Consider the following 72,089-nt stretch of genomic DNA (forward strand, 5'->3'; position numbering starts at 1 on the left):
GTGCTACATGGCTTCCAGGAACGACATGCTGCCCCCCAGAAGCCATTAATAATTGTTCGCGATCCACGAAACGCACAACCGATGCGCACTTAACACGGGCGCAGGTTGACAAATCAACCGGCGAAAGCCCCAGCACCCTACCAAAACGTTTCCAGCGGCGCGCGGCAGAGGGCAGCACAGGAAAATGAAAAAGGCGGATTGCGTTTGAGTGCCGTCTGCGCAACATGAACGACGGTAGGTGGGCGCGCAGGGTGTTTCGATACATCTACCTTAAATGCATCCAGACACAATGGAGGGCGCGTGTCCAGTTCCTGAGGCGAAAATATGGCCTCTTGAACTATTCGGAAACCGAAGGAGCCAGGTGTGAGACAGCTAAAGGAGTTCAGGACCATGTGCGTGAGACAGAGCGAGAACTGTGGAAATCGGCTATGGCCTCGAAGACGACGCTCCGCCTGTACTGCGACAACAAGGGGGCCATCACACCGGAGCCGATCTACGACAACAGTAGTGGCAGCACCCTCCTATTCGAGGCGCGTGCTGGCGCACTCCGAACTCTTGACTACCGTAGCCGGTTTGACTGCGCCCCAGAGGTGCAGGCCGCTGTGTGCAGAGTATGCGGTAGCGAGCGGGAGACGGCGGAGCACCTGGTCCTTAACTGTGCAAAGTTTTCTCCCACCCCAAGAGAGGGCACCACCATGCCGCAGGCCCTCGCATTTCTCGACGCTGAAGGTGGCCGCTGCTTCGAGAGCATAGCCACAACTAAAGCTCGCCTAGAGCAGTGGTGGAGAGCCGTAAAACAATCGCGAACGGTGCCGGGTGTGGTATAGCTCTTGACTATGTGGTTATAGATTGTTTTTCCTTTTTTCTTTTGGCTAGGACACTAATGTATTGAGTCCACCCGTTACAAAGGGTTCATTAGCCACAAATAATCATCATCATCGTAGGCTTTCTCCGCTGCGGAAGCCGCGCCAAGGCGGCGGGCGTCTGCTACGAGCCTGATATTTTGGTTGCTATTAGCCAGCATCGCGATAATTTGGGATATATTAAATACCACGTCACCGCAAGGTAATACCGCAGTCTCACCACACAGAGAACGCGTTTTGCAGGTGTGAATATGGATATTTTGTCGATATCCTTCTAGCTCGCTTAATTGGTCCACGCTTACGCGGCTGTTTGAGTAACGCATTCCGCGCGCTTACTTCATTTAGTTATGCGTGGAATGAGCAACGATAACGTGCTGCAGAAGAAAATAAGCTGGAGATTGCGATGCTAACCAGGAGAACGTGGCAGATATGGCTAGCTCATGCTAACGCCTTTACACCCTATCGTTTCTTTAATATCATGCATTCGATTTGTTTTACAAGACTGCCCCCGTGCTCTGCTGTTTCTATATTAAGGCGAAATCCTTAACTGGCTCTTGGGAAACGGATTGTGTCCGTCGGCGGGCCGCGGTACTAAAAATATATACAAACCGCGTAACTCTCGCGTCTCGTTCACTTTGCGTGGAAAGGCAAAAATGTGTGACTGAGATGACTGATGGGTCATGGCATTAGTAACTTGACATAGTTGCATTCACGTCGCAATTACAGGCAACAATATGACGTGTGGTGCAAACCCGTAAATTTTGGCCAGAAATCCCTCTGATGGTGTGGGTGTTACGATAAGAATTAACGTGTTGAATGCCAATCTCGATCTCAACGTGTCGAACTTACCCCTATATCATGAAGAACTGAGAGCACAGGTAAATGGTAATAGTAGTAATGATAATTTCTAGGGTTTTACATCCAAAAATCACAATATATGGCTATGAGAAACGCCGTATTGGAAGGCTCCGGTAATTTCGACCGCCTGGGGTTCTTTAACGTGCACCTATATCTATGTACAGGGGAGTTTTATGCATTTCGCATCCATCTAAATGTGAAAGCCGCCGTGGCCGGGAATCGAACCCGTGTCCTCGAGCTTAGCTGTCCAACCTACCAAAGCCTCTAAGCTACCACGGCGTCTAGGTGAAGGGTAGGCGAGAAATATACGCAGCACAAAACAAGGACAAACCAAAATAAATGAAGCGCTAAGAGTGCAACATTGTCTACGTATGCCTCATTTCATAATGACGAGCGAACGTGATGCATTACGGATGTGCAACTCGTCTTCCGCCTTCTTCTGTTGCAAGAGCGCAAACACTAAGCGAATTTTAACATGAACGTAACTTTAGTAATATTTACTGCGTGTGTACGCTGGCTAGTACACAGCAATTATACTTAGCGATCAATAATTACGTACTTCTAGTTACGTATTGAAAGAGGCAACTAATCACCTGAACATAAACTTTTCATATTTTACTGATTGAAGGTAACTATTTTAGGGATATGTAGAATCAATAGCGATATTTGTAGTGCATCAAAGAGGGTAATTTTCAAGACAACTTTCCGTTCAATATAATGCAAGCACAAACATCGTACGCGCCATGAATGCTTGTTAGTTTACGTAAAAACTCACCGGTTAAGCAATAATTATGATATCATGAGAAGTTACATGTTGGTAATTTCAGAGAGGATTCACGGATTATTAAAACAAGGCTATTGCAGCAATAAATTTTCCATAACAAATGAGTAAATGGCTAGGCCAGTAGTAGCTATTCATTTCAACGTGGAAAAATATATATTTGTTCAGCTTTTTTATGTTTGTTTGCCTATTGGCTGGAATGGCTTTTCTTTCGATTGTCTCAATTTGAAACAAGCTTCGCTCATGGTGAACCTTAAGGTACATATCGTGCGCGCAGTTTGTATTGAAGAGATAGCGTACAGCAAGAATTGTTCGTGTACGCTATCTCTGAAGCGAAATAGGCCAACAATATTGCGGCGTTAGGGCCTTCTCTTGTTCCGCTTGCACCTACCCGCTGCGCTCTATTCATAATAAAGTATTGTAGAGGCTAAAAAGTGCATGAATAAATACATATGCGTATGGCTCTAAACCACTGCTGACCGTGAGTGAAAAGCGCATAGTGGTGACTGCACGCGCGTAAGTATTTCACTTGACTTCGCGAGTAATTTACTTTTTTCGTTACTCTTATTCTTGAAAGCATGATGCTTTGGCCGCGTACCCATGCGAATACAGTTTTTTACATTCTTTCCTTGCGCGGGCTCATTTAGCGCGTGCCTACGCACGCGCAGTTACCGCATTACCGTTCCCGAACTCTAGCACCGGAGCTAGTCCAGGCTGATGAGTTTGACGTGTTAGTTTTTACATTCTCTTGCTGCCCAAGCACAAAGACAACGCTTAAAGATGGGTAAGCTCCATGCAGCACCACACTGTTGATGTTAAATAGACTTTAAGTGCTTTGCGTGGAAAATGAACGCAAAAAACTACAGCGCGTAGCAGACGACTCTCGCTTCCCGCGCGTATCCGGAGCGCGAAAAGCCCACGATGATGATGATGATTTATTGGCATCCCCTTTGAAATGGGGCGGCGACAAATAGTCACCTAGCCTGCTTGATTTAATCAGGTATACTATACATGTTCTTTATCTAGCATTTTTGTATACCTCTCATTATTTTTCTTTTTCAAAAATTTACCTTGTACCGCTGCCTATGATTTTAAGAGATCAGGTCGTATCCATCTTTTCCCTGCTTTTTTCCACCAGTACTCTAATCGTCTCTTGCTGATCTCTACGGCTGATCTGTTTATGTTTCCTTCCACTTTAAAGCCAAGCGCTTCTGGGAGTTGCACGTTACCTACGGTTCTCGCTGGGTGGATCCCGTCGCATTCCATTAGGATGTGCTGAGTGGTCTCTGGATCTTTACTGCAGCATACACATGTCTCATCTAGTTCCGAATATTTGTTCCGATATGTTTTCGTCCTTAGGCAACCGGCTCGAGCCTCAAATAGCAAGGCACTGCCCTTTGTGTTATCGTACAGATTTTCCCTTCTAGTTTCTTTCTTCTCATTCTTGTAAATCTCCATTGTCCTTTTCTTTTCCATTCTTTGCATCCAATTCACGGTCTCTATTTCTCTCACTTTCTTTCTGATGACCCCTGGTTGTCTATTTACAGTTTCGATTATCCTGTACTTGGTTGCCAACTTCCTTGACCTCTTCCTCCATTCTGTGTCCACGCTTTTCATGTAGAGATACTTGTGCACTTTAGCCGCCCATTTATTTTCATCCATGTTCCTGAGCCTTTCTTCAAAACTAATTTTGCTTTGTGCTTCTCTGACTTCAAAAGAGGCCCAACCCATGTCACCATGCACTGCCTCATGTGTCGTATTACCGTGTGCTCCCAAAGCCAACCGGCCGGCCTACTGATCTTTGGTTAACTTCCAAACCCTCCAATAAATCCGATTTTAAGCATATAATGGCATTTGCGAATGTTAGCGCTGGCACCATTACTCCTTTCCAGATTCCACGCACCACCTCATACTTATTGTGGCCCCACAGCGCTCTGTGGGCCCGGAGCAGCAGCGGCGCGGCGCGGCAGTTCACAAAAAAAAAAAAAAGGCCCTCGCCGGAGCTGGCGCTTTGGACACTCTCCAATATTCTAGGTCACTCTAGATAGAGCCGGAGTCGTAACAGGCATAGGTGACTGCACAATATGTAGTGTCGAAATCACGGTGGTCCAAATCCTCGCATCAGCATCGCTCCTGTAGTTGACAAACTCAAATCTCAAAGGCCATACTTTTGCTAGCTAAACACGGCGGAAGCGGTTGCAGAAGCCTGAACATAGATGTTTTAATGAAGGGAGAGAATCTTACAAGTAGCTAGGCAAAGGACTGGGCTACAATAGTTGTATATATTACCTTATTAGTTTAAGCAGGCTAGGTTACTGTTTGTCTGTGCCCTGCTTCCAATGGTACACCAATAAACATTATCATCATCATCCGCAGAAGCGCGGGGTGCGTCTACAGGGGGTTTGATCTTTGAACTTCTTCAAATTTCCACAAAACAGTTAGAACGATGTCGACGGATGCGCCGTGCCCCATGGCTTTTCAAACCCAGCGGTGCACTGTTTTCGGATTTTCACAGGAACTAGACTGGAGACCTTTGTACTTCGCCGAGCCCATTCCAGCGCACAGAATATGCGACGGATGTGGTTTGCTGCCCAGAGTGACCGTCTTTCTGCCGTGTCGACACGTGCTGTGCAAAACCTGCTACGAGCAGTGCGTGGTCGACGACCAGCACTCCTGCCCACTGGACGGTGACGCTTTTCTTGATGAAGACGTTCAGTGGGGAGACTTTCCTTTGGAGAACCTGCTGAAGCGGAAGGTAAGAAGCAAGTTCAATTTAATGAAGAGTTGCAGAAAGCACACTGGGCGTGCGATTTTAGGAATACCAATCCTTTAATACTGCCAGAGCTGTAACCGAGCGGAAATAAAACTCACGAATGCCGTCAATAATTACAGTTACGCCCGCAACCATATTCCACTGCGTAAGAATATTATGAACGCAACCACATGAACGCGAAATCGCGAAAAAAGTAGCGACGAATTTGCATTATTGCCCGAATAATTGCAATTGTGTGCTCGTAAAGAAATCGGAACATACCACGAGGCCAATGTTTTGACGAAGATCTACCTTTACTATGCTGTCATCGGTAGTGGAAATCTGTTCCATGCCGTCGCTGATGATGATCGATTTATTGGCAGCTCCTTTGAAACGGGGCGGTGACACAGGAACCTAGCCTGCTTGAGTTATTAATCAGATATGCTATACATGCTTTTCATTCTAGCATTTTTGTATAACATTTTAATTTTTTCTGTTTCTCAGAATTTCTATATCAACCTCGTGCCGCTACCTATACCTTTAACGGATTCGGTTCCAAAAAATCTCTTCCCTGCTTTTTATCCAGCAATGCAATAAACGTCTCTTGCTTATCTCGATTGCTGACTGGTTGATGCTACCATCCACTTTAGATCCAAGCACTTCTAGAAGGTCTACGTTACCTGTAGGTTTTACTGGGTTTTACCTTCACATTCCATTAAGATGTGCTGAGTTGTTGCCAGACTTTTGCTGTAGCAGACACACGCTTCATCTTGTTGGGAAATATTTGCTTCCATATGTTTTGTCCTCAGGCAACTAGCTTGAGCCTCAGATAAAATAGCAAGGCACTGCCCTTCGTGTTACAGTACAGATTTTCCCTTCTAATTTCTTTTCATTTTTGTAACGATCCATGGTCTTTTCATTTCCATTGTTTGCATACGATTTGCTGTGCCTGTTTTTCTCACTTTCGTTTTGATGACTCCTAGTTTTCTATTTACACTTTCATTTACCCTGTACTTAGTTGCCAACTTTCTTGACTCCTTCCTCCATTCTGTAGCCACCCATTTATTTTCATCCATGTTTCTGAGTCTTTCTTCAAGACTAATTTTGCCCTTCAAGAGAGGCCCAAGCCATGTCACCCTGCACTACCTCATCTATGGTTTTACCGTGGGCTCCCAGATACAACTGGCCTACTGATCTTTGGTTAACTCACCCCCAACAAGATGTCTGACTTTAAGCACAGAATGGCATTTGAAAATGTTTGCACTGGTGCTATTATTTTTTTCCAGATTCACACTCACCACCTCATATTTGTTGTATCCCCAAAGTTCTCTGTTTCAATATTGCTCCTTTCCACTTCCCCTTTATTTTCGGATAATCTTGGTGGACGCTTCAGGCAGTCTTTCCTTTGTTTATGTATATGCCCAGGTACTTATACTGCTTGACTATGGGTATGACTTGCTGTTGAACTGATACCAAGTCATGACTCGTGTCTTCATTAAAGATCACAATGCTTGATTTCTCTGTGCTAAACTTAAGACCAAGACTTGATGCTGTGTTGCCACACATATGCGCAAGTATCTGTAAATCTCTTGCATAGTCTGCTAGTAGCACTATGTCGTCCGCATGCATCAGTCCCGGGACTTTCTAGGGCCTGCTTCCTGGACCTTCAGTCCAGGAAGCAAGCCCGTAGCCAGGGGGGGAGGGGGAGGGCCCCCCGGAAATTCTGATGGGGGGTGCTGTTCTCCAGCAGAGCTCCCGCCACCCCGTTGCGCAAAGAAACTTTTCGATGCTGAAGCACCTCAAAACCTACCTTCATAGCAGCTCTGTTGAGGAAAGATTGAATGGGTTGGCTCTGATGTCGCTCTACAGAGTCCGTTGACGTGAGCAACGTAGTCACGTTTACGAAGAAGGCACGGAGACTTGTGTTTTAGGCTTCTGAACTTAAGGAGCCAGTGCGGAGAAGGTCTTTGAAGCAAATGGACGCACCACGCCGCGGACTTGTAGGACCTGACGAGATCACTGCCGACCGTTCCATGCCAGACGCCGGGTGAAGCTGTTCAGTGTGCTTCAATACAAGAATATTTCCACTCCTCGTCTTTTTATTTTAGGCTCTGAGTAACGCTGTTTTATTTTTATTGACGAAATCTCTTGAGACGAATCGTCCATATAAAAATATGATACTATTAGGAAGATTTACCTTGAAACTAAAAATTTAGAAGTATTAATAAAAAAGTATTTAAAAAGTGGGGACGAAGAAGATGACGAAGCTGCTGCTAGCCTGTCTGAGTAGCTCTGCCTACATTTATCGTTATTATCGTTCTTTTCTGGTAATCTTACTGGTCAGAACTGTTCATCACGTCGGTCGACTCGAAAAGGTACCTTCCGTATCGGAGACCGACGGGTGCTGCGCCACCCGCCGTCTCACAAGGTGCTAGGACCCAAGCTGGCACCGACGAGCACTCCGCCATGACCTCCCAAGGCGTGACACCGGGTCAGAAATGCCAGCTGGTTTGTACAAGCCAGCCTGACTGCAAGCGACAAGACACTGGTGAATCTGAAGACCAGTCAACAATCATCGAGGACAACGTGGCAAACCTTTCTGACCTCGACATGGACGAGGGTGGTTTCCGAGTTGTGCGCCATCGTAAAGATAGAGCAGAGGGAATTCCAGTGTTAATCACTGCAGCATCCGAAAGAGCTGATTTAAGGCAAGTGAACCCTATTCTGCTGTATTCTGAGCTTGAAGCGATTCTCGGTGGAGCACCAGTGAAGAGCCACTTCACAGCACAGGGAGCATTGCTCTTAGATGTAGAGACAGAAGGACAAGCCAACATCCTTCTAGAGACCAAGAATATCGGCGGCATAGCCATATCTGCCCGTGTCCCACACAGCTATATGAAAAACACGTGCATTGTTAGAGGAGTCCCAAAATGGTACTCGGATGAGGATCTGTTCACCTTCCTGAGACCTCAGGGAGTATTTCATGCAAAAAGAATCATCCGTTGGGTCCAAACCTCGTCATCTGAATGGGAGTCAAGGCGCACTAACTCGGTGGTTCTCACACTTGCTCCAAATTCTGAACGCCCGGAGAAGATCAACCTTGGTTTCACCAGACACGAGCTTGTTGACTACGTGGAGACACCACCACGTTGTTTTAAGTGTCAGCGCTTCGGACATATCGCTAAGTACTGTCGTGGGGAACAGAGGTGCAAGCGCTGTGGGGGACCTCATGATTTTAAGACGTGTGCAAGTAAAGAAAACTGTGTGTGCAAACTGCGGTGGCGACCATCCTGCTAGCTACGGTCGATGTCCTGCGCGGACAGCTGCTCAACGAAGGAATAAGATGTTTGTTTTGGGTCCAAAGAATGCAAGCACACCATCGAACATGAAGAAGACACTCAGCGCGCCACAACCAGCTGGTTTGGAAAGAGACTACGCTTCTGATTTCCTGCGTCTCACACCGATAAACGAAGTTATTGAGCCAACGCAAACGGTCACCGCCGCTGAGAAACCTGTTCCTAAAGAGTCTGAAAAGCGCACCTATGCGGCCGCAGTGAACCGACCTCAAGCACCACTTGGAAGCAGTCAGCTGGAAAACTGCCAGCATGTGATACGCGCTTTGTTCACGGCACTACGTTCCCACGTCGCGAAGATGCCTGCGAGTTCAACGAAGGATCTGCTGGAAGCAGTGCTGGCTCTTTAGTCAGTAATACTCTGCTTTACTTCCACATTCCCTCAGTAGCATAATGGAAATTTCTCGCCCACTTGGTCCATTCCGTCGCCCAAAAGTGCCCTTGCAATGGAACTGCGCCGGTATTCAACAGCGTCTGTGTGAACTCAGCCTTTTCCTTCGAGACATACCTATACCAATTCTAGCCCTCTCGGAGGCTGGTCTCCCTAATGGAAGGATGATCCCAGGGTACATCAGACATGGAAATCCGAGTATACCATCATTTGCTAATGGAAGTGCGATGATATACATCAGGCGAGAAATACCTCACGTCGCCTTACCAATGCAATACCTTTGTTCTACCTACTTGGAAGTCACCGCTGTGCAAGTGTGCCTAGAAACCGAAAACTCAGTGTGGTGTCGGTGTATATAAGTCTACGCAGGAAGGTCTCCATTATAAAGGACCTTTGCATTCGTTGCCCCTCTCCTAGAATAATCTGTGGCGATTTTAACGCACATCATTCGCTTTGGGGAGATACGATTGCAGATTTCCGAAGCAAGGAACTTGTCGCAGCCGCGGATGCTGCTGACTTATGTATCGTGAACGATGGTAAACCGACTTTCTTCAGACCACCAGATTCATGGAGTGCCATAGACCGTGATCCATTCTATAGACCTTTGCGTATCGTCGACAACGGCCCCAGACAGGATGGGCAGCGACCATTTTCCGATCTTCACCAACATCACCGGATTTCACACTGCTGGTCGACAATTCTGTGCTGTGACACGCTGGGACACATACAGAGAAGCGTTGGATGAATCCCCTGGTGAGCTGTTCGCAGATATGCTGCGGAGCAAGAGAGTGGCTACCTCAATGTTGAAACTGCCAGATCATTTCCCTACTCCTGATTTGAAACTAAAGAACCTCTGCGCAGTGCGTAGGAGAGCGGAGCGGAAACTAATGAGAAAAACGGGAAATCCCTCTGCAAAAACTGAATACAACAGGATAAACGCTGTCATCTGTCGTCACACAAAAAGGTTAAGACGAGTTTAGTGGGCTGCTTTCTGTGAGAGCTTATCGGCGTTTACTCCCATGACAAGGATATGGGGAGTAATGAATAGCCTATCCGGAAAGATTCGCCCGCACTGGCCATTCGAAGCACTTGCTTTAAAGCAAGGAAAAGATTTGCAAACCCTTGCAGGAGATTTTGCAGACGTATTCACATCTGGCAGATCAGCAGGAATATCTAACCCTCTGTTGTCTCAAGCGTTCCACACCATGGATACGCCATTCACTTTCCGTGAGTTGGATTTGGCGCTTAGCCAATTAAAAAGATGCTGTGCTGTGGGTCCCGATTCGATCAGCAATCAGATGCTGACAAATCTGCCATACAAACGAAGACGAGCCCTTCTGGACATATTTAATCACGTCTGGAGCACCGGAGAGATCCCAGAAACGTGGGAGATAGCATGGGTGGTGCCAGTACTCAAGTCCGGAAAGGATCCTGCGAGCCTCGCCTCATATTGGCCAGTATCGCTAACATCATGCGTATCAAAGTTGATGGAAAGACTAGTATGTACGAGGTTAACATGGTATCTTGAGCAAGGAAATAGACTGCCATCGTGCATGACCGGCTTTCGTCCACGGTTGAGTGCCCAGGACAGTGTCTTGGATTTAATAAGCCATATCAAGCACCATCGCGCAGACGGCCTTTCCACACTCGCCATCTTTATGGACGTTGCCAAGGCATACGACTGTGTGTTTCATACAGGCATCATCAACGGACTTCAAAACATGGGCATCTCGGGAAATGCTCTTCGATTCATCCACGAATTTCTCAGAGATCGGTGTGTCCAAGTTAAGCTCGGAAGTATAATGAGTGATCAGCGACGAATTTCCCTCGGTGTCCCACAAGGAAGTGTCCTATCTCCCTTGCTTTTTAACGTTGCCATGGCCAGCCTTCCGGACGCACTGAAAGTAGGTCGGACGGCAGTTAAAATGTCCATCTACGCAGATGACATCTGCATTTGGATCTCGGGGTACCAACACAAACGGTTAGCCCGGATAGCCCAGGGCGCAATCTCCGCCATCGAACGCCACTTGTCGCTGCTTGGCCTATCTTTATCAGCGGAAAAATCTGCCTTCATGCTTTTCCCGGGAGTGAGACGCAAGTCAACATGCCTGACGCTGAATATCAGAGGGCATTCAATTCTTCATGCTACTCATGTTCGATTCCTGGGCGTCACCATCGACAGCAAGCTACTATGGCGTCGTGCGGTCGAAAGTGTTGTGGCTGCATCAGTGCAAAGAGTCAACGCACTTCGTCGATTGGCAGGTGTACGTTGGGGAAACAATCCTATGTCCATGCTTAAACTGAACGCTGCACTGATAAAAAGCCGCGTTCTATATCAGCTTCCTCTGATATCACCGTCATCGAGTCAATTCGAGCGCTTGGAGGCTGTGCACAGAAAGGGACTTCGCTTGGCGATGGGAGTTCCACAGACGGCTTCAAACAAGAAAGTCACTAATGAGGCAGAGTCTCTTCCACTCCGTCTCTTGGCATCTCAGGCGTTGCTGACGCAGCTATTAAGGCTGGTCGAGTCCCGCGCAGGCACGGCGCTTCTCCTGTGGCTAAGAGCAAGAACTCGCTCACATTTCCATGCGGCGCTGAACACTTTCCATTTTTTGGAATGGCCTAAACGCAGTCGCCTTGACCCGCCATGCTCCTTTTCGGACGTTACCTGCAGCCTCATGTACCCCACCTACCGGCGAAATGCACCATTTCAACTGCAGAAGCAAAGTTTATTGTGCTGGAACACTTGAGCACAGCGTTTCAACGCCACTTACAAGTGTACACAGATGGTTCGGTGTGCGCACAAACAGATAGCTGTGCAGCGGCATTCTGCATACCATCCCTTGATGTGTCATGGTCTGGCCGACTGGATCGCGTAGTTTCCTCTACAACAGTAGAAAGCGCCGCAATCACCGCGGCTTTGCGGAAACTACGGGCCTTTTCTGCACGAGATGTCGTGGTGCTGACGGATTCCAAGTCAGCGTCACAGAGATTGCGTCGTGGCCTACCTCTAGATAAATGTACAAGGCAATCTCTGGCAATGATTAACGATCTAACAAGCAAAGGATTTAATATAAGTTTCCAGTGGATATCATCACACGTAGGAATTGATGGAAACGAGAAAGCTGACGCCCTTGCACGCCTAGCGCTGACATGTGTCCCAAAAGTGAAAGCTCCAAAAGCTTTTCAGAACCCTAAGGGTGCAATCCGCCTTCACTTTAGGGAGATCCACAAGAATCCCCACGAAGCCTGTGTGACTCATGGATTTACCCGTGAAGGAGCGATGCTTTTATACCGCATCAGGACCGACTCCGCATACACCTCAGCTTGGTTATTCAAGACTGGGCTTCGCGCTTCCCCATTCTGTGCTTTCTGTGGTGACATTGGTGACATCGAACATTACATTTGGATATGCCCGCAGTTTGACAAAGAAAGAAAAGTGATGATCGACAGCTTATAAAAGAGCGGTCTTACGCACAAGACCTTTGAAGACGTCGTTTTCCCCGGAAGACCTGCGACAACCAGGAAGAGAGCGCAACGACTGCTGATAGCCTTCCTGCGAGACACGGGGCTCATAGACACTTGGTGACACACCCCTGATCTCAACTCGAAGGAGGATCAGGCGGAACAATTGCCGGCTATGTATGGCCAGACTAACCATGCCTGCTTCAATATCACTACCACCACCACCTATTTAAAAAGTCACACAATTTACATACGGCCATTTTTACCGAAAATAATTACTGAAAAATAGGTGTTTCCTCAAATAATCAAGGCCTGCAGCAAGTGCCCCCCCCCCCCCCCTTCGATAAATATTCCTGGCTACGGGCGTGCCTCTAAGCGTTAGCCTGCATTGAACCCATTTTGTAGTTCCCCCAGCATATCATTTCTCTCCACCCACTTTGACAGTTCTAATTTTATGGCTTGTATATGAACACGCTGTAAAATTTCATGACGCCACCTAGTGGGCAAAGGTCAATAGCCTTTGCGACTCAGGCCCAACGGTGTGAAAAGAAGCAACTGATCTCAATAATAATGACAACACAACGCTGGTACTTTGTCGTCGGCTTGAGATGAGACTGAACAACAGGATGAAGGGAGAACACAGACACAGGCGCTGTGTTCTCCCTTCGTCCTGTTGTTCAGCGCTGTATTGTCTTTTCGTAATCATGAACCAACCAGCCCAGATGCGTACCCTTCTGAGTTTACTATTTATTTCTTGCTGTCACGGCACAGAGCAAGCTGCAAGACTGAATTCAGATCAAAGAAGACGGACTGGTTGCTGCCATGTTGTTGCGCAGTCAGGCTGTCCCTGGTGGAAGTTGCCACGTGTACTTGCAGGCAACAAGGCAAATTTCCTGGCTGGCCGAAAACTGACAAAGCAACAGTGACGGATCGCCCTCTGCGACGACAAAATCTGTCGCTTGTCGCCGTCGCTCGAAAATCTTGTGCATGTGGTTGCGCCAACCGATCAAACTCAAACCTGTGCTCATCGTGAGTTGTAAGGCTTACAAGTATGCAACTTGTATGAGAAAGTTGATGTGCGTTCGACACGTAGGTTCCAGAAATGGCGTAAAGAGACGGGCAGTGAGACCGAGGGATGCCAATTTGCGCCCACCACCTTTGACATGGGCAGCCCCACTACGAATTGGGAGCAAGCACGGTTGCAAGATTAGAGTGTAGGAGTCAAGACCCCCGCTAGCTGTATCAGAAGTTAAGCATGCAAGCTTCCTAATGCGTTAATAAATGTTGGGCGCCTTTGTTATTGTGTAGAGGATCGATTGTGCATGTGTCACGTGCACAGATGGTGCCATTGTGGGAATAAGTCATACTTGTAGAGCACGCTCGGAAACAAACAATAATGTTTAATTGACATTATCATTAACATTTCTTTAAGTCTCTCAAGGAAGCTCACGAAATATGAGAAAAAAGAAAAGCACCCACACTTTTGCGTATCTAATTGGCTGCCCTCTCAATCGTGTTTCGAAAGATCGAACCCATCACACATGTCCCAACAGAAAAGAAAGCCATTGGCAACAGCATCCAGCGCATTGGTTGTCAAGATCGAAATCCGCCTTAGTCTGAAGTAACAAGACAGGCCGTTGCTCACACGGATGCAAGTACATCTTCAACACTAGTGGGTAGGCTTTGTTCGATTAAAAATACCTTGAGAGCGGTAAAATCTACAGCGGTTGCAGTGCCCCTTTAAGCAAGTGGTAGAAAGCATTATACACAGACAACACTGCAAACGAGTGAGCCATAAGCGGGGAGCGTTTTAAAAGAGTGTGGGCTTTAATTACAGGCAACTGAAATTCTCAATACAACTGCTTGAAAGACGCAGCTTAGCTGGAATTTGGGCTGTGATTCAGTAAAGTCGCTCAGCTTTGCTGTCCTTATTTCATCAAACTCGAACTGTGAATCACCACTTTTTTTTGCTGAGTCATTGTCACTCAACCCATATTTCGCAGCCTATTTTCAAGTCTTTCATTTTCCAAGCTCGGACCCTGACTCAGCACATTTTTATGCTGAGTCATCATCACTCTGAAACCACAATGTAGTAATTGTTGCAAGTTATATTTTTTGTAAGTCACCCTTTCTATGATCCACCAAGCTCTAACTGTGACTCAGCACATTTTTTTTTTGCTGAGTAACTCTCTTGTACACTCAGAGCTCACATATATTTTTGCAAGTCAATTCCTCACTTCATAACCCCTTGATTCACTCTTGATTCACCCTGTCACTACTTGGTTCACCCTCATTCAGTCTGTCCATCTCGGTTTTACTTCCATCATACATGGTTTGCTCTATTACTCCAAATTCCCAATTTTCATCACTCTTGATTCACCCTATCAACACCTGATTCACCTTCATTCACTCTCATTTACTCTTCATTATCTTAGCTCACTCAATCTCATCACTACCTTTTGTTTGACTCCTATCACCCAACTAAGCCTCTTTAATTCACCATCAATTCACTCTTAATTCACCTCTCTGTATACCCATTATCATTTTAGTTCACTAGCTTAATCATTGTTCCACCCTTAATCGCGCTTTTGTGCGAATTATCGCCTCTTATCCTAAGAGGACCATTTCGTGTTGACGATGTGGTTTTGAAACGGCCTTGAAACGGAGACCTCACCATAAGACATATAAGGCTTTCGCCTTAATAACTGTGCTGTTGGAAATATGGCAAACGAGATTACTGTTGCCAGAGAACTACCCACATGAAAGCTTTTGTGTTCTCATTCAACTACGTATCGTGCAAGCAGGCGCGGATCCAGGGGGGATGTCCGGATGTCCTGACCCCCCCCTCAGATTTTTGCATCGCCCCCTCGCTGACAGGGGGATGGCCCTGTCGTAAAAAATATGGCCACCAGCATTCTTCAAAAGTATTTTTCGCGAGTACCAGTGATATCAGCCATGTATAAGTAAAGCTAGCTCTCTCACAAGCTTAGTTGTATACCATCGGGGTGTGGTGTCGCGAAGTTGCTGTAGTTGTTTTTTCTCATGAACACCTTGGACCTCCTGGCGCCGGCGGTGCCTTACTCGTCCCGTCGGTGGCGTCGAATGAACGAGGGGACGTCCCTTTTGCCAAGCACGCCGATGTCCGCGCGAGCGCCTTCGCGCCTGATCAACTTAGTTGCCCCTTGGGGTGTCATCGGTTGCCTCATTGGCTGTCATCGGTTCCGCGACCAACCTGCTTAATGAAAGAGATCACTTGCTGAAGTGTTCATAAACAGGGTTTGTCCGAAAAGTAATGTGAGTGATTGCATTGTGAAGCGACTATACGTCGTAGTGCGCTAAGACCAGTTGGGATTGGTGGAGGGGGAAGTTAGCTTACGCAGGCGTGGTCGCTCAGTCATCTGCGACCATCTGGAGCGTAAGGACAAGGTTTTTCGTCAACTTATTTTCATTTACCGTGCAAGCCATAATGCAGCGCTCGTTGGAACAGAGGATTGCCATCGAGTTTTGTGTGAAACTCGGCAAGTCTGCAGTGGAAAGTTTTCCTATGATAAAGACAACTTTTGGTGATAACAGTTTGTCAGAACGTCAAGTTTACCTGGGGCACTAGGTCTTTTAAGCAGGTTGTGAAGAGGTCAACGATGAAGCCCGCGCTGTACCGCCATCAACGACCATCACCGACGAAAATGTGACGCGCGCGAGAGATCTTTTGTACTCAGACCCTCGTTTGAGTGTCCGTTTAGTGACATAGACAGTAAACATTCCAAAAAGTACCGTTCACGAGATTGTGACGAATAATTTTCAGATGCGAAAAGTGTGCGCGATGATCTTGCGCAAAATGTTAATGGACGACCAACAATCGAGCAGAGTTGAAACGTGCCAGGAGGTTTGAGACTTGTGCGAAAGTGACCCCCACGTTTTGGACAATGTCATCACAGGTGACAAGACTTGGGTGTTTGAATAAGACCCCGAAACAAAAAGGCAAAGTGCCAAGTGGCACAGTTTGGCGTCCCCTCGCCCCAAGAAGGCCAGAATTAGCAAGTCAAAGGTCAAGACCATGCTCATTGTGTTCTTTGACATCAGTGGCCTTGTCCACCATGAGTTTGTACCTTATGGTACAACCATGAATGCCAAATTCTACGTTAAAGTGCTCAAGCGACTCAAACAAACGATTCTTCGCACCTGGCCTGATATCGGGGGCGATTGGAAACTTCACCATGACAACGCACCATGCAGCCTGCACCGCCTTCCTCGTGACCCGCTTCTTGGCCGATTGAAAGATGCCAACGGCTCCCCAGCCGCCCTACAGTCCTACGTGGCTCTCCCAGGCTTCTTTTTTCTGCCCTTGAAAATTCCCATGAAAGGACATCATTTCGCGACAGTTGGCAAAGTCGAAGAGGCTTGCACCAAGGCTCTAAAGGACATTCCTAAGGAGGCCTACCGTGACGCCTTCGATGGTTTGAAATCTCGCTAGAAGCGATGTAACGACGCAGGAGGAGCCTATATTGAAACATTTTATTGTGTTGTACCGATCTGATCAATAATTTCTTTTTAATCGACTCACTGACATTACTTTTCGGACAAACCCTGTATAAATAATAACAACTAACAGCTAAACTAAGAACTACGCATGGGCAACTATTTTTTTAACTGTAGCAATCATTGTGATCACAGTTACACATTGACAATATCCAGTACGAGCACAGTACCGTTCATACGCTACAAGTTTTTCATTGTAACTTCGCAGTTTTATTGCCGTACATTAAGCATAGGAGGGTCAAAGCCGCTGGATCTGTTTATCTGAGTCGGGGCGAAGTCTCGAGCAGCGGCTGCGAAGTGGGGGAGCGTGACGTCAGCGGCCAACGCCAGTGCGCGGGCCAAGGATGGCGTCGCGTAGTTAGAGAAACGGGAGCAGATGCGCGCCTTGTGTAAAAGGATGGCGTCGCGTGGGAAACAAAACATGAAGGCGCTGGTTCGTGCTCTCGGCTACGACACTACATCGTTCTTCTTGTAGGTGGTGTCGTGAATCTTCATACGCGGTGATTCCCATATCGTAAACAACCAGTGTAGTGGTTGCCGCGTTAGAGCTCCAAAGCAAACGAAGGTGTCTCAGCCGAACACAAAGAATCTCCTTAAGGAAAACAAGGTGTCCCAACAGAACTCCAAGGACGGACCCGTGCTTACGCATTTATAACGAACCTGCAACAGATCATCCCAAGTTTTATTTTAAGAAGCAATACAGGCTAGATATACCGGGTGTTCAATATTAAGATTTATGGTTTTCCTAAAATTAGGCACTGGGAGGCACGTGAAGACCACCTGCGCAAATAAGTTATGTGGCCAGGGGGCACAAAGTGAGATGATAATTATCGCTGTCAGCAGCCGAATTGACTAAAATTGAATGATTAACTTTTTATTGAATGCATTAAGGAACACGACTGCCTCTAAGTTTTCAATACAAACATACCCCCTTACTGCAGTCGACAAAAATAATTGTTCAACTTTAGTTAATTGGGCTGCTCACAGCGATTATTATGATCTCACTTTCTGCCCCCATGGCTACATAACTTATTTGCACAGGTTGTCCTCGCGTGCCTCCCAGTGCCTAACTTTAAGAAAAACATAAAGCTTAGTTTTCAACACCCTGTATTATCAGGCACAGTCGCCAAGCACATGGCTGTATTGAGTAACGTCCTTTACCTATAAGCTCGGAGAAACCGATATCTGGCTTCGCTACAGATCTTCTGCCTCTTTATGGGGTTTTACGTGCCAAAACCAGTTCTGATTATGAGGCACGCCGTAGTGGAAGGCTGCGGATTAATTTTGACCACCTGGGGTTCTTTAACGTGCGCTACAACGCAAGCACACGGGCGTTCTTGCATTTCGCCTCCACCGAAATGCGGCCGCCGTGGCAGGGATTCGATCCCGCCATCTCGTGCTCAGCAGCGCAACGCCCGAGCTGACTGAGCCACCACGGTGGGCTACAGGTGTTGCTCTAGACGTATAAAACGCGGGTTTATCGTGAGCAGAAACGGTGAATTTCGGTAAATAAGAAAGGCTACTATCATCATCATCATCATTGACAGAAGCTGACCCCCCCCTCAGAAAAAACCTGGATCCGCCCCTGCGTGCAAGTAGCTTAGTGCTGAAGTTCTGTGCATTGCATTGATGTTTATGTGTTACTGTTTTCCGTGTAGACCAGACTTGTACGTGACAGAAAAAAATGTAATTGATTACAGTTACCAATTACTGCCTTAGGAAAGTAATTGAGAAATTTCTCAACAGTAATCGAACACTTCTACGTTACTTTCCTCTGCACTTTTGATGACATTGCACAGATACCATAAAGAGAAAGAGCTGGCCTTGCACATTCAGTGCGTCCTCTGGAGACCTTCATATATTGCTCATGTTTACTAACGCTTGCTAAGATGGTCGTTATGCAGCATCTGGGGCCTCTCTGAAGCACAGCGCTTCATTGTTTCAGGGAACTTGAAGACTCTCCTGGTTGGGCCGATGAAAAACTAGTAAAATACCGGTAGATCCCACGCCATTCGGGAATCGATGTTATGCGAAGCAGTGTGCGGGAGAGCCTACCATGTTATTGAAACGATCCTGAGAGCACCAAGACGTAGGCGGCTCTTTCTTGAACTACATGACACGCACGTCGTGACATTCATGTCATGAGTTCTCAGGAGTTCCTTTAGCTACACTTATGAGATCTTAAGGCGAAAGCCTTAGTCATGCTTATATTATGACTTCTACCATCATCCTTTAGTGTTTCCTTCACTTAGTGCCCACGTCCAAACCCATTCCAGTAGTTATTGAGTGTCACCCATTTTTCACTGAGTTATTGTAATTTTTTCTCAGTTATGCTCATGACTATGAATTCTACCATCTTCCTTTAGTGTTTACTTCACTTAGTACGCACGTCCTAACCCATTCCAGTGGCTTTTGAGTGTTGTTTTTTTTCGCTGAGTCATTGATGTTTTTGCGGAGTCTTGCTCATGACTGACTTCTACTATCACCCTTTAGTGTTTCCTTCACTTAGTATCCATCTCAGAACCCATTTCTGTAGCTTTTCAGCGTTAATCATATTTTGCTGAGTAATTGTCATTTTTGCTGAGTCATGCTCATGACTGACTTCTACCAGCATCCTTTAGTGTTTCCTTCACTTAGTACCCGCGTCCGAACCCATTTCAGTGGTTTTTGAGTGTTAATCTTATTCGCTGGGTCATTGTCATGACCTACATGACACGCATGTCATGACATTTATATCACTTATGTTCATCATACACCCCTGTCATACTATGCCAATTTTGGTACCTACCAAGTTAACGAAACGACCATGAGAGCACCAAGACCCAGGCAGCTGTTTCATGACCTACATGACACTCATGTCATGACATGTCATTTATGTTCGTCATATACTCTTGTCATAGTATGCCAATTTGGTAAATAACAAGTTAACGAAGAGACCATGAGAGCATAAATACGTAGGCGGCTAGCTATATATATATATATATATATATATATATATATATATATACACTGTCAAAGTAACAAATGTTCGCCAAGAAATGCTTCGCATTTAAAATCGTTCGTAGATAATGTCCTGGTATTAACATCCTAAGTGGCTGTTTCATTTCGTCGTCCAACATCCGGTGGAGCGTTAAGATGAGGAAACAAATATTGAGTTCCCAATTTTGACTGCAGGAACAACTTGCTGCTTGGCACTATCTCAGGTGCACTAATATCATCATCATCAGCCGATATGTCCACTGCAGGACGAAGGCCTCTCCCTGCGAACTTCAATTACCCCTGTCTTGCGCTAGCTGATTCCAACTTGCACCTGTAAATTTCCCAACTTCATCACCCCACCTAGTTTTCTACCCTCCTCGACTGCGCTTCCCTTCTCTTGGTATCCATTCTGTAACTCTATTGGTTCACCGGTATCCATCCTACGCATTACATGACCTGCCCAGCTCCATTTTTTGTTCTTAATGTCGATTAGAATGTCGGCTATCCCCGTTTGCTCTCTCATCCACACCACTCTCTTCCTGTCTCTTAATGTTAGGCCTAACATTTTTCGTTCCATCGCTCTTTGTGGGGTCTTTAACTTGTTCTCGAGCTTCTTTGTTAACCTCCAGATTTCTGCCCCATGTGTTAGCACCGGTAGAATGCAGTGATTGTATGTTTTTCTTTCAATGACAGTGGTAGTCTCCCATTCAGCATTTGACAATTCCTATTGTATGCACTCCAGCCCAATTTTGTTCTTCTGTAAATTTCCTTCTCATGATCACGGCCCCCTGTGAGTAACTACTGTACTTCTGGTGAAAGTCTGGGTCCCAAAATAGCATCACCGGTTACATCTTGTCTCACCAAAGAAGTAGGAAAAACATGTACTTAGTTACTGAAAAATGTGATTGAATTGCAGTGAGCGTTACTGAGTAAGAAATGTAATCATTAAATTATAAAATTAACAAGAAATGTAGCTGATTACAAGTAAATAATTACCTGCAATTCATTAGGTACAATTCAGGGACAAGTCTACAGGGGCCTTGTCCCAAAGCCTAGTAACCGGCTCCATGGTCAGCGCTTACCTTTGAACACACAGCACAAATTTATTGGTGTTTTACTTGACTTTAAATTTACATTCATTCCACATATTAGGTATCTGAAAGCCAAATGTTTGAAAAGAATGAACATCCTTAAAATTCTTGCGCACACTACCTGGGGCAGTGACAGGGGCTGCTTAATGAACCTGTACAGGAGCCTCATGCAGTCATGTCTGGACTATGGGTCCATGGTGTATCACTCTGCTGCTCCAAGCGTATTTAAGATTTTGGATACCGTTCACCATTTAGGCATTTGCCTCGCCACGGGCGCCCGAGAACAAGTCCTATACAGAGGTTATATGTAGAATCGAATGAGTGGTCACTCCACCTTTAAAGAACATACATAAGCTTCACATATTTCCTCAAAGTGTACTCTAATCCCGATCAGCTGTGCTATAAAACCATTAACGATTTGAGGTCTGCCACACAATTTCAAAACCGACCTTCAATGAGAAAGCCTTTCTCACTACACGTGAGGGAGTGAGCGAGGAAATGAATGTCCCACTACATGCGTATCCACTGATGGCACCAACAAGGCGGTTGCCACCGTGGCTGTGGCAACTGATAGAATGCGACACGTCATTTGTCTAAGTTACAAAGCGTGCTCTAGAGATGCACATCCGTATGCACTTTCTGGAACTCCAGTCGAAGTACTCCTGTCCAGAATTTTATACTGATGCATCAGTCACCTAATGGCGTATCCTACGTGGCAGTCAGGCCATCCTTCTCGGAATACAATGTTCTGCACGCAGAGACGAGCATCTCTACGGCAGAGGCTTATGTGTTACTGTCAGCTGTAAAACATATAAAAGCATTAAAACTACAGAAAGCTGTCATACTTAGACTTTCTAAGCGTTACTTAGTAACATCTTAACACTGTAAGCAATCTCACTAGTAGAGACACCTGCCAGCCTCAGCACACAGCTGGCCCCCGAAGCCAAGCCTAGGTGTGAAGAGGATGCGTGGGTGTGCGGTGCGCGAGATGGTTTTCGATGCGTTTTGGAGGCACCATGCCTTTGGAGACGTCATGCAGCCGGCCCTCGCCGCCCCTCACAACTGGCGCAGTCAACCCCGTCGCCTCTCGCCCGTCTCGTGAAGTGACCTGCCAAACTCGCCAGCCAACGCTAATTCCTTTGTGCAGTTCCTGCTTCCCAACGCAGCCTCTCGCCCGGTTCGTCTGAGCCATTTCGCGCCTTTGCCCTTTGTGTTTCGCCAACCGTCGTGCTGACGCTGACGCCTGCTCGCCCGATAAAGTAGCTTGCCCGCAGTGCCCAAACGGTTCGCCCTACTCGCCTTATCGTCTCTCGTGACTCTTGTGCTGCTTTTTCAACTGCGATGCCGCTCGTGAATTGGAGCGAGGCGACGCCGGCGGATCTCGAAGGCTTTACAGCGGATTACCTCCGTGAAGAGTTGGCTCGCCCAAACCTCGACGCTACTGGGTCGAAGGAAGAAATAATAATCGCCTTATCGCCGACATCACCCAAAAGCGTCCAACAACGCCACCTTTGCCTTCCCCAGACTCCGTAGCGTCCACCCAGCGCTGTAACGTTACACTGCTCCCGCCAAGCCTCGATGCAGTCCAAACTATCGAGTTGTTGACGGGTTTACTTCAGCAGCTTCTTCACATGTCGCAACGCGCTGCAGCCCCAGTTCAAGTCACTAATCTTCCAGATCTCCGCATCGCTTCCTACATACAGTGGAAATGGCAGCATTTCAGCGTCCCACTGGGTTAGAGTTGGAACGAGCTCAAAACTTGGCTTCGTGGGAGCCTTCAACCCTACTCGCCGTCGCCCTGGGAAAACTTCGTGGAGCAGCCACTGATTGGAAATCCGTCATCAGCTGTCAATGCCCAACGTGGGAAACCTTCAGACAAGCGTTCCTAGATCAATTCAGTGCCGCAAACCTTGCTTCAGAGTCTCTTGTCGCATGCAGGCGCACGGGGAAAACCTTGTCAGCTACTCTCTGGCGAAGTTTAAGCTAATCTTTGGATGCCCAGTTACCCTCACTAATCCCTAGCGCATCGAGTACGGCCTTCAGGGCATCGCGGACGCGAACCTGGCCACTACTATTGCAGCGCAGCACACAGAGACAGTCGCAGCGTATATGGACATTGTAACTCAGCTTGATCAAACATTAAGTCATTCGTCCCTTTGAGCCCCATGCACAGGGTATTCAAGCGCCAAATTAACAACGCCAAGCCCACAGGCGCCCCCACGTAGCACAAAGTACACAAACCCCCAGGCTGTGTCAGACAAAACCGGCCGGCCACAGCACATTTCAGCCCTACCACCAGACCAACGAGAGGCTCAATACCTCACTATCTTGGCTAAGCATGGTACTCCTGCCTACCGTTCAGGCCAGAACTTGGCCGAAGCTGTGTTTTCAGTGCCACCAAAGGGACATCTCGCATCGAAGTACCCGTCTAGATCTACTGCTCCAACGTCCACAACACATCTTTCGCCAGCTCTCCACAGCAGCCCTTGTCGATGCCACAATTGCTAGGATTGGCCAAGTGGAGGCATTTCCAGACAGTGGATCTAAAGTGACACTTGTTTCACGTCGCCGGGTCAGCTCTTTGCTCCTCCTACCCTGGACTAGACCTCTTCTAGTTGTCGTTGGAGGAACATCAGTAACTCCAGCTGGTGCCATCTGTATGAAGATTTCTGTTGGACCTATCACCGGTTTTGTCGGTGCAGCCGCCCTCGATAATAATGCTGTGCTACTTATATTGGGTGAAGACTGGTTTTCTTCAAGCAAAGCACAGTTGGTGTTTCAGTCGCCCCTGCCAACTGAAATCCGCCGTTCTCCAACAGCCACAAATGCCATGCCATGAACGACTGCTGCCCCGGATGTCGAATGCTGTTATTATCCAAGGGTCATCTTTCGGTCACTGTGTGCCTGGACATCACAGCTCAGCAGGCCTACAGTGGTCGCCACTCCCAGGACCAGATGAGCCCCCTTGGTCAGCACTATCTTGCCATAATGATGTTTCAAACACCTACAGCCTCTCTTCTGTATCCAAGCGAACTGCTTCCTCGACAATTGAGGTTCGCATTGACCCATCCCTGCCTGCTGCGCAGCTCGGTAGCCACTTGCCAGTGCCTCAACAACGGGAGATTACGAGCATTTTGTCAAAACACGCTGAAGTATTTGCTCATGGAGAGGGTGACTTGGGTTTGTACGAAGGTGTCGAGCATGCAATTGACTTTTTTCCTGACGCCGTGCCATACAGGCGATCTCCCTACCGGTACTCGGCTGCAGACAATCATTTTCTTGAGGCCCAGACAAGCACACTCTTTCGCCAAGGCATTATTCTTCCAGCTTTAGGACCTTGAGCATTCCCCGCAGTAGTTGTTAGCAGAGGCAGTAAGAAGGCGCCTTTGTGTCAACTATGTGCCCCTAAATAAGATGACTGTGAGTGTTGTGCAGCCACTTGTGCATGCAGATGACATCATGGATGATATTGATGGTTCATAGTACTTTGCCTGCCTGGACCTAAGGTTTGCTTACTGGCAGGTTCGTGTGCGTGAAGAAAACCAAGCAAAAACTGATTTCATCACCCACCAAGGCACTTTCATGTGGACCCGCATGCCTTTCGGGCTGAATAATGCACCTGCCACCTTGCAGCGAGCCATGCAGTCAATTTTTGCCAGCTTACAGTCACATTGCCCGAAGTGCGGTGTGCGAGTCTACCTGGATTATGTTCTGATTTTCGCGCCAACATTTGATGAGTTTTCTACACTACTTGACGAAGTACTTTGTCTACTCCACGCCAGTGGATTCAAGGTTTCACTCGACAAATGCAAGTTTGCCTTGTAGTCTATCAAGTTTCTTGGATTCATTCTGAGCAAAAATGGCAAGTAACCTGACCCTGCCAAAGTCGATACCATCCTGAAAATCCCATAGCCTACGAACAGCAAAGCAGTTTTGTCATGGCTCCAGACAGCCAACTTTTATCGCTGCTTTGTTAAGAATTTTTCTCGAATTGCAGCATCTTTGCAGAGTCTCATTCGGTCTGAAGAGTTTGCCTGGACAAGTGACTGCGATGAAGCTTTTCGACGAGTCCGCACAGCATTAACAGAAGCCCCGGTACTGGGCCATTTTGATCCAAGGCACTTGGACGCCCTTGGACGTCCAAACCACTGTCACAACAGAAGATGCCTCGGCAACAGCAATTCGAGCTGTGCTCTCCCGGAAACAGCGTGGCAAAGAAACTGTTGTCGAATATGCGAGTCATGCACTCACTGTCGAGGAGAAGTTGCACAGTAACGTTTGGGAGTGTATTGGTGTGCATTGGGCAGTCACTATCAAGTTCCACCACTATTTACTTGGCAAGAAATTCTGCCTTCTGACTGACAACTGGACTGTTGAATGCTTGACAGCCAACATCAGGCCTTCACGTCGTTTTATGACCATGCTGATGGATCTTACGGAGTTTGACTTCACAGTGCAGCACCATCCTGGTCACCAAAATGTGGTTGCTGACATGCTGTCAAGATTATCTGCAGCAGTCCTCTACCAGCCACAGTCACTCGCAAATATGCAAGCAGAAGACATAAAGTGCCAGGATCTTCGTCGCTCTCTGTCATCTTTCGAATCGTAAGAACATGGCATTGCCATAATTGATGACATCTTGTACCATAGTGATGGACTACCGGTGCACAAACCATCATAATGCCAGCAAAGATGCGCCAGGCTGTCCTGGAAGTCGTTCATGATGGTGGAGGCCACATGGATGTAACCCGGACACTGGCCAAAGTGAGAGAACAATACTGGTGGCCGAACCTTGCACCTTCAGTGACCCGCTACATTGCAGCGTGCCAGATTTGCCAAAGCAGCAATCGCCCAGAGTGTAAAAGATTTGGAAAAATAGGTCTCATGCCAGTGTCAGACGTTCCTTTTGCTTTAATAGCCATCGATCACGTCGCAATGCCACCTGCTTCAGGAAAGAAGTACATTTTAGATGTAATTGACTTCGCCATGCGTTTCATTGTCCCAGTGGCCGTGATTTCAACATCGGCTAAAGAGGTTATAGCACATTTGCCGTCCGTGTTCTTTAGGTTTGGTTGTCCTGATGACTGCATGGTGTGACCATGGTGCAGCCTTTGAATCTCACCAGTTTAAACACTTCATGCGCATGCACGGTGCACAGATTCACTACTCGGTTGCATACCACGCAGCCAGCAATGGTCTTATGGAAAGAAGCAATGGGACATTAGTTTCCGTTCTTCGGAAGCTGTGTCCAAATGACCGGAACTACTTTATGGTTATGTCCCCAAGCTCCCATATCAACATCACCATCCCGCTACAGCCAGGACACTGCAAGACTGCCTCCTAATGTCTTAGAACCGAGCTACTGCAGCAGGCAATACTGAGGAAGCACCAGGGAAACGAAAGACAGCGTATGATCAATCCCATAGGGATCACTCCTTTCAAGTCGGCCAGTTCGTCTGGGTGCGCTGCCAAGAGCTTGTAACCAGTGATTCCACCCCTGCGCCAACTGCGCCAAAGTGCGACAATTGGCATTTACTGCGCCATCCTGATACAATCGACTAAAATTGCGCCTAACTGCGCCAAACAGTGTCGGATTTGACGGCGTCTATCGCCAATTGCACCACCGGGGAATTAAAACATTAAACGTGACAATAGGGCGAGCCTTAGTTGCAACCTTAGTTGGAAACAGGAGACGAGAAAACACTAGCGCGTGCATCCCAATTAAAGTCACTGGAACCTGGAAAGTACCGCAGCCCTTTTCTCTTCGCCGCTGCACCGCCGATTGGTCAGTTGCCGTCAGGTGATTACTTTCCACCATAGATGGCGGATCCATGCCGCGCCGGAGCAGATAAGCAGACAGACATCGCTCACACACGCCGCATGTACGAGTCATCAAGTAAGTCGTATTTTACATTTTGTGTAATTTAGGGTATATGTAACTTTCGTAGACTTAAAACCAAATGAAAGGAAATGCCCGGATGCTGCACGCTTGGGTGCAGCAACTGCCGGGAGTCCGGGAAAGCGCTTTTCGCGATACTAATTAAGCGGAAAGAGCAACAGCAAGCGCCGTGCTATCTGGCCGCACCGGATAAAGAGCGACATGTTCACTCCCACTTGGTGAACTTGTTGATATCGCAAAGCTGAGACGCTCTTTGCGGTATATCATTGAGCTGCCTAAATGCCATAAGGTGATTGAAAAGCTTCTTCATGCATTTGCTTTGAAGACTGTGGTTTTCCTTGAGTAAACAAAGTGAGGAGATGCTCAGAAATATGCAGAACCGAGCAAAATGTGGCTAGAAGAGCGACGAAATATGGGCGGCTGTGTCAAAAATAACAAAATGTAGTGAGAAAACCACTACAATAAAGATCTATCGACCTGTCAATGTTGAAAATTAAAATATAGATTTTCTCGTGTGTTGTTTATTACTGCTTAAAACAACACGAAAATGACCTGGTTAATTCTGTTTTAGCATCCCTTTTCTTGTAGTGCTGTCAGAGGCCATTTATTTTCATAGAAGTCGATCTGTATGAAACATTTCGTGCGCGGTTATATCAGTAGCCATGTTAGAAAGCGATAATATCCACGCTTATAAACGATTCGTGGCAGCGCTTGATACCTAGTCATCCTAAAAAAAAAAATTCTGTGTTTCACACGAGCATCGAAATCGCTTTGCATTTAGAATGGGTGGCTCACAGTTGAATGCTTCACTTTCCGAGTACTTGTAATTTATATCGTATCTAGCTAAGCGAAATACGGCTTTGTTTGTGGATTTCGCAGGGCCCACTGCGGCAGCCATCATGCCGTTCTTCACTGTAACAAGCCTGGAAAACCCGAGGAAGAGCTGCTCGCGTTTTCCGCAATGCGTCAAATAGCTACGAGTTAGCTACGAGGGTAAAACAGCTAATGTAAACAAGCCCGAGGTTCACGTAGGCCTGCGACGCATAAGATGCTTATAACACAAGTAATGTTGCTTAATTATGCACGTTGTTAAGCATGTTAGTATACTCCTTGGATAGCTTTCCAATGCGCACAAAACTTATCGGAAAGGAGAACAAACGAAAGAATCCCCTCTCAAGTGCCCGTCCTGTCACTGGTCTTGCTTCATCCAAATTGGCGCCTGTAAAAATATTATTGCGATAGCAATTATATGGACACTTCAACCGGATTTCTGCCGTCGGCGTCGCCGTCAGGTTCCCTATAGATAAAATCTTCGCCGCGCGCCGTATGCCCGAGCGGAAGTGTGTGGGGACGCGCACTATCACGGAGAGCGAACGCACTCAATCTCCCACGCGCAAGCAAGGAAGTGGGAAGCCAGCGCCGGAGGGAGCTGGGGGGGGGGGGGGGCGCACTTCTACTCTGCCAGCAACCGCGCTCGTCGCTCGCTCGCACTGTCGCTTATCTCCACACGGCTCTGACCTTTATGCGCCGTGCATTCGCCGCTCCGTTTCCGTTGAAGCGATAGACCGCACGTACCTTCACCCGCTGCTTGCTGCCAGCGTTTTGACTGTCGTCTGCAGTCATTCAGTGTGATCTATTCATGTTTGTTTGTGTGCGCTCACACCACGCTTGTTCATTCAGTTAGTAATAGTCGGGCCACATTTTCCAACGCACGCTGCACATGCAATGCTGCCAGGATCGGCAGTGCAGCACTACAGGTGTGTCCCTTCGCACGCGCTGCCCACGGGAAGCGCTTCTCATCAACACCACCGTTTCACACGCGCCTTCTCGTGGTCATCGAGTCTCTCTTCATGTCGGTCTACTTACGCCGCAGCACACCTGCTTACTTAATCAGCTCATGTGTACTACAATTCATATTGCTACCAAAGCCGCTCACCTTACTTCGTATGGCATTGCTGTGTTGCTATCGCATTCATTGCTTCATCCTTAGGGCGAAACTGAAATTTTTTTACGATCATACTTCCCTGTACTGCTTCGGACGCACAGTAGATGCACCATCTCATCTTCTATGTAAAGGACGATGAAATGTGCTGATTTGCGATAATATTGTTACATAGGAAGATGCAGACGAAAAGCTATATACAAGTATATTTAAAAAGAAATGCGCCGCACTTGGCCAAGAAGCCACAGCCCGCACTCGTCGGGGTCTTTCGTCGCCGTCTTCACACTGCTCGCCTCTTCGTCAAGGCAAATACTGTTCTGTAGCACTACCCCCGGCGGCAAAAGTGTCGTCCCGGAGCGATTAAAGGCCGGACTCGGAAGCAGTGTAGTAGGCCTTGAGCCTACTGACGTGCACAACATCACTAGATGCCAGAGTAGACGGCGAGGTCGAACTCACAGGTTCAATTTCATACGTCACAGGCGTCACCTGGTGCAGCACGCGGTAGGGCCCTGTGTATCACAAAAGGAGCTTCTCTGAAAGTCCGACGTGACGAGAGGGCGACCACAGGAGCACGAGCGCACCAGGCGAAAACTGTACGTCACGGTGGCGGGCATTGTACTGACGCTGCTGAGTGGTTTGCGAGGCCGTCAGTCGAGTACGCGCAAGCTAGCGTGCATGGTCGGCGAGGGCGATGGCGTCGCGCGCATACTCGCTTGTTGAGATCACAGTAGGAGGAAGTGCCGTATCAAGGGACAAGGTCGGTTCGCGACCGTACAGTGGATAAAATGGAGAAAATCCGGCGGTGTCGTGCCAGGAAGAATTGTACGCAAATGTGACGTAAGGAAGGGCAATGTCCCAGTCGTGGTGGTCCTTGGAAACGTACTTGGACAGCATATCGGTAAGGGTACGGTTTAACCGCTCCGTCAGGCCATTGGTTTGAGGCCAGAATGGGAGGCGTTGTGAGGAGGTCGATTAGATGCGAGAATGCAGAGGCCTCGTTATCGCCCCACTGGAAAGGGGTGTCCTTTTTCAAAAGCTCAGTTAGTGGTCGTGCTATTGCCGCGAAATTTTCACGAAACAGCGGAAGTACGAACAAAGGCCGACGAAGCTGCGCACATCTTTGACACACTTCGGAACAGGGAAGTGCGTAACAGCATGGATGTTGCCTGGGTCCGGTTGCGCTGCGTGCGTGTCAACGAGATGTCAAAGGACAGTAATCTGGCGACGGCCGAATTGGCACTTCGATGCGTTGAGTTGTAGACTGGCTCGACGAAAAATGTCCAGAACTGCTGAGAGGCGCTTGAGGTGCGTAGCGAACGTTGGGGAGAATACTATAACATCGTCCAAGTAGCACAGGCACGTGAACCATTTGAAACCATGAAGAAGGAAGTCCATCATGCGTTCAAAAGTGGCAGGAGCATTACATAGACCGAACGGCATCACTTTGAATTGATAAAGACCGTCGGTTGTTATAAAAGCACTCTTCTCGCGGTCTAGATCATCCACAGCAATGTGCCAGTAACCGAAGCGAAGGTCAATAGAGGAGAAATAGCGTGCACCGTGGAGGCATTCAAGGGCGTCATCAATCCGAGGTAGGGGATACACGTCATTTTTCGTAACCCTGTTCAGGTGCCGATAATCCACGCAAAAGCGCCATGAGCCATCCTTCTTTTTTACCAGTACAACAGGTGACGCCCATGGACTACACGACGGTTCAATAATGTTCTTGGCAAGCATTTTGCGAACTTCTGCGTGAATAACTTGACGCTCAGCCGAGGACACTTGATACGGGCGGCGATGAATAGGAGGGGCATCGCCGGTATTAATGCGATGTTTAACAGCTGTAGTTTGGGCCAAGGGATGATCGTTAAAGTCAAAATTATCGTGGTAGGGTAACAGAACGCGGTAGAGCTCACGAGCGTGGTCGGACGGCATGTCGGGCGCAATCATTTTCTGTAAGTCGGCAATTGTACAAGTTGTCGACTGTGATGGTAGAGGAGGATCGGCTGAATTGTTGTCTACTACAATAGATGCTACTGAGTGATCCTCGAATGAGCAAAGCTGGGCCAGAGACATCCCGGATGGCAGGACTTGTGCCGTCAAGCCAAAATTGACCACTGGCAGGCAGACGCAATTCGCCGTAACAGATAAAGCTGTATGAGGTACTGTCATCCCGTCTGTAAGCAGGACGTCTTGCATGGGAGCCACGATGTAGTGACCGTCGGGCACTGGTGGGGATGACACTAAGTCAACTTAAGTCAGTGGCGAAGGTGGCAAGCAAACGAAGTCGACGGAACTGAGGCGACTAGGGTGTGGTTCAGAGGGATCCAGAACAGGCAGGTCAAAGCGGAGAGCACTGGCGGAACAGCCGATGAGAGCAGAATGCGCGGAGAGGAAGTCCAAGCCGAGGATGATGTCGTGGGGATAGTGGGCAAAGACTGTGAATAGCACGATAGTGGAGCGATCGGCGAAGGAGACGCGGGCGGCACACATACCAATTACGGGGGCTGTACCGCCATCGGCGACACGGACAACAGGCGTCGTGGCGGGTGTATTTTCTTCAGCCGGTTACGAAGGTCAGCGCTCATTACGGATACATGCGCCTCAGTGTCTATAAGAGCAGACACAGAAACTCCGTCGACTTGCACGTCAAGAAGGTTCAGATGAGTGGGTAACGTCAGTAGAGGATTTGGCGGCGTAGGGAGCAATGCAGTGTCACCTCGAGGCGCTGCATCGTCTAGTTTTCCGGCTGGGAGCGCCATCCGTAGGGAGTCGGCGAATAGGAGCGACGGGGCTGAGGAGAGCGAGATTGTCGTCGTGGGGGCGAAGGCGAATGAGATTAGGGGCGGGTCGGGTCAGGAGAATCAGTGGAGGCATTATCGGAGCGTGCGGCATAGAGTCGAGAAGGGCCACCTGGGCGAGAGTAGGCAGTATAAGTAGACCGGGTCGGGGAACTCCAGCGACTGCGACAGTGGCGAGAAATGTGCCCGATTCGACCGCAGTGAAAACAAATGGGCCTGTTGTCAGCAGTGCGCCACTCAGATGGGTTGCGGAAACGTGGTGGGTAATAAGATGTGGGACGGGGCGGAATCGAAGAAGCCGGGCGGGTATTAGGGCGATGGGCCGAGCAGATGGTGTGAAGATCCATGTTCGCGAACTCCTGGCGGACAACTGCCTGGATCAGGGAAACCGTTACTGCAGGTGCGTTGGAGGAGCTGGAGTCGGAGGCAGCCGGATAGGCGACCTCAATCTCACGCCGGACGATCCTGGTAACATCACCAGTGTTGTTGGGACGAAGAGCGTCGGCACAGGAAGATGTCGCTGGGGTGTTGGGCAGACGGGCAAACTGCTGGTCGATACGTCGGCTTTTAGCGAGTTCCAGGCGGCGACACTCTTTTATAACTGCATCCACCATCGCCACGTTGTTGAATACGAGCAAGTTGAAGGTGTCATCGGCAATGCCTTTGAGGATGTGGGAAACCTTGTCTGGCTCAGTCATGTGTGCGTCAACTTTGCGGCACAGAGCCAAGACGTCCTAAATGTACGTGATGTAGGGCTCTGTGGACGTCTGCACACCGCCGGATAACGCCCTCTGCGTGGCAAGTTGGTGACCGTAGGGGTTGCTGAACAAGTCTCGGAGCTTTTGCTTAAGCGAATCCCAACTGGTGACCTCATCTTCGTGTGTCTGAAACCAAACTTGAGGTGTGCCACTGAGGTAAAAGAGTGCGTTGGCGAGCATGATAGTAGGGTCCCACCGGTTATTGCGGCTGATGTGTTCGTACAGGCTGATCCAGTCCTCAGCGTTTTCCCCATCTTTGCCTGAGAATACGCCAGGATTGCAGGAAGCGGGGAGAGTGATGTAGGTCGTCGAAGTGGCAGCAGGTGTCGGAGCCGGCTGAGTCGAGCTGTCGTCGCCGGGAGCCATGACGGAAGGCTCGACGTACCGTCCACTGCAAAGCTCCGTGACAAAGTACAGGGAACGTCTACCTCCACCAGATATGTTACGTAGGAAGACGCAGACGAAAAGCTATATACAAGTATATTTACAAAGAAATGCGCCGCACTTGGCCAAGAAGCAACAGTGTGCACTAGCCTCTAATCTTCGTCGTCTTCACACTGCTCACCTCTTCGTCAAGGCAAATACTGTTCCGTAGCAATATAAACAGCTGAAAGCGAAGCTACATAGCTGAGCTGCTGCCGCCCGAGAGACGTGTTGGACCAAATCTGGCAACAACAGCGCAGTGTTGCCTGTGCTCGCTCCAGCGGTTGCGGTACTTTCCAGATTCCAGTGACATTAGTCCGAATTAAGCCACGGCACAATGCACGGCGCCGACGCGGTGTCTGCCTTGCAAGGCGGCTCGACGGCAAAGTGTGGTTTCTCCCGAGGCTCGCGGCTTCAAGGTTAATTGGCGATTCATCAGCAGACTTTATCTACTCCGTAAACGCAGCTAGTAGCTTGTTTGAAGCGCAGCATGACATGTGATTATAATAACTGCGTGCCGCCAATGTGTCCATTTCTGTTTCTGGATATTACCGATGACATCTGGGAAAAGTAGCAATATATGAAACAATATCAATTTGTGTGTGTGTCACATGCACACAAGAGCATTTTTTTCTCCACGAGATCTGCAATAGATGGAAATGTTTACGAAGCTTCTCGTGAGAACATACGAATTATTTAGGTCATTTAATGTAAATTGCAACTCGTGTTTTCGAAATACTTCAGGATGTGAAAAATCAGCCGCTTCAAGCTCCTCCAAAATGAAATTTCTGATGCTCCAAAAATTGCTCCAAATCAGAAGTCCGCAGTAGCATCACTGGCTTGTAACAGATGGTACTGGAAAGTTGGCACCTAATTTCAAGGGAATATATCAAATAACCGACCAGAAAACACCTGTTACATTTGTGGTCATCCGCATATCTGGTCAAGGGCCCCATGATCTACCCCAAGACCGGGTAGTGCACGTCTCTCAACTCAAGCACTACGTTCCACCGTATGCCGAGCCCTACATTGTAAAAAGCCAAAATTTATCTGTGTCACCCTTCCAGCTTTCCCAGTGGTGGTAATGAGTTGTCTCAACCACCAAGAAGCTCTACTGCTCTACTGGCCGCAATTCTGCCTCCGGCAGTACCCTCATCGCCAAAGGCGTCCACCCAGTGCTTGAAGGACTATTCTCTCTCGTCGTGAAGACATCAAGCAGTGTCCTTTCCTAGACCAACAGGGCTTGGTCAAACAAAGAGGGGCCGGATGTAAGCAATCTCACTAGTAGCGACACCTGCCAGCCTCAGCACACAGTCAGCCCCCGAAGCCAAGCCTAGGCATGAAAAGGGTGTGCGGTGGGCGCGGTGGTTTTCGATGTGCTTTGAAAGCGCCATGCCTTATTAATAAAGTTTGTTGACATGTATGCTCGAGCCTTAATTATGTTTTGGCCAGCGGCCGGTCTTCGCCGCCCCTCACAATGCATCATTTCTTCATAGCATGCCATGCATCATCGCCTAGTTTTAAAGCATATATAGTTGTAGATTTTTAGACGAATCTTTTTAGGCCTCTATACAGACATGTTTCATTCACGTCTTGACATTCATCCACCAATGACAGCCTATTACCAGACTTGGTGCTCTTTAGCCACATCTGGACCTTGCGCCAATAAATTCAAATAATCATCATCATTAAGTCATGCGCAGAGTTATGTCGCTGCTATATGGTATTTCTACTGTAGGTGCATTATGGGTTCTCATATTGATATCCCTACGTCTCATATTATATCCCTACACCAACGCAGCCGACACGGTGAAGAAACTTGTTAAAAATACAGAATATTGTTAAAGGGAAAGAGAGGCTTAAATTATATTTACAGGATATTTACAATGCGCCCACTGGCATACAAGGCATACAAGATGCAAAACCAGTCCGCACAACATCAGAGAGCGTCATCGTCTTCTGTATTGTTCTCAGCGTTGTCTCGAGCATTGCTTGGTAACAAACATTTTGGTGGAAGGTGCTGGGTATCCCAGACGCACAACGGATTTAAGCAGCGGGCGCTCCTTGGTTGCATCGGCCATGCCAGCTCAAGGTGAGAATGCTCAAGGTGAGAACCCGTGCCCACCGTCATCCTGGCACAACCGCGCGACCCTGGCACCTTTTCCGGAATGGATAACACCGACGTCGAAGATGGGCTTCTGCTCTACGAACGGGTGAGCGCGAGCAATCACTTGGACCAGAGCGTCATGCTCGCTAACCTGCTCTTTTACCTCACGGGAAAGGCACGCATCTGGTTTGAGACCCACGAAGAGGAGCTCACCAGCTGGGACTTGTGCAAACTAAAGCTCACTGATTTGTTTGGCAAGCCTGTTGGCCGCCGGTGTGCCGCGCAGAAAGACCTTTGCTTGCCGAGTTCAGACTTGCACTGAGTCCTATGTGACTTATATTCAGGGCGTGCTTGCGCTTTGTCGCAAGGTTGACGAGAAGATAACGGAAGCGGAAAAGGTCGGACACATCCTCAAAGGCATTGCGGATGACGCGTTTAGTCTCCGCGTTGTCAAGAATTCTTCGACAGTGCAGGACATCATTGCTGAATGCTTCCGATTCGAAGAAGCCAAAAGCCGTCGTATTGCTCCCAACTGTTCTCGCCTTCCTAATACGGCTGCAACATCTACCTGTGAGGATCTCCGTCTCCCACCCATGCCGGCTGCATCTGACAGTATTGTGCGCATCGTCCGCTGGGAGATTGAAGCTGCATCTCCAGTTCCTTCCCAGATTCACGTCCCAGACGATTCCCACGCAACAATATCTCTCATTCAGACCGTTGTATGGCAAGAGTTGGCCAATGTCGGACTCCACTCACTTAGCCCAGTCCACAGACCCGATTACCATTCACCCGGCGTACCCAATCTACCACGAAGTTCGTACGCTCGTCCTCTTAATTGAAACCTGGAGGAATGGTGCACCTCTGATGACAGGCCTATCTGCTTCTGCTGTAGATACGTCGGACATATTTCTTGCCACTGTCGCAGTTCTTGGAACTCGCAGCCTTGGCCGAGCTATCGAAATACCTGTCGCCCGCCTGGCAGCCCCCGCCTGCCGACACACATTGAAGAAGACAACGTGCCAACATCTCTGCCCGCACGACCGAACCGTTCCCCTTTGCCACACCCACGTCTTTCCCACTTGCCTTTGCCTCGTCGCTCTCAGTCTCCTTACTCCCGCCGCTCCTTGGAAAACTAAAGTGTGCAGCTCAGAGGTGAGCCTGCCATGACGACCTGACCCGAAATTATTTTGCTTACACTGCCTGGTCATCACAACCTCATCAATGTGGACGTGGACGGTGTATCTGTAACAGCACTTATTGGCACAGGAGCACACATATCGGTTATCAACTCTAACCTCTGTACGTGCCTAAAGAAAGTCCTAACTCCTGCCCTGCTCGTCCACGTAGCTGACGGTGGAACTCCAGTGTCACTGGGATGTGTGCTGCCCGTGTCACTGTAGACGGACACCATACATCTGCTTTGTTTTGTCTTGGAGCAGTGTCCACATGAAATAATCTTAGGCCTTGATTTTCTGTCGGCACATTCGGCCATTATTGACTGCTCTGCGGATGTTGTCCAACTCGCCCTACCCTATGCCTTTGACCCTCCTGATCCTACACCCAGTCGACTATGTTCCACCGATTACGTTTGCCTACCTCACCGAGCCGTGACCTATATTGTCGTTTCACCCGATCCACCTGTCGCCGAAGGCAATTACGTCGTGTCGCCCAAAGCCACCGTCCTCCTGACGCAGAGCGTCGCATTTCCCCACATGGTTGTCCGCATAAAAGACAATGCCACCTGTTTTCCTGTAATGAATTTTAGCCTCTGTCCTCAAGTGCTACCTCAGGGCATATCTCTTGCAACCTTGGCTCCGGCTTCCGACTACCATATTTCTGCCTTATCTGGTGATGCTGCGTCGTCTTCTGTATTGTCCTCAGAGTTGTCTCGAGCATTGCTTGGTAACAATATTTCATATAATGCATTTAAAAAAGTAGGTTTCTACTGTACTTGATTTGCTCACTGTATGGTGAGCGTGAAGCAAGCGAGATCGCTGCTAGATAAGCAACATTCGCTTCATACTTGCCTGACATGATGCGTAGCCAGTGACATCACTCACGCACGTCTGCTAAGAATGCGACAGTCGAGCTCTTCCATAATCTGCCTCTTTCATTTTCCTGTGCTGCCCTCTGCCGCACGCCACCCGAAACGTTTTGGTAGGGTGCCGGGGCTTTCGCCGGTTGATTTGTGAACCTGCACCCTTGTTGAGTGCGCATCGGTTCTGCATTTCGTGGATCGCGAATAATTATTAATGGCTTCTGCGGGGCAGCATGTCGTTCCTGGAAGCCATGTAGCACTCACCAACTATATATATAGGGGGAGCAGGCGTGATAGCGCTGTTTTGTTTATAGTGTGGCCTATAAAGGTACGCGGAGTACCCTCTGCCGGCGCGGCTGCTTTGGAGTTTGTTGTTGCTGACTCCTGCACTTGCACCTCGCTTTTCAATTCTTTTTGCATATTCTTTAGACATTTTGCATAAATAAGAAGTTTTTGACCTGCACAGCCTTCCGCGTCGCATTTAGCAAAGCGGTGCCCTTGTTTACATCGACATCTACAGCCACAAATCGTTGTTAGCATCAAACATTGGGAAAAGGTGCATCGCTGATATGAAAAAAAAAGTCGAATAAAACACACATACCTGCTCATATGAGTTGCGTTATTCCACCGTGAGACGAGTCAGTATGAGCGCCTGAGCTACTCAACGGCGACTGTGATCCAGTTACAAATATCGGGCTGTTAATTTATTACTGATTCTCGCTTTTCTTTAACTTCATCGTACTTAGTTTGTGCGTGTCATAAAGCATTATTAGAGAAAAATGTGCTCACATACGCGTTCATTTAAAGGCCGTGTTGTTCTCCCGCAAAAACGCGGATGCCATCGCTGACACCGTTGGTATATAAGTGAGCGAGGCGGCTGTTTATGCTGCTGTACCGAATGTACCGTACGTCTCTTGTTTCGCGTTTGACGCAGAGATAAACAGTATATCTCAGGAATTAAGAAATGCGTGAGCATACCAACACGTACAAACTGACCCATCTACGTTGCGAATACGAGCGGCAGCCTACGGGAACGGTGACCTACAAATATTGGCACAGCCGTTGGCACAGCCGTTGGGCACAGCGCTGTGTCGCCGCTTGCAGATTATTGTGTACGCGCCGTGCGAAGCGAACAGTAGTTTATTTTAAATCGCTAAGGCCAGAACTGAACTATAAAAGCAGTCTCCTTCGTCCTAACTTGCTTACTTTTCAGTACAGGTCCGCCGGTAGCGGGTGCACGAACTCGACGGAGCCAGGCCTAAGCTTTGCTGAAATCAACATTGGCTCAAACTTCATGTGCACGGCTTGAGAGGGTCGAAGCCTTGCGCATTTCAACCTTTCAACTTCGTAGGCATGTTCTGACTCACTTTGAGCGCGATTATTTATATATACCAACGAAGGCGTTGCGGCTATCGCGTTATCGGTTCGACGGCCTATCGCGCGGGTTTCGGTCGAACGATGGTATAGGCACGGTGATTTTCTCGGTGCCGTCGACAAGAAAGCCCGTCGCAGTACCAAAGCCAGTCTTACGCTACGCACACTTTCAGTACTGCACTGACGTCGAGCTGCCAGTGGAGTTTCAACGCGGTACACGGCACGAGTTGTCAGTAGCGCGCGTCCGAGCGCTTTTTTTTTTTTTTTTTTCGGGGGACGTTTCCCCCAGATGGGGCCTCACGGCCGCGCGCGCGACCCTTCCAAAACGTTTCGCGACTAATCCGCCAGGGCAGGGCGCATGCGCCGTCGGGCCGTGAAAAAGGCGGATTCTGCTTTGGTTGTCTGTGTTAAATTTGCAGGAATCCATTACACTGCAGCACTTGGCAGCGTCATGTTTCTGAACCTTCTACTCCTACGTTGACAGGCTTCATATCTTGCATTATGACAAATCATCTGAGCCTTTAGGTTGAAAATTAGTCTAATTATCATACTTACCTATTTGTTCACTACCTCGAGTCATTTGAAATGCATATTTTTCACCAGATGGGCGAAGCACTGACAGCGATAGCAAAGTTTATTTAGCATTGCGGTTGAACAACTCGGTTGGTCTCCTAATTATATGTGGCTCCAACATATTGATGCAACACAGGATGCAAGGCAACTCCTGCTGGACAGAAGGAACAGTGGCCTGGCAGCTACAAGGCATCTCACTGCACTGGTGTTATGAGCACTGCCAGTGGCTTTACAGGCATCGTACTTCGATGGTGCACAAGATGAGACCCGCGGGAAACTGTCGGCAATAGCATAGTCCTTTAATAGCTTTTTCTGGTCACAAAACTCCTGCCTCAGTTTAATATAGAGCCAGCGCCTGCCGCTAGGGGCACCATAGTAAAAGAAAGGCCACCTAGCCGAATGGCCGCCGCATTTGGCGGCGGTATTTTTTCTGCTCTGGTCGCGTTGTGACCGAAAGCCCAGCTTCGTTTTGATTTTATTTACATTCTATTTTGTCGTAGCAGTTACAGTATCCAAACTTGAACATCTGAGAGTGTTTTCTAATCGAAATCAAAGCGCGCACAAAAAGTAGTCTCAAAATCAGCTGGCGGCTCCATGTGTCAGCAGATGACGTGCATAGAATTATTCTTACCGAGAAATCTGTCATTAGTTGGCGCAACCGGCTTCGATTAAAAACATTTAAGCGACTTTTATGTGCTGTACAAAGAATAAGACTGCGGCGTGGCATTGCCAGTAAACGACAACCTGAGCTCAAGGTCGTGTGCTGTTACTGAATTCCGATTGCACTCGAGCCGTTCAGGCGATGGTGACAGATTCTAATCGCACGTAACAAAATGTTCTGTGACGTCAGAATTAGTTTGGAACGGGAGCATAGGCAGATCGTAGCTGTGAATAAAACGCTTGCTTGAAGAGAAGTATTGTCATTTTTCATGTATCGGCAAGCTTTGCTAGTTTTCGTGCGTATTATTCCAAATATGCGACAAAGTTTTCAAACCTGATTTTCGTTGTCAATATACCCTTTGAAAACCCAAACGGATTGTTATGCCCAACTGACTCAGCACTGCGCTTATTAATTTATAACTCGCACAAGCAGAGTGATGAGGATTGATGGTCCGTTCCACAGGCAAGAACTCAAACTAAGTAGTTATGCGAATAATTTGCCGTCTACAAATATCAACACACACAGTGCAATCATGGTTACAGGTCATAAATATTTTATTGTTTAAACCAGAACAAAGCTTTTATATGTGCTTATGTTCTCATGGAGGTACTAATAGTCGCAGATTTTATTTGCAATATAGAAATGAAAATGAAACAAATCTTGTAAACAGAGCAGGCTACTGAGAATCGCGCGCACGCACGCACGCGCACACACACACACACACACACACACAGGCCGCCGAAAACATGAGGAATGGCAGTAGGCCTGAGGTGCGGCTTGTCCTTTGGCAACGATATACGGCGTCGCCGTTTATCGGGAAATCGTTCGTAAGGATATGGATGATGGATCAAAGTGCTTCGTGCACACACACACATGCTTGGACTCGAAGCTGAAATTGTCTGTTTCTTGCCGTGGTATAGCTCACTTCCAATTCTCGAAGTGCTCGCGAACACTCGGCATGCTAAATAGCGATAATTTTACGGTAGTACCTTTGTAGCCGGAACGGCCCCCCGGCACACAACACCTGAACGGCATCGTCAGGCGAACGTGCCACTTCAATTGTAGAAAGCCAGAATTTGGATCTTGCCTAAACATCAGTCACAAATGTAAAGTATGCGTCCAAACTTTCAGCCCACGCCGGCCGCTTATGTAGTCTCTGCGGGTTTAACACGGAGAAAGGTGGCCTCTCAGCTGCGGTGGCACAGTAGCACGGCGGCTTCATGCAACATATCAAGCTCTCCCATAGAGTGACGCCGGAGTTTCGTGACCAGAAAAGTATTGAGGGACTATGGTGCTAGTCAGCGCCCAGTGAAAATATTAGATAACGTTAGCTCAACATTCACTGCTCAGCATAAACGCTAGTGTGCTTGTATTTTCTATCTCACAAGTACCTTGCAGCACTGCCAAAGGTACGAGTTGTACATGCGCAGATGCTTGCGCAGCACAGAATACGTAGTTGCGATGAAGAATAGGGCAATAAATGAGGGACGAGGAAGAAACACAACACGAGCACAGGCTAGCAACGATATAGCTTATTGTCAGAAACACAAATATATAACATAGCACGAACACATGTAATAGCTTAAAGATTAACAGCTAAGTAAGGAATCGGCAACTAATGTAGCAGGCCTCATAACACACATGTAACCTTAATTGTGAATATGGAACGTTTTGGAAATGTCCCGTGCAGTCGTATCTTTGCACTTTGACAACACCTTAGTATCAGACAGTAACGGCTTACATTTGCATTCTTTGCAATGTTGGCACAATTAGATAGCTGCCCTTTCAATGTGGTCCATGAAGTAGTTATTCAAATGCTTCTGTTTTTGCAGATGTAGCACTTCCCGAAGGACAGGGGAATGTGATACACACAGTGGCATGTGAGCTAATATAGCAGTAGCCAAGTGTATTCTATTTTGCTGCTGGCGTAAATTTTCCGCAGTGCAGAGTAATAATAAAATGCTGTCTTTTTCAATGTTTTACAGTTGGTTACACCAATATGAGCTCTGTGTTTGGCTGGTTGACCTCTGTGCCACCAGGTGGCTTCTCCGTGCTGACCACTCACATATTTTCCTCCACCCATCCTGGCAGAACGACCTGTTCACCTGCATTTACCGGACAAGCAAAATTTTTCAATTATGGCGGTTACCGCTGCTTAATCTGATTACGTAACAACATAGCACTGCACAAGCAGCCCGCTTTGATCTGACTTTGCACTTATTTGCTCTCTACACTGACAGCAAGATATATGTTGTAAAATGAGCCAAATCCAGAAACCGAAGCTATGTGACATACGGTTGTAATGACATGAAAAACTAGGCAGCTTTCTTCTAGTAAAAGCACCGCAATGAAGTGAGTCAAATAACGCAAGCAAATCATGTGTGCAGATCATATCTGAAATTAAAAAATGAGCTAAATCGTGCTGGTGAACGTATCAAAATGAGCCCAACCCAACCTCCCATTAGGGGAGGGCTTTCCAAACAGTGTGACTGAACCAGCATGGCACTCTCACTGGAAGTTGTATTGCTTGTGTTGTTACTTCCCTCACTTGTGCTCAAGAAAAAAACCCTGTAAGAGAATATAAAAAAGCCTGCTAATGCTTTCAAAAAGACAAACCTGCGCTCTAGTTGTGTGTGTATATATATTGTTCGCCAGGGGCGTAGCCAGAAATGTTTTTCGGGGGGGATTCACCGGCCCGACCGGGGGGGGGGGGGCAAGCTTCTGCTTTCCTCTACGTCACGTGACCGATAATAAATATCGGTATTTTAAGCAGACTCTATACATGTATATCAAAGACATGGGACCGTCCCCCCCCCTCGCGTGCGCTTGTGAAGACATTAAGTAAAAAGTAAAGTAAGCTCAGTAAATACAGTAAGTACGACAGGTACAGAGGGCGTTTGGAGCAACGGTCTCTCATCGCGCCACTGAATGGACCAGTCTTCGAAAACGCATTATTGAGACGACCCGTGCGATCGGAGAAGACATCATTCATTGTTAATTTCCGTTAAGCGTCGATGGCGTCGTCCTCGTCGGGGCGAAGTGCGTTTCACAAGTCAATGACGGCTATACGCGTGAAAATGCACGTGTGACCAGGCTATACCTACTCTCATAGCAATAGCTTGTTCGCTGCGTCTTTTCGCTAGAAAATCTAAATACGCGCAAAAACGCGTAATGCTTTTTTTTTTTTGAAGCTTTCGTCGCCCTGCTCCCTCATACGAGAGGGTTGCATTTCCTGCGGCAAGTGCATGGGCCGCTGTGTCTTCCGCTGTGTGCGAGCGTGCAGCCGTCATTGGCCTTTACGTCAACAGATTCAGAATTGTAAAGAATATTTCACCGCACAGCATAGATATGGCATGTGTACGCATTTTAAGTAGTGCGTGCAACTCATTTCTGCTTCACTTACGCCGGTGCAAACAGGAAGCGGCCTTGTACCTCACAGAATCTCGACTGATTGGTGTACTAGTGATGCAGGAATGAACTCCGGTCTTGTTCAGTGCATAGTGCACATAATCAATTTCTCAGGACGCGGGAACTCCGACGAGAACTGTCAGCGCCTGCAACAAGAGTTTACTTACGCTGTACTGCGCACAGCAGTAATTCATGCTTGTCGGCTGTCTGTTTCGTGCATTCTGTTGCGAGTCGGTGGAATTTCACTGCTGTCATCAACCCCTTCGTGTGGACATTGCTGGTTTGGGATTCCAAAACAAAACAGCAACTACCAGCCTTCCGTAATTGCTGGTTTGGGATTCAACAACACAACAGTAATTACCAGCCTTCCGTAGGGGCGCAATCGTAAACAAGAGACGTTTCTCGCGCAGACTAAGCCTACGTTCACACTTTAGAAGCGGCAAGCGGGCGGAAAGGCCACAAAGCTGCCGGAAAATTTTTTCCGCGCCTGTACAAGTTGTTCACAATTGTTTTGCTATCGCCGCGGCCGCCGCTGCCGTTTTTGTCCAGATCCATCTCGTCTGCGTACGTTTGTCGGCGTGGTGGCGCTCATCATCGCATTATTTCGAGCGGTATGTTCATTCTTTGACCCACATACCGTCATCAAAAGTGATCATTTTACGCAACTTCGCGTGTCATCTGCGACCTTCGGTCAATTCCTCGTTGGCGTTCCGTGATTCTCCTCACTTGGGCGCGGTAGCGCTGAGTCACAGGTTGCTGCCTAGGCGTGATAATATTTCTTTGAATAGCTTTTATTTACAAGTTGTAATAACATTTCATCATTTCGTATTGTCGGCGCCTCCAGGACACCAAAGGGGCAGCGGGAACACCACAGCTACAACCCGGGCTGGCCCTTGTGTCGGGGCTCGCCAAAGCCTGCGCGTCCTACGTGAGACCTACGCTCCCAATCTATCGTCGCGACGAGAAAAGCACCCCGCGACTTCTGCAACATACCGTACACGTGCGAGGAGAATTATGGAGCGCCAGCGAGGAATCTGCCAAACTATTGTCTGCCGTGGAAGTGGAAGAAGAAATGGTTTTTATACTTCTACCTACTTGTTTTCTAGAAATGGACAATGAATAAACGGAAGACGCGGACACCTCGGAAACGGCGGTGGTGGGTTCGCCTGGCTTTGCAAAAGCGCGAGAAGTTGGGTCACGCCAAGGCTTCGTTGCCACACCTCCGGTCGCGCGACGTTGAATACTATCGCGAGTATTGCTGACAGTACCCTTTATAGCCACTCTTGTCGTAGAGCAAGGGCTGGTTCTTGATCGCGTCGATCAGCATTACAGCCTACACTTTTGGTGCCATGTTCAATTTTACGACCGGTTGTTTACATGCTAGTGTAGTTTCCAGTGAAGCTGAACGACTTTCCGCCGCGTTTTCGCTTCGCCATGGCGAAAAAATCGGCCCAAGACCTGATTTGGCTCGCAGCCTGTTTTTCTGCCTGTTTTGCCGCCTAGGAGGGCGGATTTTTGCAAGATTTTGCCACTTCCGACAGCTTCGAGACCAAGTGTGAACGTAGCCTAAGATCCTGCGCGAGCGTGGCCTAACCGGCACCTGAAGGGATGCGGCCGAAATGTATACCAGAGATTTCGACCACCTGGGGTCTTTAACGTGCACCTAAATCTAACGGGCCTCGAGCGTTTTCGCTGTCATCTAAAATGCGGCTGCCGCAATTGTTGTTTAATTTGTTGCTTCAGAATGCGGCCGCCACATTCTCGCCCAAAACTTCACAGAGTGCCAAAGCCTTGACAAACACCGTGACAGTTTTTTCCATATGCAGACATGATTCGCTGTAAATTGCCAACCCAAACGGAAGCGCCCAGGAATGAAATTGTGATAGTAGCACCGGTTTCATGAATTATGTCAGCGCGAAGCGACGAGAACAAAGGATGGGTAGGGGGGGGGTGCGGAAAAAATTTCGGGGGGGGTTTGAACCCCCCCCACCCCCCCCCTGGCTACGCCCCTGTTGTTCGCACTGTTCATGAAGCTTAGCAGTGTCTTTAATTGCCAGTGTTCTGATGGCCGTTTTACTGAAATCACAATGACCCGTTTTTGAAAGTAATTTTCAATAAAGTTTTTGGACCAAAACCACAGGAAACCCAACGTTTCAATTTGGAAAGAGTCAAACCTGAAGTTTACATCCAAATATCTGCTAAATTTGCTGCATAATTTTTCATTACTTGTTGCTGTAAAGTTTCTCTAGCTGACTTGCAAAAAATATATAATATCTCGCATAACGTTACATCTCGCTCCGGTAAGAAATATCAGCACTTTTCTCAAATTAGGTTCACATGGATTTGACTCATATTGGAAAAAAAAATTCACATCTTCTTTAACAACGTCCAAATGCAATTACTGAAATGCTCTGTGTAAAACTTCACGTGTACCCCCCAATTGATTTTCGACCAAAAATTATAACATTGACGTGTTCTTTCATGCTTGGAAATGGAGGCACATTGCTTAATTGGCAAAGTGCATAAAGTGTCCTTAAGTGTGATTTTATTGTTCTTGCAGGTCCACTGCTGGAATAAAGAATACGGTTGCGAGAGTGTGATGGCTGCTTCGGAGATCTGCAAGCACTTTCACCAGGATTGTGACCACCATTCCACCTGTTGTCCTCGCTGCACAGCAGTTGTCCGCTGTCGCAGCGTGCGGGCACATCTGCAAAGCAACTGCACGGACTACGTTGCTTTTAACAAAGACGCTGGGCCGGAGACAAGATGCAGTGATCAGCAAGCAATTTTGTTGGCTTTGAAGGCAACCGTCGAGGAGAGGGTAGGCGAAATGAAAGAGAGACTTGACACTTTGTCATGTGAAAATAGAGTGCAAATTGATAGAACCAACGAGCTGCACCAGTGTATAAACACATTGAAAGAAATGTTGCCACAGCCATCGGAAAATGCCACAAGCCAGGATGCGGCTCCCCAGTCTACAAATAACATGTCTGCTATTCAAGGAGACAATAATAATTTTGTCGCAGAAGCTGATGTGCCCTTCAACAGGAGCCAACTTGTAGAAGAAATGAGCACTTTAAATGAAGCACTGAGCAAAGCTATGAATGCGGAAGCCCAGAAGACGTCAGAAATGTTGGAAAAGAATGAGTGTGTCATAAACAATCTTCATGCACAGTTGAGACAACAGTTATCGTCTGATCGCGACATCCTTAAGAGTATTTCCTGTGGTGTAATCAAACTGAACGAGACTTTCGGGAAAGAACTGGAACGAGCCACAAAGAGAATTGGCGAAACTGTGACTGCAAACGATGCTCGTGTGGTTGCCATAAAAGAATTTGATACGAAAGTAACAGACCAGCAAATGAGACTTCTTGCATTCAGCACTAAAAATTTAAAGCGTTATACATTTTTTATTGACGGAGTCAAATCACTGAAAAGATCAGCACAAGCAGAAGGCTTCTGTACTTACTATGTCGACCGGATATACCTCTCCGGCTACTGCATGTCGCCAGGTCTTTACTTAAAAAAAAGTGGCGACTCAGTGCGGCTGCATATGTGCATTCAGCTTTACAAGGGAGTAATTGATGAATTTCTGCCATGGCCTTTCCATAAAGGCACACGGCTGAGTGTCGCGAATAAATCGACAGATCAACAGCGTCACCTTGTGAATAAAGCTTCCCTAGGCCTCAAAGGTTTTTGTCGACCTGGCACGTCAGTTAACACAGGAGTGTACTTTCCTGATTCTTCGTTTCTCTTGGAAGATCTTGAACGGGATGGCTATGTGGAAAACGATGTGCTGCACGTTACATGGGAGCTTTTGCCAACAAATCCTTGAACATAAATGCAAGCTGGCGCCTTTTCACCGTTCCTCTGTTAGTGTAATAGAAGACGGCAGCAAGTACTCAACATCTGTTGCTTAGTTCCCAAACGCAGATATCATGCCTTAGTTGATGACAGTAAGTGACTGCGGAATAAAGCACCCTGTTTGTATCTGCCTTTCATTTTTGTTTTACTTAACAAAAATTTGTTAAGTACTGCAGCGCTAGTAAAGTCTTCTTCTTTGTGCCTTACAAGGAAATCTGTCAGGCTCAAGCGTAGCTGACATCTGTGGAACGCGAAACATTCACGATTTGTAGAGAATAATTGCATGTATAATGTAAATAAATGGTAGGTCGCGAACGCTTATGTAGAGATTTAATGCTGTAGTGTTTATATTCATAATAAGTCAGGAGAATGTTTGTAATGACAAGATTGAAAGCAATATAAGTTCCAGAGGCACATACGTACGCCATGATACATACCCAGAAGCATGTACCTAATTGCCCCTGTGCCGCATCATTTTAGACTGCACTGTCACCGGGATCAGCCCACCAAAACTGCGAAATATACCCCCCCCCTCCCCCGAACTAAAAAAATGTTGCTGCACTAGGAGAGTAATGCTTCACAATAAAACAGTTCTATAGAGACACTGCGAAGCGTAAGCTGCGAAGCTGCTAAGAGCAGCTTCAGTCGTGAAGCAACTCCTGAATTTCGATAAGCATTTGCAAATGTAATCTTCAGGTCATACAGGGGTCTTCACAGAGATCTCCCAACACCCGCCGCGGTATCTCTGTGGCTGTGACGTTGCGCTGCTGGACTTAGGGTTCGACCTCGCCATGGAGGCAGCATTTCGATGGGGGTTCAAATGCAAGAACTCTCGCGTACTTGCACTTAGGTACACATAAAAGAACACCATGCGGCCAAAATTGATCTGGAGTCCCCCACTAGGGCCTGCTTCTTAATAAGATAGTAATTCTGGCACGTAAAAGCCCAGAATGTTATTTTTATAGATATCAATCAAGTCGGTGGACTGAATGAAGTTTCATAGAAACATTTCGGTCACCTCCAGTAGAAGGTTGAGTTTCGAGCGGTAGTACATGGAAGGTTACATTAATACAAGTGCGCCTGCGCGCGTCTCGAGGATAGCTTGCAATTACGTGCATTAATTACGTGTTTTATAATTTTAGCAAAAACAGTCTAAAAGACGCTTTAGTATCAGCGCATGCTTTACTCACTGTGTATAAATATTCAAGACCATTGGACAGAACATGGGAAGAGGTCGCGGCAAAGCGCGGGAAGACGTTAGGAGCCAGCCACAAAAAAATAGTTGTGCACGATGTGGTTCCTTTTTTTTTGTTCAATGCACATAAGTTTTACGTACCTGGAAACTTCCAATGCAAGGTGCTTGGCAGGAGGTTATATGTGTCCTGTTTACGTATCATTCAAGTACGTCGAAGAGTTATAAATTATGCATTGTTGTAAAGAGCCTAAGTTCAGATACTGTAGAAATAATACTTTCCGTATTTATTTGATAATATTGCAGTCACGGTTGCAAGGTGAGGGTGCAGTTCCGGGATGCACACTAATATAAGGTGACATAGTGTAGCTGACGGAATATTTAGACTCGGCAGGGATTGCCTGAAATGCTGAATTACTAAAATAGCCAGAACGCAAAATGGTGACCATGAAAAGTGTGAGGGGGGGGTAGGGGGAGTCGAGTGCTTAACCACGCGGAGTGCGGCTTATCTGCAAATTTTGCCATTAGGTGTGGCTTCACGGCATAGCGGTGTGCGCTGCCGTAAAGCCACACTGTAAGGAGAAATGAGCGATGCTGTGAACCCACAATTAAAGGCAAATTTCAGTACACCTTCAGTGTACTGAAATTAAGACATCGTCCTCCCTAGAAATTCTGTTCATCCTGTGTAGCGCCTCTTACCCACCCACAATAATCGCAGTCTGCTATCGCCCCCCTGGTAATGATCCTAACTTTGTTGCAGAATTCCACGAAACATTGCGTTTGGTAACTGAATTACATCACCACTATCCAATGTTACTGTTCGGTGATTTTAACTTTCCCACAATAAACTGGACGAACCTGACATCAGCAACTTCGCAACACAGTACCGAAAGCGATTTTGTCAACTCATGCCTAACCTTTGGATTAACGCAACTTGTCACTGAACCTACATGCCAAAGTTTGAATTCTTCTAACATACTCGACCTCATTTTTGCTTCTGATCCTGACAAAGTATATGCAATGACGCATCTGCCTGGTCTTAGTGATCATTCCATAATCCACGCATCGTACTCCTGTCAGCTTACACAACCTACAAAGATAACCAAAGTGATCAGACTGTATGACAAGGCGAATTACTCGGCCATTAACTCGGAACTCGCACATTTTGCTGCTTCATTCCACACCAGTTTCTTGATGCGTTCTGTCGACACTAACTGGCTGCTTTTTAAAAACAAAATACTCGATGTGTTCGCAAAATACGTACCCGTTATCACCCTAACTGAAAAACAGTCAACCCCGTGGTTTAACGTCACACTAAAGCGTCTTGACAATAAAAAGAAAAGGCTTTTTCGCTCGGCTAAACGGTGTAACAACGCAAGCGCATGGAATAAATATTACCTTGCAGAAAAAGAATACGAAGCTCTAGCCAGTAAAGAAAAACGCACTTTTTTTTCGCAAACGCTGCCGACTATGTTAAGAAATAACCCCAAAAATTCTGGAAGGTTATTAACCCTAATAACGCCCAGCCATTAGCTCTGTTTGATGAACAAAACCATCGTATTCCCGATCGCGAAACTGCTGAACAACTTAACCGTGCTTTTTCTTCCGTCTTCACAATTGAACCTGTTAACATATTACCTCGCTTGCCTTTTTTGGATCATGCAGTTATGCCTGATATTACCTTTTGTCCTTACGGCATTGAAAAACTAATTGATTCATTAAAACTTACATGATCATCTGGTGTCGATGAAATAAATGCTAAAATGCTGAAAAACACCAAAACAAATGTGAGCGCGATTTTATGTGCTATATTTCAGCAGTCATTGTCATCAGGAGTGGTGCCGGAAGACTGGAGAGTAGGCAAGATTGTTCCAGTCCCCAAAAAAGGTCCTCCATCGTTGTGCTCTAGTTATCGTCCCATTTCACTCACCAGTGTTTGTTGCAAACTAATCGAGCATGTTATTTACTCTCAGATCGTAAACTCTTTAGTATCCAATAACCTATTTCATCCTGCTCAACATGGCTTCCGTAAAGGTCTTTCATGTGACACTCAACTAGCTTTATTTCTTCATGATCTAAGTTCTAACCTCGACTTGAACGTACCTATAGATGCCATTTTCTTAGACTTTGAAAAGGCATTTGACAAAGTCCCACACCAATGGCTTCTCCTAAAACTTTCCCGTCTCAACATTAATCCATTGGTACTAGACTGGATACGTAGCTTCCTCACTAACCGGCAGCAGTTTGTATTTGCTAACATGCAGTCATCTAAACGATCTTCTGTACTTTCAGGCGTACCACAAGGTACAGTTCTCGGACCACTACTCTTTCTAATTTACATTAATGACCTTCCTACTGAGATCTCTTCTAATATTCGATTGTTCGCAGACGATTGTGTAGTTTATCGACGCATAACTAACACTTCAGACATGGATTTGCTTCAAAATGACTTAAAACGCATTGAATTATGGTGTAACAAATGGTTGATGTCTTTAAATACTAAAAAACCTCACTAGTTTCTTTCCATCGCAGACAGCATCACCAGTCAGGGAAATACACCATATACGGCTCCGAAATATCATCCGTTGACTCATATAAATACCTCGGCATAGCCTTTTCAACTACCCTATCTTGGTCACATCATGTCATTAACATAGCCAATGCCGCGAATCGAACCCTCAGTTTTCTCCGCCGGAACCTAAAATTTGCTCCCCCATCAGTAAAATTATTAGCTTATGTTACATATGTCCGCCCTAAGTTAGAATATGCATGCTCTGTCTGGGATCCTCATCAACATAACCTATCTAATACACTCGAATCAGTTCAAAATCGTGCAGCCCGGTTTATTTACTCTGAATATTCTTATCATGCAAGCGTGTCTGAACTCAAAACCCGTGCCGGTCTTACTAATCTAGAATCACGACGTCATATTTCTCGACTGTGTCTTTTTCACAAATTCTATCATTCACCACTCCAGATTTCAGCCATACTACCAGCTCATCGTCAGTCCAGCCGCATTAACCACAGAAAAGCCGTGTATCCTTCCCCGGCGCAGACTACCTCCCATCTACGATCATTTTTTGTGAAAACCGCAAGGGACTGGAACGGTCTGTCTGCCGACGTCACGCACCACTCCGACGCACATCACTTCAAGGCTGCTCTCGAATCACTGTTTTGTTAAACTAAGCCCATCCCTCATGTAATACCCCATATCTGGGGCCTTTGAGGTACAATAAATAAATAAATATAAGGTGGGGGGTGACTCAGACTAAGGATTCTGGAAAAAAAGAATGCCTTATATTCGAATAACTACATTATTTCTTGCAAAGAATAAAACAGCTTACCCTTGTAAAATTTTATATATGAAGTACCGGTGGATGTGGCATGAAAAGCTCACAAAACAACTTTTTAAAGCGAAGCGTTCTCTTCCTCATCTCCAATTCTTCTGCCACATTTCCGACTGCGAGCACTGACACTACTGATGATTCATATCATAATTAGGTGAATCTAATGAGTCGTACAATGGGCGTGTAGTGCAAAAGAATGACGTGGGCGTCTAATCTAATGTAATGTGAATTCTTGTCTCATTGATAAGAACACCCCTTCATCTAAACAGCTTCATCATTAATGTGTTATTTCTGCATAAATTTTTCTTTGATGTTCGATTCCGTGTACATTAGAGGAAGCTTTGCTTATCACCGATTTAAACGTATGCGCAGTATGCCGTTTTAAATGTGAAGCATTTCTTGGCGAATATTTGCTACTTTGACAGTATCTATCTATATCTGGTTTTCTGCCTACCTCGACTGCACTTCCCTTCTCTTGGTATCCATTCTGTAACCCTAATGGTCCACCGGTTATCCATCCTACGCATTACATGGCCTGCCCAGCTCCATTTCTTGCACTTAATGTCAACTAGAATATCGGCTATCCCCGTTTGTTCTCTGATCCACATCGCTCTCTTCCTGTCTCTTAACGTTACGCCTAACATTTTTCGTTCCATCGCTCTTTGTGCGGTCCTTAACTAGTTCTCGAGCTTCTTTGTTAACCTCGAAGTTTCTGCGCCATATGTTAGCACCGGTAGAATGCAGTGATTGTACATATTTATTTTCAACGACAGTGGTAAGCTCCCAGTTAGGATTTGGCAATGCCTGCCGTATGCACTCCAAGCCAATTTGATTCTTCTGTAAATTTCTTTCTCGTGATCAGGGTCCCCTGTGAGTAATTGACCTAGGTAAACGTACTCCTTTACAGACTCTAGAGGCTGACTGGCGATCCTGAATTCTTGTTCTCTTGCTAGGCTATTGAACATTATCTTTGTCTTCTGCATATTCATCTTCAACCCAATTACACTTTCTCGATTAAGGTCCTCAATCATTTGCTGTAATTCGTCTCCATTGTTGCTGAATAGCACAATGTCATCTGCAAACCGAAGGTTGCTGAGATATTCGCCGTTGATCCTCACTCCTAAGCCTTCCCAGTATAAGAGCTTGAATACTTCTTCTAAGCATGCATTGAATAGCATTGGAGAGATTGTGTCTCCTTGCCTGGGAGACCCCTTTCTTGATAGGTAACTTTCTACTTGTGGAGAATCAAGGTAGCTGTGGAATCCTTGTAGATGTTTGCTAAGATATTCACGTATGCCTTCTGTACTCCTTGAGTACTCCTTGATCGGCAGAAAACCAGATGGGATGATGAAGTTAGGAAATTTGCAGGCGCAAGTTGGAATAGGCTAGCGCAAGACAGGGGTAATTGGAGATCGCAGGGAGAGGCCTTCGTCCTGCAGTGGACATTATATACGCTGATGATGATGATGATCTATATCTATCTATCTAGCCGCCTACCTCTTTGTGCTCTCATGGTCGTTTCTTTAACTTAATATGTACCAAAATTGGCATACTATGACAAGAGTATATGACGAACATAAATGATGTCATGTCATGGAAATATGACATGAATGTCATGACATGTGTGTCATGTAGGTCATGAAACAGCCGACTATGTCTTGGTGATCTCATGGTCGCTTCGTTAACTTTGTTGGTACCAAAATTGGCATTGTCTGACAGGAGTGTACGACGAACACAAATGATAGGTCATGGTGTAAATGTCGTGACTTGCGTGTCATGTAGGTCATGACAATGACTCGTCGAAAAAGATTAACCCTCAAAAACCACTACAGTGGGTTCGGACGTGGGTACTAAGTGAAGGAAACACTAAAGGATGATGGCAGAAGTCATAATCATGACCATGACTGAGCAAAAATTACAATGACTGAGCGAAAAAAGATTAACACTTAAAGAAACCACTGAAATGGTTTCTGACGTGGGTACTAAGTGAAGGAAACACTAAAGGATGATGCTAGAAGTCGGTCATGAGCATGACTCTGTAAAAATGACAATTACTCAGCAGAAAAATTTAATTCTCAAAAGCCATTGGAATGGGTTCGGATGTGGTACTAAGTGAAGGAAAAGGTTAAAGTTTGATGGTCGCATATGGTTTGATGGTTGCATATTCGTGTGCATTGCTAAAGCCTTAAGGTTCTTTAGGTGTAGTTAAAGGGACTCCTGAGGACTCGTGACATAAATGTCGTGACATGCGTGTCATGTAGGTCATGAATGAGCCGCCTACGTCTTGGTGCTCTCATGGTCGTCTCTTTAACTTGGTAGGCTCCCCCCGCACACTGCTTCGCATAACATCGATTCCACAGGGCGTGGGATCTGCCGGCGTTTTTAATACCAAAAAAAAAAAAATGCGTCGACATTATTGCTTAAAGAAATGACACAGAAGCCGGAAGCTGCGCAACGGTGCCACCCCTGAGCATGACTTCCGAGATTGGGTGATGCCTGCGGTATAACTGCGGCGTGCTGAAAATATCGGAGGCCAGGTTAATTTTGAGGATTTGCGACTTCCTATGATGCAACTTTTAAGCGAAGCTTTATAGGCTCACAAGATTCAGCGGTGGTGGTGGTGGTGTCACGCTGAAATGTGGGCTGATCCTGGCGATAGTGCAGAAAGGGTCCAAGCTCATTGGCACATAGCAGGGACAAAAAGGAAAGAGAGAAAGAAAGAGATGATGATGGATTTGGTGTTTTGTGGCGCTAATGGCCTGTACACGGTCGAGCAGCCCAGCGCCGCAAGCCGCACCGCACGCGGGTGGTTCAGTGGCGGCGGGCGGTTGGAGCAACTGGGCACAAAATTCTATTCACGCTGGGACCGCTCGAGCGGTGCCGTACGCATGCGCCCTCTGGCTGGCAAAACAGATAACCAGCGACTGGCAACATGCAATAGCGCGGTCGCAGCGTTTGTGTGCTGGCGACCAGCAAAATTTTGGCCCTAGCCAGGATTTTGTTATTACGTTTGTTTTCTTATTAGCTAATTTTCTGATTAGTTAGCTCGAGCGGTTCGCATGTGCCGGCATCCACACTCCGATTTGGGGACGCGGCGTCTGTTGAGAGCTGGCAACCGAGAGGCGGGGCATAGATGTTCCAAGTCGGCAACTATCGTCAACAGCAGACGACACTGGCATATTTTTGTCGACGTGGGTTGAAGCTTCCGTGTCACGGCGAAAACGCGACTTTTGCACTGTCACATTCTGTTCTGCGACTGCATGTGTTGCGTTGGTGCGGTGACCCACCTTTCGAACATTGCAGTGATCTTACCTGCGCTTTTTTTTTCGTTTTCTTTTTTTTAATTCATTGCTACCGCATAATGTAACAACATACATCGCTATGTCGGTTGTGTGCGGAGCGCTGGCGCATTTTTTGTAGATGTGCTAGCGGAAGCTTGCAAGACCGCGCGTGCATGTAAACACACTCGTTTTTAGCCTATGAACTAGGGATTTGTCGCAGCAACAGCGTAGCACGTACGCTGAAGCGCCGCAGCGTTATACAGGGTGTTCATTTTTAAGTTTTAGAGATTTTTTAGAAATCGTCTGTGGCAGGTAGCATAATTCTTATCATTGAGCCGGGTTATTCGATGAGGCGGACATTAGTAACACGAGAAATCGAAACCCAGATTGAGCTAATTAACAAAAATTGACTAATGAACTTCTTAGTTAATTACATTATGACACATTGCAATTTACGAATTGGAGCCGGTGAGCTTCTCAGGCGTATCCACTTAGGACGAATTTCCAGAATGACGCCAGTTTGGAGATATGCGCCATGAAACTCAGCGTAAAAATGCATTGTTGTTCCACTTATTTTTTTACCAAAATGCTGTTTTATACATTGAAACACGAAAGAAACTGGAACGCCAATGTATTTCGTCGAACACTTTGGGAAATAGTATCTCGAAAATGAGACTTCATTAAGCACCACTATGGCTTGGGTGCCTCTTTGTGCATTGTACAAGGAGTAAAGGTGGGCGAATGTAAATGTTTTCAAATACGAATTGAATAAAATATTATGTACCAAATACTCAATAGTCATACGATGACACATGTACCTGTAGTAGCAATATTTATTTCCATATAATTAAATTAGGTACCACGCCTTAACTCGTGCAAGAAGAGAGTTAAATATTGGGGACAAAGGATAAGTTTTAAATGCAGAGCTACTAACTGTTACGTGAGAAAAAAAATTGACATAAATAGTCTGTCAACAACTTTAGGGCTTGGCTGCAAAGAAGCTTTCCAAGAAAGAATGGCTGCTAAATGGCTAGCTTTCAAAAACCTGCAATATATTGTTCCCAAGAAAACATCAAAGTTGCAGAAAAAAAAAGAGAAGCTGATGAAGGACCTACGTGTTGTAGACATATGTAAAACTATTCGTTGCAAGGAAAACAGCACAGACTTGTAGCATAAAAGATAAGTCTGCTAGATCAAGAGATGTGTGGTCACCTTTCGTGCAAAAAAAAAACGCTTATGGGAAAATTTTGTTGCCATTATGACTGAAAGATACTTTCGTTAACGTGCTTGCCTTTGGGAGGCTACATACACTTGTTCACATGCAAGTACTACCTGCCACGTATTAATTGTTAAAGAAGTTCATTTAATATAATGACACGAGAGCCTCCTCTGATCAGGAAAAATTAAGAGTTGTGTGGTCATATATAGATAACATTTAGAATGTAAAGGTACCCTTTCCCACATTATGCAAGTACTCATGAAATACAATACTGCAAGAAACAGTATAACACTAATGCAAAATCCATAACTGATTATGTATACGAGATTTCCATTTCATGTGGCAAAGTATTTCACAGGGCAGATAGGATGTGACATCTGTGATTCAGAGATACGTCATTGTATCGGGGCACAAGTATTGTACAACTGATAATTTTGGGAATAAAGAAATAACAAGCATTGATTCCCAGTATGTCCCCATGCCACTTGTATCTTAAAAAAGACTATCATTTATATGTCAAGCTTGCACCATCATGTTTATGTGACCATACATGTGCACCCCATCTGTAATGAACCCTTGCTTTGAGTTATGACCACTGTCATGTCATTCCTGTACATTAATTGTGGTTTTGCACAATACACCTAGAAAACTTTTGAGCGGTATTGCAGTACTTTTTCTTGTATGTGCACACCGGCTTTCTGTCACAACACCCACTTCGCGTCCATGATAAATGCTGCAGTCAAGCAAAATAGAGTTTCAGACTGAGGTACCTAAACTGCTTTCATTCCAGAAAACCCCAACCAAGGTTTAGGTTCTTGAGGGCACAAGTTACTTGCATCCTTTGATCTAAAGGTGTTTTCTGCATGCAATGAATTTTAGGATTTCTGCTGTGCAAATCAATGTTAACCTGATAAAAGGGATAGCGAGCCATAACTTGCATTTGTGATACTAGTTACTACTGGGGCCAGATTAACCTATGGGCTAAGGGGGCTGCAGCTCCAGGCCAGGGGGCCCTGTGAGAAAAATGTTTCCTTGAATTGAACTTTATTTGTTACGTACAGTACAGAATAAAACATGATGTGAACAAATACATTGGGATCCCTAGCTCGAGGCTAGTTGCGATCCATAAGAAAACTATGTAGAGGAAGCAAAGCAATTAATTTAGTACAGACACATGTACTTAAACTCAGCAATAATATGCACTTTACATTAGAAGAATTAGAGAATACAATACAAAGAATCTTCGAAATGCAAACGGTATCATTGAACATCTACAAGTAGAGGAAAATGCACCAGAAAAAATAAAAAGGAAGTGGTGAATGTATTAATAAACATACGAAAGAAGATCATGAAAATGCAGTTTTAATTATCTCTGAAAATTAGCTGCATTTCTAACTTCTGTGGGCTGAACGTTCCTCTCGACTACTCCAACACTTCAAGTTCTCCGTTTAGCACACACATTACAGGCCTTTGGAATCAGAATATTTTGTTTTAGTGCACTACGTGTACAGCGTCCTGATTCGGTAAAGTTGGTAGCAGAGAGTGGGTAGTCAGTAACGATGCTATTATTAACCATTACAAGAGTTTAAAAATTTAGTAATGAAGTAAATGGTAAAATGTGTACGCGTTGAAAGAGCGGTGTTGTGTTAGCATTGTAATGTGAGGAAGTCATAAAGCGGACAGCCAGCCCTCTATTGAAGTTTTATAATTGGCTCAATGTATGAATGGCCTAGAGATGTAACACAGTACCACAGATGGCTATGGAACAAGCTGAAAGAAATTTCTCGAAGGGTTTCTGTATGAAAACAATTTCGGCACTTGAGCAGAATATAACAAGCCTTGCTGAAATTTTTGCAAAGCTTATCAATGTAAGGTTTACGTAGAAACGACTCATCTAATTTGTACAACCCCTTGATGGGCCCCTCAGCAATTTAAGAGGACCGTTCGCCAGGGTCCTGTGGAAAATTTTAGTTACACTATAAAAGTTGTAAAGTGTCTTCCAAGGAGTATTCTACCACAAGAATTCTTTAAAACGGTATAGTAGCAGCCGAAATAGAAGCAAAGAATCTGTAGTACAAGAAGGTGACCTGCTCTTCGTGTACAGAGGCAAAGGACCTTTCTCTCTTGCCTACTCCCATATAAGAAACCAGGGTTCACCTCCTACTCTATTTTTTGTTTGCAAAACACCTGACGCACCTTTCTTCAATTTTTTTTATTTAGATCATGGGAATGGCATAATACACCCATGTTATATTCAGAAGTTGAACTTCAATGAGTTTGTTGACATGATGGCAGATAATTAATGTAAGGAAATGGATCGTTGCAAAGGAGCATGAAGATAAATATTGTTCCCTCGTCAATTCCACACCTTACGTCTGTCATGTTGCCTAGCTTTCTGTTGTCCTTTGGCGAGGCTACATGGTGACGTTCACAAAAGATTCACAGATGTTAGGCCCTTCTCGCATGCCCATCTTGTACTATGAATTACTGTGGCGGTTAGCACTGGTAACATTAGTAGCCACCCTAACCGTGATTATGCAGCAACATGGCACCACCCATGCAGCCCAGACCACCCACTTCAATCCAATCCCAATTTGCACTTTTACTAGCTGTATGCCCTGACAGCAAGAAATAAGTGGTAAAATCCATCACACTGAGGACAAAGCATTAGGTATTTTTTGTTGTTCTTATTGAGATCAGCTGTTTGTTTTGGCACTGCTAGGACTACACTGGCAGTAAAAGTGGTTCGATTTCTATTTAGCAGAAGGCACCACAGCAGTAGCGATGGTGATGCATTGACGATGCAGAACGCTACGAAGGTTTCATTCTTCACTGCATCATTAATTTCCTACTCTGCTATAGTATGGCACGTGATGACAGTGGTGAGCAAACGCCAAATATGCGCCGAGCAGATGGCACGGTGCATGTGAACATTCATCAGGGGGTTCGCTTTTACTAAAACTGGCTGAGGAGGCTGCATTGAACTGCTCAGATAGCATGTCGATGAAGCGATGCCCCACAGTAGCATTCATGGAAACGCAGCTTATATAGTTCTAACATAGGAACATTTGTTGCATCACTGCACCAACAGTGGTGGATGTATCGAAAGGATGGCAAGCAGACGCTGAGCAGCTGACGCAGCGTGGATGAACACATCTTGAGGGGCATTCAACCTTCAAGCCCTGTAGCTGCCTCAGTGGTGCAATGACCTACTGAGATGCAGTATAACTCGCAAAGCACATTGTTCAGCATGAAAGGTTGGGCAGTGGCAGAGCAGGTGCGTTGCTGTGTCGTCACATCCGCAAAAAATTGCATGCGGCACATTTGCATTGTTTACATTACAGCACATGACACCTAGCACAAAATTAATAATTGCAATACATGGAGCAGTGATATAACTTTTAAGCTGTTGCCTAGCCTCCCCTCTTCGTAAAGAGTAAAATGTGCAGAGACAACACTGCAAACAAATAACACGTGTACAAAGCAAGGAAAGCTGGTTTGATACAATACCTATACTGAGATGCAAAGAGCACGAACGACCAGCAGTACTTCTGCAGTGTTTACTTCAGAACACATGCATAAAGAGCACCCTAAATAGCTTGTAGTGTGTGTCCAACTCAGCAGCTGCTTAGCTACAAGAAAGTTCGGCTAAGGAGAAAGAGGTTTCATTATTTTTCAAAGTATGTGTACAAGTACGGTTTGTTCCCGCCTCCTTGAATTTTGGCATCCTTGAATTTTGGGTCTAATGTTCTGCACAAACCGTTCTGTATGCACGGTTCACTTCAGAGCATATGCACATCGCACAAAACGAACACTTATACGCCTAGCACCACTGCGACACATTGCACGTATACGTAACAGTACCCTTCACTTCGTAAAGTAAGAACCCCAGCACTCAAACGTTCTGTACGTGTTCACGATCACCAAAGCGCCCAAAACAGCTCACATGAAGCCAGGCACAAACAGCACATTATGAATGGCTGCGATGACGCGACAATAAAGCTCATAGCTACAGGTCGTATCGTCACTTCTTAAAAACAAAACGCAGCACTGCACAATGCACGTACACGTACGCGCTTCGCAGCGATGAAGCGCGCGCACACAACACTTAGGGCCCATTCACACTTGCGACTAGGCGAGGTCGCGCGACCAATTGCGACTGGCGACCAGAAAACTACTCAAGACGAACGATGTTCACACTTACAAATGCGACCGACGAGTCGCTAAACCGAAATGTATCACGATATGCCGTTCACGTCTGCTTGAAAAGTCATCGCCGCGTAAAATAAGCGTCAGCGTATACCGACGTCTTGTTCCTTCGCATCTGATTGGTTCAGCTGTTCTGCGACTGTGGTCGCGCGACAGAAAAATCGAGCAGTGAGCGACTGGCCCGAAACGGTCGCATTTCGAGAAAAGCGACCATTTGCGACTACTTGCGACTGGTCGCTTTGCGACCAACCTGGTCGCGCGACCTCGCCTAGTCGCAAGTGTGAATGGGCCCTTAGGCACACCATACGCTGAGGTGGGCGATCGCACTCGTTTTCATCCTGGCGCATACTGAATGCATGTGTTATGCTTAGTATGCGCGTGTATGTGATGGCCTTCGCGTTTGTACTGTGGGTACTGCACACGCGAAATACGGCCCAACACACACGAAATCGGCGGTTTCATTGCTTCCGAACTGATAAGGAAATATACCGAAGAATAAAAGTGGGTTGGGGTGCATACGGCAGGCATTGCAAAATCCTGACTGGGAGCTTATCACCGCCGTGGAAAAGAAAAAGTGTACAATCATTGCATTCTACCGGCGCTAACATATGGGGAAGAAACTTGGAGTTAACAAAGGAGCTCGAGAACAAGTTAGGGACCGCACAAAGAGCGATGGAACAAAAAAAATTGGCTGTGGCTTAACTCAGTGATGCCAGGGTATGCGTAGCGAGAGGTACGGTTAATGTTATTGTTTAGCTTGGTTAACTCTACCGTTACATCTTTATCGTTTAGCTTCGTGCGTGTGAGTGTTTAGGTTTGGTGGTTACCTCTCGTTAAGTTATGGTTGCATTGAAGACTAGACATTTTTAAAGTGTAACGCATTTACTTTGAAAGTCTTCATCTTGTTGTTTCTCAATTACCACAGACGGCCCGGCCCGATGGTCGGTGAGGCGTGAAGATAAGGGGTTGTTGTCCAGTGACTTGAACATGTTTCGGGTGCTATCCTGATCTAAATCCACTGGCCTGGCCGCTTCGTACTCACGACGCTTCTCGAGGCGTGCGGATCGTTCTCCCTCCGTCTCCTCGGCTCGCTGCCTCCTCTTGGTTTCGTTCCAACGACGAAGTCTGGCTTCTTTCAGTCTCTCCGACTCACTTTCCATATCTGCCGACAAATCTCACCGAGCCGCCACTTCTATATATACGATGCAACGCCGGCTCCTCCTCTGTTGCAACGCGGTTTCACCGGCTCCGCCTTTCACGTCATGCCAGATGCAAGCGGTGAGTGCTTGCAGCACAACTGCGGCGGCGGCGGCACGTCGCCGCGCCGTGGCAACTCGAGCAGATAACGCCAGAAGCCCGGCGAGCGGTTACTAGGAAACGGCCAAGCTCGCGGTGCGGCAACCGGCCACAGCGAAACGGCGAGAATGCGGCCAATGTAGCTCTCGCTACAAAAAACGTTCTGCATAACGTTAAGAGACAGGAAGAGAGCGGTGTGGATCAGAGAGCTAACGGGGATAGCTGATATTCTAGCCCACATTAAGAGAAAGAAATAGAGCTGGGCAGGCCATGTAATGCGTAGGGTAGGTAACCGATTGACCATTAGAGTTACAGAATGCACACCAAGAGAAGGGAAGCGCAGTCCAGGATGGCAGCAAACTAGGTGCAGTGATGAAGGTAGGAAATTTGCATGTGCAAATTGCAATCAACTAGCACAAGACAGCGGTAATTGGAAATCGCAGGGAAAGGCCTGCGTCCTGCAGTGAACATAAATATAGGCTGATGATGATGATGGCAGATTTTTTGGCTGCTTTTACTATATCATCGAAATTGTTGATAACGTTACCCTGCTTATCTTTCAGTGCATACACTTTGCCTTGTACGGTGCCAAGTTTCTTCTCACTGATTTCATGCTGTGGCCATTTTTTACTGCTTCCTCTGAAGAAGGTATTCATTATTCGGGGCCTATTCCTTCCCGTGAATTCTACCAACATCTATCCTCTAGTGTTCCTACAATCGATGTGGTAGTGGCCAGTTGCTTGTTCTGGTGCATGCTTTTCCCCCACTTTTGCATTGAAGCCGCCCATGAGTACAGCATACTTGTGTTTGTACCTTTTTCATCGCTAATTCAACTAAAACTGTTCTATTAATTCATGCTCGTGACTGGAGGTTCAGCGTAGGCTTGTACTACCTTTATTCTATACCTCCTATTCAGCTTTATTACGACGGCTGCTACCCTCTCATTATTGCTGTAGCGTTGATCAGTGTTGGCCACTATTTCCTTATGAATTACAGATTGTACCCCGTATTCTCTCTTAGAATATCTGTGACAGAGGACGTCGTCCGCACTTCATTTTTGCCTCTGGAAGCGTATCCTCGATCTTCACGGCGCTTACATAATCATCTCTGTTTTAACCGCATATATGGAAAAACTCAATCATTCAATTGATCGGCATTACCTAAAGAAATTAAGGTCTGGAAATACCTTCCTGACAACTTAACCCTTTTTTCTCACCCTGGAGAATTCAAAAAACACCTCTGCCAGCATTTATCGCTTTAGTATTGCCCTAATAGTGGTTTTCTGCTGTACTACTTTTTCAGTTACTTTAAATGCGGTTTTTTTTAACCCGCCGTGGTTGCTCAGTGGCTAAGGTGTTGGGCTGCTAAGCACGAGGTAGCGGGATCGAATCCCGGCCACGGCGGCCGCATTTCGATGGGGGCGGAATGCGAAAACACCCGTGTACTTAGATTTAGGTGCACGTTAAAGAACCCCAGGTGGTCCAAATTTCCGGAGTACCCCACTACGGCGTGCCTCATAATCAGAACTGGTTTTGGCACGTAAAACCCCATAATTTAATTTTTAAAATGTCGTTTTATTTTGTACTACTGTTGCACTTGTACTTCGTTATCCGTTCTTGACATTTTAGCGTTTGCTTTGTTTTTTTATCTCCGTGTTAATATGGTATTTTTAAGCCCCCTTTTGAATCAGCTTTGCGTTTCTTTTGTCTATTTGCCTTGTACCGCGTCTCTTGTACCGTTACTTTGGTTTATTATTTTGTACTGTATTTCTATCGATATGCCCCCCTCACCCAATGTTGTTCAGGGCCTTTGAGGAATAAATAAGTAGGCAGCACTGTATAGGCCTCACCACTTCTTGTAACCACACTAAAGCCAACAAAATCCCAGGAAATGCCTGATAATTCCTCAAAGAGCCACGCTAAGCTAGCCTCACTCGAGAGTTTTCACTTGTCAAACGTTGCCAAGTTCAGTTTCCAGTGTCAGCCTGTCCGGATCCAGAGGTAACACCCTCTGCCACGTCGCAGATCTGGCAGCTGCCTTGGTCAGGTGCTCCGCAGCCGCTGGGGACTGAGGGCCATCGGTTAAGTGGAGGAGTCATGAGGGAGGTATTGGCCGAATACTGTACCAGGGAGGTCAATTCCTCTTTTGGGGAGTAAGTGTCTTTTTTGAAGCTTAGTGGACCTTGTTAATTTGGTGGCACCTGGACTAGTACTAGCCGCACTAGCTCTCGGCGACATATTTTTTTGCCGGTGTCAGGCGCCCATTCAAGCCTGAAATTGTAGTGGGCCGGCAGAGGATTCGAACTTATGAACTTCAAATTATAAGCCCGGCGTTCTACCCATTACCCACGCCACCACTCCTGTTCCTATATTCTACTTCTGCTTATCTATTTTGAGGTTCAAAATAGATGGTGTTGTATGGACAAGAAGTTAAAAAAGTTTAAATGCTTCGTTTACAGTTAAGCCTCGTTTTAACAAAGTAAAATCGCAATTTGCTTCGTTATATCGAAATAGTGGTATAATGAAATGCGACATTTTGTGCAAATAAGCACAGTGGCCGATAAATTTTTCTAACACAGAATGGGCCGGAAAATTTGGTGAATTCTTGTGCAATCCGAAAAAGCAAATTTGAATAAGAAAAAAAATTACTTTTTATATTTCAGTTTGACAGTATATGAAACATATCACAGTATCAAGCGAACCAAGCCAGTCTTTCGCGTCCACTTGGCCTCTCTGCTGATAGTGCCGTCGACAGTGGGACGACGCCATCATGAAAAGCACCGGCAACGGGGAGCAAGTTCTCCTTCTGCCCCTCGATTCAATGCGTCTCTAAAACTCGAGATTACACAACCTCCACTACTGAACGTGCTAGAAGACAGTGCACATGATGCCATGCCATCTCGGTGCAACCACTCTGCACACGCGGCAGATTACCTTTAAAACAGGGCGCGTGGGCTTCATATGCACTCAGCCGCACTAGAAGCCATGCGCAGCCAATGCTTGCAAACCTACCGCCCCTCGCGCGCGCATGATCGCGTTACCGCGAGCTCACTCCGTTACCCCCTTTCCCTTTGCTCACGCGGGAAGACAGCGCTCGTCAGACTACCATCCTTCTTGGCTTATCCTCGCATTCTTCAACTAGCAACCAAAGCATACGGGGCACGGGGCACGATAGGATCTTATCGCACTTGGACTTTATACACAACGTGGTGCTGCTCGGCTTCGGCGGTCGCACTTAGACACGTGGCGCGCTTTTTGAGAAGTGCGCTTTCAAGCAGCTGCTTGTATTTAAACATTTGACCATCTGCCCCTACGGAAGCTTCCATTATTGTCTCGTATTCCTTAGTGGCGACAGTGAAATTTCGTTATCTATTGAAATGTGTGTAAACGCACTTCGTTGCATTGAGGTTCTAAATATATAGTGTTCTATGGACAAGGATTTATAAAACGTTATTTACTTTTTCATTATACTGAATTTCGTTTTACTGAAGTTTGTTATATCGCGGTTTAACTATAACAATAACTTCGTTATATTGACGTTTTCTGCATCAATGTTTAACGGCACTTTACAGCGCAAATTACAATTTGCTAATTGTAGCCAGCCAGTTTGCAAGGAACATCTACTCGGAATCGGTTGTGAGGACGGCACCAGTTTCAGAACATGTATCATGTGTATATAAGCATGATGCACGCGTCTATGTTTGATAAATGTTTTTGAGCATGCTTCTGCCTTATAACGCGCAAAGATGCCACCGTTCATTCCCATAAGGAGCTACAGTGGAAACAGAAGGCTTTTTTTTCCTGTCCATATCACTGCTATCGATGCAAAGCAAATGGCATCTGTGTATAGAGATAAGTAGAGATACCTGAGATGCATAGAGATGTATGATTGGAGGGCTTATTTATGTTCCTTGATGTCGTCATCTTGTGTTGTAAGCATAACTGCAAATTGAGGGGAAATTGGCTCAGACTTGACGTGAACGCCTTAGTGTCACCGTGGTTCAAGCAGCATTGTGAAGGAGTTCAAACATCAAAAACAAACATCGAGCCAGACAAAATCTACAGCTTTGTGCATAAATCTGAGGGGCATGGTCGGGACGACAGTTAGCGACAAATAAATGAAACCAGTTCGTTGCTGTATACTAAAAAAGTTGCATGCTCCTCGCCAATAGTGAACCACGTAATAAATATTTTGCTTAGTTTCTGTTAGCTGTAGCCTGACTGCACCGCCATTGCAAAGTTTCCAACTTCATGTAGAACCTCGTGCATCTATAACTGTAGATATAAAAGCCTGCTGTATTGCCAGCCATCTACGATGTACCTATGGCCACGCCATCCGTGAAATTGTGACCAAAATCAGCAGCCAAGTTCAGGCAGGCAGCTCCTTTAATATCTGACGGCCGTTTCGCATCATTAATTTCCCTCTTTCTTACTTGAATGCCATTAATCCCTACCAACTAGCTCAACATTATGGTGTTCTAAACGTTTTCATAAAACTCTAGCTGAAGGCGGTAGCTTCGTTTTCGTTTTTTCTTTAACCACCGACTCTTGAAAATTCTCCAGCATCTTATTGTGTCCCCCTTTATTACAGTATGTCGTTTGAAGCCTACTTTGTCAACCTTGGCCAAGGAACATGAATCTGCGTGGCCTCTCGAATAAGTGGCTGTTTCGAGAAATGCCAGAATATGCATTGCCTTAACTAGCAAGAAAAATTGAAAGCCATTCACTGATTAGATCCGGCAGCATGAAAGTGTCACAAGATAATGACATGTTTTGGCTGCCTGCAACAGTGAAGGGCCAGCTAATTTCACCATTTAGAGTGTCAATAGTAGCCCTGTGCAGGACAAAGGTAAGCATTCGGCAGATATCTGTCTAGTTGAAGAAGAAGGAGCAGGTCGGGCTCCGAAACATCGGGATTTTAAAACAAATTTGGGTTGGAGTTTTCCTTTTGTTTATTTCATGAGCAGAACTGCATTATATAGCTTACACTCACGTGAGTGCCGTATCTATTGGAAATATAAAGAAAGAGCGAGAGCAAATTTTTGGGCTCGGAGAAAAAAAAAGACAATTATTTTTACCCGCCGCGGTAGCTGAGTGGCTACGGAGTTACGCTTCTGAGATCGAGGTCGCGAGTTCGATCCCCGATGCGTTGCCCACTTTCGGATGGGGCCAGAATGCCGAAATGCTCGTGTACTTAAACTCATGCGCACGTTTATGATCCCGAGGTTGTGAAAATTAATCAGGAGTTTCCTACTACGGCATGCTTCATGATCAGATCATGAAGACTGACTCGTAAAACTGAAATTAACATTGTAATGATCTTTAAATAACTTAGAAATAGTTAGCTTACCGAAAAGACATCTTTTCTTAAGAGAACATGGAAATTTTAAATCGTTTCAGCTATAGCATGGCACACTTATAAGCGTGGAAACAACTCCGAAGAGATAACAGTACCCCACACCATTGTATGTATGTTGCAGTCCCATCGAAATGCCCGCGTTAAGAAGCTGTGGCATGCTACATTAAGAACCTCACAAATGTATACAAAATGATAAGAACAAATAAAATATCTCATTAAGGCAATGTACAATATTGTGACGGGCCGCCTCCTTGCATTAAGGAAGAAGACGACGATCGCCGGGGAACGCTGTGCGTCTTCAGCCATCTTGGCCATCTCTGTCAACAGTCCCTGTATATAAATACTGTCCCTCTTTTATCTATTTGACGCCCCGTCACAATATTGTAGTATCGACTGCACAACGGCGAGCTTGTGAAACGCACCTGTCGCAAATATTCACCGAATTGCATAAAAATGCGGCAGTTGCGGCGAACACGTGTGGACGAAGTATCTGCGGAGTTAGTGTCAGCGCACATAAGATGGAAATGACACAAACGTCGTGATCTACTTCTCAGTGGCACTATAAATAGAGTATTAATGTAGCGGGGTATTTTTTATTGCTGGATAGGCATGGATTGGCGCCTGACACCGGCAAAAAAATATCGCTGAAAGCTAGTGGGGCTATACTAGTCAAGGTGCAACCAAATTAGGAAAGCCCACTAAGCTTCAACAATGTCGCTCCCTCACCAGAACAGGAATTGGCCTCCCAGGTGCAGTATTCGGCCGCTACGTTCCTAATGACTTCAACAATTTACGCATGGCCCTCAGTCCCCAGCGGCTGCGGAGACCCTGACCAAGGTGGTGGTCAGACCTGCTACGCGGGAGAGGGTGCTAAGAATCTGTCCGGACAGGCCGCCAATGGAAACTGAACCTGGCACCGTTCAACACGCGCACCCTATCGAGTGAGGCTAGCTTAGCAGGGCTATTTGAAGGATTACCACGCTATTGCCAGGGATATTATTGGCCTCAGTGAGGTGAGAAGAACTGGTCAGGCTTTTACATTGCTGACTAACGGCCACGTTCTCTGCTACATAGGTCTTCCAGATCGGAGAGAATTCGGAGTAGGATTTCTAGTCCATAAGGGCATAGTGGGCAACATTGATGGATCCTACAGCATTAATGAGAGGGTAGAAGTCGTCGTAAAAACGCTGAATAGGAGGTATAGAATGAAGGTTGCACAAGCCTACGCCCCAACCTCCAGTCACGATGATGAAGAAATAGAACAATTTATGAAGATGTTGAATTAGCAATGAGAAAGGTGCAAACTCAGTATACTGTAGTCATGGGCGACTTCACTGCAAAAGTGGGGAAAAAGCAGGCTGGCGAGCAAGCGATTGGCAACTACGGCATTGATTTTAGGAACACTAGAGGAGAGATGCTGGTAGAATTCGCGGAATAGAATAGGCTCTGAATGATGAATACCTTCTGCAGGAAGCGCAGCAACAGGAAATGAACCTGGAAAAGCCCTAAAGGAAAAACAAGGAATGAAATAGATTTCATACTCTCAGCTGATCCCAGCATAGTGCAGGCTGTAGAAGCTTCAGGTAGGGTAAAGTGCAGGGACCATAGGGTAGTGAGGTCTAGGATTTCTCTCAATTTAAAGAGAGAAAGAATAAACTTAGTCATGAAGAAACAGGCCAACCTAGACACAGTATGGGTAAACACAGGCCAATTCAGCTGGTGCTCACAAATATGCAGCTTTAGAACAGGAGGATAAAAACAACATAGAGGTAATAAATGAATGAAACCATAACTAGGTTGATCTCAGAAGCAGCAATTGAAGTGTGAGGTAAGGCACCAAGGCAGTCAGTAGGTAAGCTCTCCCAAGTAACAAACGACCTAATAAAGAAAACAGCAAAACCTGAAAGTGTAAAACTCGAGAGATGAGACAGAATTCGCTGAACTGTCCAAAATGATCAACAAGAAGAAAGTAAGGGATATTCGAAATTATAACGCAGAAAAGATTGAGCTAGCAGTAAAATATAGACGCAGCATGAAATCAATGAGAAGAAAACTAGGCATAGGACAAGGCAAACTGTATGCACTGAAAAATAAGCAGGGTAATATCATCAGCAATTTCTGTGACAACTACGACATCGATTCTAGCAACACTAGAGGAAAGATATGGTAGAATTGGCGGAAAAGAATAGGCTCTGAATAATGAATTCAATACTGAGCAGTACAGTTCCCAGAGCAGCAACCTACTTACATTCGAAGTAGTGATTAGCAGGATACAGAGGCCCCTTCTTTAACTAGCGATGAAGTTAGAAGGGCCTTGAAAGACATGACCAGGGGAAATACTGCTGGAGAAGATGGAATAACAGTCGATTTAATCAAGGATGGAGGAGATATCATACTTGAAAAGCTTGCGGCCCTTTATACGCAATGCCTCACAACTTGAAGTGTACCAGAAAGCTGGAAGAACGCCAACATTATAATCATCCATAAGAAGGGAGACGTTAAAGAATTGAATAATTATAGACCCATTAGCTTGCTTTCAGTATTGTGTAAAATATTCACCAAGGTACTTTCAAATCGAATCAGGACAACACTTGATTTCAGCCAACCAAGAGAACAGGCTTGCTTCACACAGGGATATTCTACGATGGATCATATCCATGTCATCAACTAGGTAATAGACAAATCTTCGGAGTATAATCAACCTCTCTATATGGCTTTCATAGAATAAGAAAAGCAATTGATTCAGTAGAGATGCCAGCAGTCATAGAGCCATCACGCAACCAAGGAGTCCAGGATGCATATGTGAATATATTGGCAAATATCTACAAGGCTTGCACAGCAACCTTGGTTCTCCACAAAAAAGTATAAAGGTTACCTATCAAGAAAGGGGTCAGGCAAGGAGACACATTCTCTCCAATGCTATTCACTGCATGCTTAGAAGAATTAAGAATTAGAGATTGACTCCAACCAAATAAGGAATTTACTAGCCCGACGTTTCGGAACCAATTCGGCTCCTTCTTCAGGGGTATTATTCGGAGGTGGCGGTGTGCCGCTTTTAAAAGGTCCGTCGTAACAAAGGAGAGGAAGGGGGAGAGAGCGTAAGGTGCGGAGACACTTGGCAGGGCACCTGTTCTAGACAGACAAAATAGGTGGTGGGGGTGGAGTGGGGGGGGGGGGGGGGGGGGGGGGGGGGTTTGGGGGCTTCGGCATCGCTGGTCGGCTGGGTTGACCGGTGCTGGGCGCCCTTTAGTCGCGGGAATGCGTTGACGAGGGACACGGGGGGGGGGGGGGGACGAGTTGTTTTGGTGTTGCTGACCTAGAGCGGGGGGTCCTTTCTTCCCTTCGTCGCGTCTGCACGGCCATGGACATACAAAGAAGGAAGAATGCCCTTCACGCGGTTTATATTACCCGCCCTGTTCTGAATGTGCCAAGACTCGAGTAGTAGCCTTTTTCGCCAGTTTGTCTCTGTTTGAAGTATTTGGGTTTCTTGGAAATAAATCTTGTGGTCGGCGTCTTCGGAATGTTCGGCGACGGCGCTGCGTATTCGGTTGAATGTTCTGACGTCGTTTTCATGTTGTCTGATTCTTTCTTTTAGATTTTCACGATACAGAAGCAATCATCCATGTACCTGAGGAAAACTTTTGGCTTCATGGCTACATGGATGATTGCTTCTGTATCGTGAAGGAGTCGCAAGTCAAAAACCTGCAGTGCCATTTAAATTCCATAGACCCGGATATACAGTTCACGTCGGAGCGCGAAAAAAAACGGATCGTTACCATTCCTACATGTACAAGTTACACGAACCAACGGCAATCTAAAATTCTCAGTCTACCGAAAACCAACCCACACAGGCCGCTACCAACACTTCGCATCCAACCATCCGGCAAACCACAAGGCATCAGTCGTAAATTCTTTATTGAAAAGAGTCGAAACTCATTGCACATTGGAATCAGATCAAAAGAAAGAAAGGAGAACGGTTCTAACGAACTCAAGAGGAACGGCTATACAACGGAATTCAGTCGAAAAACAACCCGACAAAAAAAAATCACAGCATATCCACGGGGTGAATGATGATGAGTGGGCGAAGCTCCGGAGGGAATCATCGGATCTCCCGCTTAAGGGGACGCTAGCACAAACGCGTTAGAAACGTGCAGTACTCTCTCGTAAGGGGGAGCGGCCACAGCGTCTTACGCAGCCATTTACACATGCCGAAACGTGCACCGCGTTTGCCGACGCCATCACATGACTGCTGAGAGAGTATACCCCCCGTATCATAAACGCTCCTCGACTTGAACTTGACTTGCCACCGCTTTGGGCAGCGCGTCCGAAACGCGTTGAAGGTAAGGCGGAAAGGCCACAGCGTCTTACACCAGCTTCTTACACGGGCCGTAACGCGCTAGCACAAACGCGTTAGAAACGCGCTAGAAACGCGGCCTTTCGTTAATGTTGGGTATTTATTGCCATCGTGGTGCGTGTGTCCATGTCCGCTTCGTGGCGTAGTGGGCTGACGCCGCGCGCTCGGAAGCGAGGGGTCCTTGGTTCGATTCCGCGCTACGGACACAACTTCGGAATTTTTTTCTCATTTTTCTCAGACTGGTTACACACTACTACTACGACGACGGGGACGGAACGGGTGCCGCTATAAGGAGCTTCGACCCTAAAAAGAAAAAACAAACTACGTGACCTCCAACCGTTGACTCCCCCCTCGACCACAGAAACGAGTGTCCATCCCATACGTCAAAGGTACCAGCGAAGCTCTCAGCCGAATATTGAAAAAAGAAGGCCTCAGATTCGGCCTCATTTCTAAACCAAAAGACCGTCTACCAAAAGAAAAAGCTCAAGGCGTCGTCTATAAAATCAGCTGTGCCGACTGTCCGGCGTCGTACGTCGGGGAAACCAAAATCTAAAAGAATCAGACAACATGAAAACGACGTCACAACATTCAACCGATATGCAGCGCCGTCGCCGAACATTCCGAAGACGCCGACCACAAGATTTCTTTCCAAGAAACCCAAATCCTTCAAACAGAGACAAACTGGCGAAAAAAGGCTACTACTCGAGTCTTGGCACATTGAAACACGGCGGGTAATATAAACCGCGTGAAGGGCATTCTTCCTTCTTTGTATGTGCATGGCCTTGCAGACGCGACGAAGGGAAAGAAAGGACCCCCGCTCTAGGTCAGCAACACCAAAACAACTCGTCCCCCCCCCCCCTCCCTGTCCCTCGTAAACGCATTCCCGCGACTAAAGGGCGCCCAGCACCGGCCAACC

The 72,089-nt window shown here is 46.5% G+C and overlaps 1 protein-coding gene across 2 annotated transcripts; it reads left to right on the forward strand.

Annotated features, from left to right (window-relative positions):
• The first annotated feature begins 4,888 nt into the window (after positions 1–4,888).
• On the forward strand, positions 4,889–47,043 carry LOC119465265 (TNF receptor-associated factor 6-like). 2 transcript variants are annotated; one of them, XM_037726068.2, is made up of 2 exons: positions 4,889–5,257; positions 45,614–47,043. In XM_037726068.2, the coding sequence occupies exons 1-2, from the start codon at positions 4,949–4,951 to the stop codon at positions 46,886–46,888; spliced, it is 1,584 nt and encodes a 527-aa protein (XP_037581996.1). In that variant the 5' UTR covers positions 4,889–4,948; the 3' UTR covers positions 46,889–47,043. The 2 variants fall into 2 exon arrangements, with proteins under 2 accessions (XP_037581996.1, XP_049512456.1); XM_049656499.1 differs by lacking the exon at positions 45,614–47,043 and adding an exon at positions 13,235–13,441.
• Positions 47,044–72,089: the final 25,046 nt, after the last annotated feature.

Source organism: Dermacentor silvarum, chromosome 9 (genome assembly GCF_013339745.2).
Source record: "Dermacentor silvarum isolate Dsil-2018 chromosome 9, BIME_Dsil_1.4, whole genome shotgun sequence".
NCBI classification, from domain to species: Eukaryota; Metazoa; Arthropoda; class Arachnida; order Ixodida; family Ixodidae; genus Dermacentor; species Dermacentor silvarum.

Coding starts and splice junctions, on each gene's coding strand:
- LOC119465265 (XM_037726068.2), top strand. CDS start 4,949: ATGTCGACGGATGCGCCGTGCCCCATGGCTTTTCAAACCCAGCGGTGC. Junction 5,258..45,613: donor AGAACCTGCTGAAGCGGAAG/GTAAGAAGCAAG, acceptor TTGTTCTTGCAG/GTCCACTGCTGGAATAAAGA.